Below are 72089 nucleotides of genomic sequence, written 5' to 3' on the forward strand. Positions count from 1 at the left end.
AAACAAACACCACCTTAATGTCCTTAGTTTAAGGCAAAGGGCAAAGGGCATGAGCTAGGTTCTGTATAGAAAATAAAAATTAAAAAGAAAAAAAGAAAGGTATCTGCCACTATGTGCAACACTGCAACCTGAAAGTCATCATGGTCTTAACTCTATACTATGTCTTCAGGATAAGAAAACTACGCTAAGTTTTAACTATCAAATATCATCATGCAACAGTCACCAAGACTTCTATCTAAAGAAATTACAAGATCGATGGCCACATTTCTTTAAAGAATGTGAGATAACAGCAGATGGATAACAATAACTAAACTGCCAGTAGATAATCTCAAATTACATGATAAAAACATTCAAGACATATGTCTGCCTAAGATATTTAACAGCAAATTAAGGTAGATTATAAAAGATAATGCTTGTAAGTCAATTAGGATGTCATGAAAACATTGAAGACATTAGTCTAGTTAATGGGTTAAGGTTGAGATAAATAAAAGCAATGAAACAGATGTGAATATATTACACGAGTATTAAGTACCAACAAGTGGATTCAATTACAGATTGCCTTACGAAAGTATGATAGATAACTATATCATACTTAAGCAGTTATGCAAACCTATTGGACAGTATAAAACCACAGGCAACATGGTTCCACAATAAATACATTGTCAAAAGCTTTAATCATCAGACAAAATGAAAATATTCATGCTATTACCAAGGAGGATTAGAGCCGTCCCTAACAGATGGTGACCTTGAAGTCATACTCCCATCTCTTCCTAACCTTGATGTGCTTCTTGCAGCTTTTGGTGTCCCCATCCCAGGACTTGACCCACGATAACTTGCACGGAGTGATTCATCAACAGTAGCAGAATGAGAAGACTTGGCAATTGCATTTCTGACAAACTTCTGAGCAGCAGGGGAAAGGGTCCGGGCACCTGGACTAGCACTGCCTCCTCTAGCTACGGATGGCAGTGGCGGTTTCTGGAACATTTTAGACCGATCCCTGATTTTTCTAGCAGCCTCCCGAGACAAAGAATGCGCCTTCAAATCTCTTGTAGGTGGAAGAGGAATATTAAACTGCGGCCCGTTTCCACTACCCCCAATATCAATAGGTGTGTCTTCAGGTTCCAACCTCAACGGCGTCCCTTCAATCTCTCCCCATGTAATAAACGGTGATTCATCCACTCCCGGCGCAGGCGACGGTGTCTTTACAAAACTATACCCATTATCTGCCTTCTTATTACTTTCCACATAAAACTGATTCGGTGTCTTCTTCAAATCCTCCAAATCATACCTCTTCATCTTATCACCATCTCTATCCGACCATGGAACCGGCGTCCCACTAGCAACCGTATTATAAAGAACCGATATCACATCATCCTCTTTCGGCCTAGAATCCATCATCTTTCCATGAAACCTAGTATTCGTCTTACTAATCTCCTTCGTCATCCCTTTCATCCTATTCGCCAACTCCTCCTGAGTCAACGCTACCTCACCTCTATCCGCAGGATGATACATCAACAAATTCTTTGCAGTATACTTCCATCCATCCAAACTAGCTAAAGGCTGACCCGACGTCCCATACCCATCCGTAATCCTATCCTTTTTCACATCCTCAATCAACCCACCTGTCTCCCGTTTCTCCCCTTCCAACAAAAAATCATACCTTTCCTTCTTCCTCTTATTAACTTTCTCAATCAACTTCGAAAAACTATCGTTATCCTCACTCGTATACCTTCTAAAAAACGCGTCAAGCGTCAACTCATCTAAATCCGACCCACCCACATTCCCACTATCATCCCTACCCAAATCCTTCACAACACTCACAAACTCACTATTCACATTCTTATCAAAACCCGGGGTCCTATCGATATCTAAAGGCGTATCATTTCTAAAAAAAGTACTACCAGGCGTGCGAATTTTACCTTCCGTATTCGATACCGGAGTCTTTCCAGCTCGTCTTTCGATAATCTTCAACTGCGCATCACGAATAAGCATCGGGTCACCCGACCGGGTCGCTTCGAGCCAATCGAGCCGGTCCCGGAGCTTCGGAATATCCGGAAAGAAATCACGTTCGATGATCTTTTCAATTGCGGCAACATACGTGTCTTCATCGAGCACCGTTGATGATGATGATGATGAATTTCGTTTTCTAGGGTTTGAATTTGTAATTGAACTTGATGATCCGGCGATCGGAGTTTGAGAAACTGACGGCGCCGGTGACGGTGACGGAGATGATAGACGGCGGGGGGAGTGGCCGGGAGATAGTAACATGGTGATTTTTTAGGGTTAGGGTTTTGGAGGATTAAAAGCTGTGTTGTGTAGAGATAGAAATAACGATATATAGATATAGATTCGTGTACGTATATGTGTTTGTGTCTGTAAATTGTAAAGGATGTCGTTTTGATGAAGAATGAATGATTTGATCGGAAAAGTTATTAAAAAACGGTAGGCGAGATTCAAAGTCGGTGAGATTTTGTTTATGGAAAATAAATGAAAAACTCATAATTAAATGAAAAGTGTTAAAATAAATAAAAAGAAAAAATGTATGACAGCTGTGGGATTTGAACCCACGCCCTTTCGGACCAGAGCCTAAATCTGGCGCCTTAGACCACTCGGCCAAACTGTCATGATATAATTACTTTGCTAAGCTTAAAAATATATACAGACTGTAGAGATTAAAGACCTTTACTTTTTTGTTTCTTTACGTGATGTCGATTAACATAATCCTGCAAAACTACATCTAATTTAACACACTAAGGCATATGATTATGCAAAAATATTTTGTCTATACATACAAATTACGTACATTTAATCTATTATCAACTTAAACATAAGTAGATTATAACTCGTATGATATATGGAAAAAAATATATATGTTAAAAGAGAACCCTTAAATAGTAAGATGAAAAAATCTAGACCTTACATTAAAGTTCATCTTTATTTTTCACCCTTAGATTAAAGGCTTACATCATTTTTTATTGGACTTTTAGTTAAAAACGTTTTTAGTCCTCTAACTTGAACACTCATACATTTCAACATTTTGCAACTCTCCACTATTGTTTTCATAATATAGATTGCAAGCATTATAGATCGCTTATAGATTGGAAGCAATTCGAAAAACACTCTTTTAAGTGCGATCAAACGAAATTTTTCAAAAAATCATGTTTGATGTTTTAATAACAAAACAATATGAGAAACGCTCTTTTAAACGGATATTTTTTTAACTCCGATCCATACTTTAATAAGGGTTCTTATTTACAAATTCTTGATTTTTTAAATATGATGATTATGATCGATCTTTCACATTTACACTTACAACTTTTTTTTTTGAACTCCTACTCCTAAATTACACGTGTGCCAGTAAATCAGGACTCTCGAAAAACCCCTATTAATCCACCCTCACAAATGTGAAAAGTGAGACTCGAACCCAAGTGGATCCTCCCAAGGTCAAAGACTTTACTGTAACACCCCAACAAGGCGGAATAATGAGATATCACAAGAAAAGCGCAGCATGACATGGAAATTAAGTAGAGACAAATCTAGATGCATTAAAAGGATTGGTAATCCATACAATTTAATCAAATACAAGTCCATGACCATTCAAAAATGCATAAGGAACACGACCATCAAACGTTTACAAAAGAGAGTACAAAAGATGACATATGATCCTAAGCATAACCCATAAGCGGGGATAATGAATCACAGATCCACAGTAAGTCCAAGTCCAATCCTAGCATGCAAACCATCAATCATCAACCGACACGTCTTCCAATTACCTGATCACCTGAAAAGTGTACTAAAACGTGTCAACATAAAGTTGGTGAGTTCGTAGGTTTAGATAAAGAGATCAAATGTGTCGAGATAGCAACCGTTAACGTTACACGAGGATTAGTATACCTAATCATGTCCACACAAATCAACGCAAGTCAACGTTTAACAATATTGATAACCGACACGTCTTACATGATGAACAATGCATAAAATACGTTTCCTGACACGACTTACATAATGAATAATGCGTAGTAACCGGCACGACTTACATGATAAACAATGCGTAAAAATACATTCCTGGCACGACTTACATAATAAATAATGCGTAATAAACCGGCACGACTTACATGATGAACAATGCGTAATCATAACACATGCAATCCCGTGAACAAGCAAAACAAGTAAGTAACCATCCTCTCATTCAATATCATAATCAATCATATCAACTAACAAGCATTTAACAAACGAGTACACTTCCCACCCCAAATAACGTAAACGTAGGGGCTACGAAACTCACCTTTGCTTTAAGCGTTGGTAGAAGGTGACTAAGCGGATAAGCGGGGAGCACAACGGTCACAAACCTATTATATCACATTAAATCATCACATTATGGATTACGTTACATTATAAGTCACCCTAGGTCATTACAAGACACCCCAAGGTCGGACGTCGGATACATGATTGGAGAAACGAGGGACTCGGGAAAAATGGTGATAGCTTCTCATAAAAAGGATGATACTAAGAGAAACTATACTCTCATACGATTCTAACGATAGGTCATACACCTAAAACGGACTTACGGATCAAAAGTTACGATCGAAACAAGGTAAGCGAGTTTCTGGAGGATAGGTGCGACGCACCAAAATGCAGGTGTGGCGCACCACTGCAGGTGCGGCGCACCAAGTGAGGGGTGCGACGCATTTTTTGCCCAGAAATCTCAACTAGACTTTGGTGCGGCGCACCAAGGAGGAGGTGCGACGCACCGATGCCCATATCAGTTCCAAAACATGCCAAACACGAACCAAACTCAATTTTTGACATCCAAATCGATTTGTGGTGCTTCAAGGTTTATTTTTAGGCTTAAACAAACATCATTGAGTATAAACAAACATGTTTCATCAAACAAATTCAATCCTTTAACACAATTACATGTCCAAATCGTTCTTGACCCAAACTAACCCTAATTGGACCCATTTCAAGTTTTAACCCGATTTTGACCAAGGGTTTCTTAGATATGACTAGTAATGACGTTATAAACATAAAAGAAAGGATTTAAGACGAATTTAACTTACCAAGAGAGTCGAAATCTTCCAAATTCGGGTTTAGGGCAAAAACTTGGATGAACACCTTTAAATCTTGATTTCTTTGAAGAGTAAAGATTATTGTTGTTATTGTTACTAGATTTAGTTAAATTTGATATAAAAATACAAGTATTTTGTGAAATTAAATGTTGAATTTATGAAGATTAGAGGTGGTGGTTGAAAGAGAGGGGAAAAAGTAATGAGGGAGAGAAAGAGGTGGGTAAGAAAAAGATAAGGGAAAGAAATGAAGTGTGGAGATGGGGGGCTGGGGTGAGGCCAGTGGTCTCCCGCTCCGCTAAATTCGACATATAGCTAAACGTTAACCATTTAAACGCTAACACGAGACCGTTTACACAATTAGACTTCACATTACGTTACTATGCAACAAAGCGTTTGATAATTCATGTAAACTAACAAATTCGCTCATTTTCAAATATCATTTAGTTACAAATCAATTAAGTCAAAAAAAACACGAATGTTACATTTACCAATGAATCACCAACTTCATTGGCACTTAAGACTATTATTAAATTGAGTTAACTCAAAATCACAAAGATTCAAAAATAGATATGGAACATTCATGATTTAAATCACTTAAAATTGGTTGGAGGATTGAAGACATAATAACTTTTTGAAATGACATGGATGACAGTCATGACACCATTGATTTTTTATGGTGTTTGATATAATATACACTAAAAATTCTAATGTGTCATTGATTTGATAGCATAAATATACACGTCTCATGATGAGTTGTATAAGCTAAACGAAAGACATTGAAAACTTTTTATCTTCGGCTATACACATTGTAAGATGTAAGAAATACTGTGATAGTTGTAAGTTGTATTTTTGTATATATAAAATATTTGTACATGTATCACATAAATATAAATATTATGATTACAAAAAAGACTTTGAGTTGAGTAAACAAAACTTATTTTTGAATACTTGAGACTTTAAGTTCCTAAAAACCTGTTTGCCAAATAAGCCGTTAACTACACTTGAAGACTTGGAAGTTTCTACTCGTTTGTTGTTTTATTTGTTAAATACTTACACAAGAACAACATTGGAGTGGTGGTTATAAGCTAAAACTCCACTTGAAGACTTGAAGTCTCCATTTGTGTGACAACCAGTCAATTTTTCATCTATCCCTAGTTATGTGTAATTAGGCTAATATTTACTAATTAAGAGTTTATTAATTTAAGTTAGGGCATGATTAAATGTATGAGTATGAGTTAAGCTTTCTTATTGATTATGTGACTAATCAATCTACTAAAGGAACTATCTTAACATTTTTTTAAAGACCTTGATGATGAGCAGATATAAAATAGAAAGTTCAAAATTCATGAAAAATCGTAAAATGTTTATTTTTTCGCATAAGTCTTTCTCGTATGAGCTTGAGACTTAGGGGGTGTTTGGTTCACATAATGTTTTTAAAAGAATTGGAATTTGTTAAAGGAATTGGAATTTGACGAAATTAGAATCTAAAAATTTTAAAATATGCTTTGTGTTTGGTTGACAGAATTCAGTTAAATAGATTGAAATTAAATATAACAAATGACAAAACTACCCTTTACTAAATTTACAAATTTTTCTTTTCATTTTATTTAATGGACCTAATTAGGGGTGTTCACGGTCCAAGAACCGGAACTGGACTTGTACAAGACCGAACCGAGGACCGTTTGTTCAGAAATTTAGAACCAAGGACTGGACCGATGTCTTCGGTTCGGTCCATGCTCGGTTTATATTCGGTTTTCGAGTCTAAAAGGTTGGACCGAAGACCAAGTGTTGGGCTTTATTTTTAGTCATGTTTGTTTGATTTCAGACATACTTTTTGAGTTTTTGTTATTCATGAATAATAATGCAAGCAAGTTGCTTATTTAGAATTATTTATATGGGATATATCATACATATGTGTTTTTGAGTTTTAACAAGAAGTCAAGAATGCAAGCCATATAGCAAAATGCCCAATGTACTAGTGTACTAATGCAGATTCTAGTGAAGCAAGTATGCAACACGAAAATATGGACAATGACTTTTGGAGTTTTGATATAATATTAATACATTACAAGCTTTTACAAGTTGGACCACTTGTACCCAAATTCATACAGGTCCATTTTAAACTTTAACTTTAGATCAGACCAACAATTTTTATATAATTTGATACAATCATACACAGTACAGTACCAGAGCTAGTACCAGAGCTAAGTACCTGCGTGGCTGCGTCTCTGACATGAGTACAAGCTAACATTTATGCATTCATAATTTACATTCACAATAACAAAAATGCTTCAAAAAATAAGATTAAGCTCAATAGTACAGAAAGTGTCAATCTCAGTAGCAAATAAAGTCTCAAAAACACCAAATAATAAGAAAAATACTTGTCACAATTAAAAAGTCTCAAAATCCCTACTTAAACTTATATTGAATATTTGAAATTTTGAATTATAGGTCGCATATACCTTGGTTCGGTCCAAACCGAAGGTTTTCTCGGTTTAAATATGGACCGGACCGAGGACCGAATGACATGAAATTAAGGAACCGTAGACCGGACCGATGATCTCGGTTCTACTCGGTTTCGGTCCAAAATCGGTCCGGTTTCTCGGTTTTCTCGGTTTGGATCATAATATGAACGCTCCTAGACCTAATGATAATAGTAATAATAATAAAAATATAGACTTTAAAAAAATAATTGATAATAATACAAAGAGTTAATTGCAAGAATCGTCCCTGTGGTTTGTTCACTTTTGTGGTTTATGTCCCTCCCTTAATATTTTAGTGAAATTAGTCCAAACTTCATACTTTTGTTGCATGTTACGTCCTTTAAACGGAATCCATCCATATTTTTCCGTTAAGATACCTCATGTGCACCTCACATGAGGGCAATCTTGTCTTTTTAACTTAGCATTCCACCTGTGTTCATCTTTTTTCTCCCATAACAAAAACAATAGTCCAAACCTATGCATAAACGGATCAAAAATCTAAATCATGAATTTGTTTCATCAAAATTCATATACATAAAAGGTTATTACTCATTAAACAAAATCCAAACATCAACACAAAAGTTGTTGCATCAGATTAGCCACCAGCATCACCCCCTTTCTAACATCACTACCCATTCAAAATCCAACTAAAAAATTGTTTCTAACCAGAAAAAGTCCACCGATTCAAGATCCACTGATTCAAAAATCAAAGAAAAATCTAGAAATCAATCAATTTAAGATTCCCATTAAACAAGTATATGATTTTGTTTCCAACCAAATCTGAATTCTCATTGAACAAAAAAAAACACCTATTTAAAAATTCCCATTAGAAAAATACAATGATAAACAACTTGCAGATAACGAAATTAAATATATTAGAAACTTTCGATACATACACATAGTTATACATCCTCATGGCCCGTCTTTTAATTATAATCATTATCATCGCCATCATCAACAAGCAAAGAAACTAGCGGCTTGATGCATACACACACACACACATATATATGTGTATGTGAGTGTTTATATACTAATTAAACCTAATTTGTTCGAGCAACCACTCTTTAAGCTCTTCGAATAGATCTATGATGATCTCGTGTGAAAGATATCGATATATTTTATAGGATATACATTATTGATATATAGATTTAGCTAGAAAAGTGTAATGAATCGTGTGAAATCGTGTATGACATAGAATGATATACATACCTCACAGAGATATAATTTTAAATATAGATACATATATAAATTGATATTGATAAAAAGAATATATGACGGTGGTTTAATCTGGTTGAGATTTGCAGCCATTGTTTAATACAAGTAAATTATTACTATTTATATAATATAAAATAATGAAAAAACAATGCGGAAATCACTTGTATGTTAAAAGTATATGACTAAATTACCCTTATGTGAGGTGCACATGAGGTATATTAACAGAAAAATATGGATGGATTCCGTTTAAGGGATGTAGCATAAGTATGAAGTTTGGACCAATTTCACTAAAATATTTAGGGAGGGACGTAAACCACAAAAGTGAACAAACCACAGGGACGGTTCTTGCAATTAACTATAATACAAATATATCGATGGATACCGTGTATATACCAAAAGTCATGATTTACTTTTCTCAAAAGGCTCTTTTCTTTCACCTGCAACTTCTTTTCTTCCTTCTTCAATCTATTTTCCAATCTATCACAGATCTCATTTTCCAAAAGTCATATTCTTTCTTTAATCTATCACAGATCTAATTCTCTTATCCAACAACGATGATTTACAAGCATAGTATTGTTTAACAAAAAACTTCATGGAGTTTAGATACGGCTGCCAGAAATCTCAAGCACGACGGCGACCGAAATAAGCAAGGGTTACACAGAGGTGGTCGGTCAACCATCGTTTGTAGAACAGGTGCGTTTTGTTTCAGGAGGTTCACTATTGTTCCACGAGAGCGGCTAGGGGGTGGTGTGCTTTGGTGAATCTAATACGATGGTGATGATGGTTTGAGGTCTCCAGGGAGTGGGAGTGATGATGGAAGTAACAGTAAATATGATTACGAAAATGCAAGTGGTGACTGGTAGTGTGATGAAGATGAGAGGAAGGGTGTTTTGGTCTATAATGTGAATTCCTAAAGAATTCAAAACTTTCCATCACATGTGTGAATGAATTCTAAATTCTGTATTTGAAGGAATTTAGTGGAAAGTTTTTGTTTCAAATTCCTTTCAATATCCAACCAAACAAAGCAAGGATTGGAATTTGAATTCCAATTCCATTGAATGCCTATCAACCAAACAGGAAACTTAATAACTAGTGTGTTAACACTTTAATATGATTTTTATTTCATAAACTAACACACTTGAAAAATTGGTAAATCTAATTAATTATAATGAACAGTAAGGAGGCTACAAAGAAAGAAACTAACTAGTTTTTACCAAAACTTTTTATACCATGTCTTACACCATCACATGCTACTACCTTTACTAGCTAATTGATTTTAGTATAACTAGTAATAAGTCATAAAAATATCTAGTAACTATATATATGCGAAATATATGTATATATATACTGGATTGGGATCCTCTAAAGTTCAAAGTAACTTTATATGTGAAGTTGATAATCTTGACCCTTGAATTAAAATCAAAGGTTAAGATTTAAAGGTTACTTTTAAATCTTGACCCTTGAATTTAATATAAAGGTCAGCAATCTCTCAACTTTACATATGAAGTTACTTTGAACTTTAGAGGATCTCAATACATATATACTAAATATTTAGCTTAATATTTACTTAGGTAAAACTAGTGCCACATAAACACTTACTATTTCACTCCCACCCCATTTTCACCACATCACCACTCTAGTAAAACAACTAGATGACTTACTCCTTAACCATCACCACATTAGCTTAAACTTAACTTACATTTTTACTATGAATAGCAAGCCTTATTCTACTTCCAACTTGCTAATTTACATAATCAAACATTTTTTTTCTCAATCTTTGTCATTCCAATATCCATACTTGTTCAAGTTCAAGCATATCTTTCATAACCCTTCATCATCCCAAACTTTCAATTCAACCAATGTTGTGTTGAATTCGTTGGTAGCAATTTGTAAACACAACGTTGTTATCGTGAATTTTCTCAAGAACTTCTCAAAGCTTAGCTATAATGGCCACGTGGAGTTAGGATTATTTCATATTCTTCAAGTTTACAAGACCAAGTTATAGTCGATTATCTCAAAATCTTATTTGGAGCTCATTCCTATATCATTACTTTGATCTTAGAATTTATAATTCTCCAACTTGTAAGTGTTTCTATGAAACCTTACGATTCTATGACTATATGGTATGTATTGAAATGCTTGTCAACTTATTTCTATACTAAATTAAAATATACTTGCATTTAAATACGTTAAATATCTCTTTTATACGCATAATAAGTTGTTGACATTTTTATAGAAATGCATGAGCTTTATACTCTAATGAATCTCCTTATATATTTCCAATGAAGTATAATTAAATGAATATTCATATAATTACTATTCACCATCTGTGAATTATTTCACATTTTCGATTTGTCTGGTTTATAGATAGAATATATCCTTGATACGCGTTTAACAGTACTATATTTCTATATGTGATTGCCATTGACCTGGGTATGCCAACGGAGTGGATTGTAGTTGACAAATGGTTTGCAATTCGCACTCTAAACTCAACTTGGTTCACCACCTAGATACTACACGACTCAACGTCAACCCTAGCACAACTTGAAATATGATATTGGTTTTTCTTGCCATTTAAAATATCTTTTCAATTGTAATCAATACATTTTGTATTGATTATAATATATACTGTCAAAGTATTTTTTTCATCCATAATTAATACATATAATTATTGTCATTTAAGCTATCTTTTCATCTTAAAATTAATAGATTTTTGTATTAATTATAATCCTACTATTTAAAGTATCTATTCATAAAATTAATACATTTATGTTGACGTAATTTAAACGTGTATTCTTAGGTACTTGAGCTATGTGATGCATACACGTGATGCATGCTTTTGGAGTCACAACATATATTAAGAGAAAACATTTCGAGATGTCTTTAGCTTTGTTAAGAAACAATGGTTATTATATATGAAAGTTTCTAAAAACGTTTCATTATAGAGTTCGTTTATTATAATATGTGTTTGTGATTTCCTCTATTGTTCACACCTTTGGTTTCCGCAAAATAAATATTTTCGAGGGTGTGACAACTTGTTTGTTGTTTTATTTGTTTACTACTCACACGAGAACAATATTGGAGTGTCAAGAATCCAAAACTGGTCTACACCTTTGCCTCTTACTTCGAAATCTGTAAAAATCTATCTATACTCCGTTTTAGATATCATAGCTCCTCCTATTTTTAAAAAGTGTTATAAAAAAAGTTAATTTGGAAATAATTAATTGCCCTTGATGAACCCTTCATATGGAAAGATTTATTGCAAATTACCCAATTTGTTTTAAATGGACTAATTTACATCATAATCCCTTATCTTACTAATTTATTCAAAGTTATCATCTTTCACTACCACCTTTATATGTTTACATCAGTTACATTTACATTAACCTATATCATTCGATACCACTGTCACTACCAAAAGTTGCCTCTATCACCACACGGGGCCGCCGCCACCAAACCCAGACCCCCGTTGCTTCCACCATTATCGCATTGTGTTGGTACCGTGTTAGTACTTTTTTTTTTATTAAAAATCACAAGTCCACTTCATTTTAGAAATAATTACTAGAAAATTACATTGAAGATGACCCAAATTCCTTGATGAATCTCTTTTATTGGAATTTTTTTTTTATAAGTTACCCAATTTGTCATTAATGAAATAATTTACACCATAAATCTTTATCTTATTAATATACATTTTAAGCCTTTTATCTTCTGAAATATTTCTACTAACACCACTAGACACTGTTACCACCACCAACAGTCAACGTTATGAACACCCGTCACCTTCGCTACCAACGTTGCATTATGCAAATACCGTGCAATTATTTGATAACAAATACACTTCACGTTTAAAATTACTCGTATAAAAGTACAAATGTGTAATAACTAAAAGCCCAAATAACTTTCAAAAAAACACTAAAAGCCCAATTCGAAGCCCATGTAGTAGTTTTCCCTAGGGTTTAAGGTAACACCATCGGACGGCTGATAATACACCACCATCACCCCATCTCTCTTCTATATATATCATCATGATGATAACGAATCCCTCAAACTTATAACTATAACCCTCCGCCTCTTATCTCTGTGCCCCTTTTTTTCAATCTTTTATGTTTTATTTTCATGTTTCTGTTTAGCTGTAAAATTTATTTCTGTTTATGTTGCTGTAAAATCTTTTTCATGACGATTTACAAAAACATAATTTGTGGCGAATTAGTTTGATATTCGTAAAACACAAATGTAAATCGTCAAAAAACAAGCCAGTCTCCATGATCATGACAGTTGAGCCTTTTTTAAAGGATCCTGTTTGTGTTGGAGAGTTGGCCTTGTCACATCCTATCGCCTTGGGGAGCAGAATTCTGCCATTACCTCTTGGGATTGGCCGTGAGAATAACATTCTTTTTTATATATATAAACATCCTTACTTATAAATGTCTTAAACATAACTATTTTTGTTATATAGTGTATTGGGCCAATGAGGAAATCTATATAAAAGAACACCATCTTTCGGGACTGAATGGTCTTTTTTAAAGACTTAATTTGATGCTAATTCTGCAATTCTGAGGCCTTTATAGTTACTGAATTCTTTCGATTATTAGTTTGTAGATATTTGTGTGCTTATGGACGGTCAAGTGCTGTTTAGATACATATACCGACAGGACTTAACATTATTCATAAGCTACATTTATTGTTTGTAGCCATCTTTGTCTTTCATGCTTTTCTCCATTTAGTTTATAGGGTTTGGCAATCCATGTTGTGGCTTACATATATTTATTTTTTCATTTAGATTTTCCAGAAGTGGATATGATGTAAATTACTATTTTGTAGTATGTTGCAAAGAATATTCTTGTTGTAGAAGATGTCGATACGAAATCTTCTTTTGGGCAAGAACTGGATCACACATTGAACCGTTTGATTTCATGTATCTTATTGGTACCCATATAACTCTCAGGCTTAGTTAGCCACTATTGTTCACAGAAAGAGTAGGTTAGTTTTTTTTAGGTTAAAAGACCAATTTGTCATTTAAAATATGCAAAAAGAGCAAATTTGTCAATCTTATAAAATTCTTAAATTTGCCGCTTTATAACCTCAAAAAGAGCAAATTTGGCACTCGATATAGCTGAATGACCAACTTTACCAATGATTGTTTAAAAAACTCTTACTTGCCTAATCAAAATTATAAATTTATATTTCTATAAAATCGAACGATAGTGGCTTAAAGCTAAGAGCAGCGTTGCTGCTTGATCGGTGGGGAGGAGCATCTAAAATTATGGGGCAAAGGATCAAAGGCTTTTACTTTGTTACCTGAGATCCACCACAGGATGGGTTTGAGGGCCTTGTGATGGGTGACTATCTAGCACGCTTCGGAGACCTTTCAATCTTGGGTGACAGGGGTATTATACCATTGAGTTTTTTTTTTAATGAACTGAAATCAAATGGGAACTTTGTCAGCAATCATATTTAACCAAATGCTATGCTTCAATATATGTACCTACACATTCTCTAATATGTGATATTTTTATGAAACAATATATACTATGCTCACGATTAAATTATGTATAGTTATGTACATGACAAACTAAAAAGATAAGGTTGGTTATCACAAAATGTATATTGTATAAAAGTCGGTTTTTTTTGAATTATCACCAAATGACACTAAATCACAGTAATATGTCAAAATCGCTAAGAAATATTCAAAATTGTGATTTTGTAAAATCTTGTAGCGATTTTGCATATCTCGTAATGGTTTTTATTTACTTAGTTTTGTACAAGTAAATGATTTGTTATTTAGTGTATTTTAATGGCATCATCTAATGTCATGACTGTTTGAGTAGATTTGTGTTTTGGAGGATCATAGGATAATTTGAATAGTTATTTATAATAATTACCATTACCTATGATTGCAATTGTGATTTTGCAAAAAAAAAAAATCAAAGTTAACGTATTGTGATTTTTCATAATCTCGTATCCTTTTTCAGAATCTCGTAGTGATTTTCTGAAATCTCATTGCGATTTTGCAAATCTCGTATTGATTTTGAAAATTTTGGAGCGATTTTGTGATCATGCAAAAAACGTGGCTAATTTGATACAAATTTTATGAAATTTGAGATTTGGCTAATAACGTAATTTTCTCTTATTATATAAGTAAACGGGATACCTTGTGTATAAAATAGAACTAGATTAATACCCGGTCATTGACCGGGTTATGAAATAAATTTAAATGTGTATCTCACATTCACACATTTTGAGAACTATACGTTTTATAGTATATCATAATGAAATCGACCTAACGTGAAACTCATTTGAAATTTAGATGATGAAATCGGGGTTAAGATTGTGAAATCTTGACCAGTCAATCATTTTCAGGTCGGTTTCGGCTGACCCTTCGAGATACCCGATAGACTTATTAACCCGGAAATTTTTTAGATTTATATAACTATTATATATGGCCGCTCACTAACCCATTTGAACCATGAATCCATAACCTATTTGATCTGAAATCAACCCGTCAACCCACCACTCACTACCCATATGACCTGTTTCACATAAAATCATTCGGCGAACTTGAAACTCGACCCGCTACTTTAATTTATTTGGGTTCGCGTTGAGATTTTCAACCCAATGTTGATATGATGTCAAGTTCGTTTTATGTATTTTCAATTTGCCAACCTGAACCCGTTATGCATTTTTAATATCTTATGGTGGTTAATATATTGACATTTTTAATCGGGGTTAGGTTGTGAATCTTGACTTGGTAACCTGCCAACTTGATTTTTTTGGTTGGTGGGTAGACCTTTTTGGTTAATAACTCAACCCAGCAACCCAAAATATTTAAATTTATATAATGTTTTTTAAAGGTCAGTCCACCAACTCATTTGATTAGACAACCTACAATTCATTTGATTTGAAACGACCCGTCAACCCACAAACCTATATGACTTAAGATTAATCCACCAACCCATTTAGCACGCCAACCTACCAACCCACCAATCTATGTGACCTGAAATCAACTCACCAACCCATTAATCTGATTTTTTTTGTGTTAGTGCGTCGGGGTTTATAGGTTTTGGTTAAGATTTCCAAGTCGATTTTGATATCAATTCGGTTAAGATTTTCAACCAACCAACCCGAAGTCGTTAAGCCTAAACCCATAATAATTATATAATATAATTATACACATAGAGATTTTAGTGATTGTTCTATTTAAGATTATTTACCTTTCCATTAGAAATTTTAAAATCGACGGTTGGTGAAGTAGACCGTCGTCATACACACTCGTCTTCATAAGTAAGGTTTACGATCATCATTTTTAAATTTGATTTTAGTGAAATTTTAAATTTGATTTAAGTCGACCCAGGTCAAGTCTGAGTTTAATTCTGACCCTAACTTTTAATTGGTCGAGTTAGGATTAAAGATTTTCAACCCGTCAACCCAACTTAGGTCGACTCAAGTTGATCTGATGACAACGATATTATAAAGCATCTTGGTTGATCTAAATTTGAATGGAATAGAAAATTAGATGATATTTAAGACGATGAGTTTACTATCCATCTATGCTTACAAACTAAACCAAATTGATTAGACCATTTTTTTTTTACTTTATCTACCATTTACTACTAATTATGCAAAGGATTCAACCATCTATAACACGATTATACATCTAATTTCCCTAAACTTCCGTATAAATAGTGTAACTCTTAAAATAATTAACTACTCCTTTTTATATCAATTACTTATCTGTATTGTTCTAATTTTTTTGGATGTCCCCGAAAGAACTACATCAATTACTTTTACATTAGAAAACATACCACCACCGCCGTTGCCACCGGAACTACCACCACCCATTGTCGCCGCCAACTCGACCACCACCCCACCACTGCCATCACTGTACTGACGCCTCCACCACCCACCGTTGTCGCCACCATTACCTGACGCCGTCACCACCATAATTGTCCACAAATATTTTTCTATTTTTTTATAAAATAATTGTCCACAATGTAAAAACACGACTTCAATAAAAAAAAATCGGTTTGTTTACAATAACCATTAATATAAGAGCAATATTTATATAAAAAAAATAAAATATAAAAACTGGCAGTTATTTTTGTAATGAATTTGTGCAAAGATCAAAACATATTTCGTATCAGTTCCTATTTAATTTCGGAACATCATGAGCCCACAAATGCACACAAGCATGCAAACTTTAAAGATTATGTCTCTTGTCCAGCATACGCCTATGCAATATCCTCTAAAAGTCCAAATTCAAATTTGCTTCTAAATTAAGATAGTCATACTTCTTACCAGTGTACTCTTAAGATATCTAAGGCCCTTGATAAACCACACCTTTTATACAATAAATAACCATTTTAGAAGTTTGAAATTCAATAAAATGTCTTATTAGAAAGTAATATACTCACATGAATTTTTTAAGGATAGGAATATAAACTGGATTCAATTTTATTTAAAAAAAAAAACTATAAACTTTAATATCATGTTTCGTTAAAACAATTGGTTACTTCAAAGGTTAAGCAATATATTTGTTTTTTGAATTTTTTCATTCATAATTTAGACATGGTTTCACAATTTCTTAAATTGTGCTTATTCTTTTCAATGTGGTAGAAATTAATTGTTAAATGTGGCAAATCAGAAATAGGAAAAAAAACAAAATAAATTTTAAACCATGTTACCATATATATACTGTATACATTTAATATAATAAAGTAGTTACCATATTTAGATTTTTAATTTAAAGAGCCTAGATTAATTTGTAAAACTAATTCCAATGGCCCAGATCAAAAGTTGAGTTTATTTTTTTTCTCACTGCTCTACCGGAAATATATATATAGATATATAATTAAGGAACATGATGAGGTCGATCAGAATACGGATGATATTAGAAAAGACATCAAATAAAACCACGAAGAAAGATATATCACTGATTGCTGTTATATAAAGCTAATTGTTTACTTACCATTATAATATATCTTAAAATGATATCGATCTAGTAGGGTAAACAAAAATAGTATATTTCGATATACTTTTGTTAACAAAAATTACCAAACTTTACTCAGATTGTATATCTTTGAAGTATCTATCATTACTGACTCCTTTTCTTTTCTTGGCATGTTCCTTCCTAGATGTGTTTTTAAATGGTTGTACTTTAAGAACATGCCTTAACCAGACAATCAATACTCCTTTAATCAAAAATATAGAAATATAAGTTATTTTTCAATTAATTTATCCGTATTGACGACAAGACATAGGTTTTTTTTTTCTTCTTCTTTTTTTCACCTGCTTTTTGACGTATCAAGATTCAATAATACCGTTTAGGGTATAATTTCACTTCATTGGCAAAACTTTTTTGGTTTTATTGGTTTTAGGAATATTCTAAAGTAACTTTTTATTTTTTTAAAACTTTAAATTTAAATTATGCAGCCAATGAGGGTGTAAATATTTAAAAACTTTACGAATGAATCTTGATGTGTCAACACTCGTTAAAAAGAGAAAAAACAAAGGAAAGCCTCATTTTTGCAAACTATGCGGGTAAATTAATTGAAAAATAACTTATAATTTTGTATCCTTTGATTGAAGTAGAATTGATTGTCTGATTTAGTATACGTTTATAAATTGCAACTGTTCAAAAACGCAGCTAGGTAGAAACGTGCAAGAAAAGAAAATGAGACAATAATGGTAGATTCCCCAAAGGTTTACCATCTTAGTAAAGTTTTAGTAATTTTTGTTAATTAATCTGGATTGGAGTATACTATTTTTGTTTACCCTAGTAGACCAGACATCTTTTTTACATATATTTAAGGGATTAATTACTGGATGACTAACGTACTTTCTCTCTTGTACATGGTTACCTATTAAACCTAAAATATAGATGTGTATTACCAACAAACTTTTCAATTTGTACACTGTTGATCATCACCTTCAAAACTGTTTCTCTCTCATATACAAATCTTCAAAACCGCTTATCTTTCTTAATACAAACCCAGATTCCGGCCAAAGAAACCCATAATTTATTTTTTTTTTCAAAAAAAAACCCCAACAATTAATCTAATGAGAATGATTAAAACTATATCCCTCTTCAAGCATATACAAAAAAAACATCTTAAAAAAAAGTTTGTTGGTAATACACATTTATATTTTGAAGATGATGATCAACCATGTACAATTTGAAAAGTTTGTTGGTAATACACATCTATATTTTGGGTTTATTGGGCAACCATCTACAAAAAAAACATACGTTAGTCTAACAGTGATTAATCACATGTATGCAAGTCGATCACATGTAATCATAGCAATATTCGTGCACATGTAATCGAGAATCCAAATCTCCACATAATTGTATAACGGATGATAATCTATGCCCCCACACAATTATAAACTTCAAAATTACACACAAGTTATTCAGAAAACAATCAAAAAACAATTTTCATGTAAAGAACAATCATTGGTTGGGCTTGATTTGAAAAGTTATCAAAGGTTCTCGCAATAAAAAAGGTTTTCAAAATAACTTTACCATATATATATATCTATATCTATATTAAAACACTAAGAATCCTAGCATTTTAAAGACTTCTTCCAACATAAAACTAGCTTTAAAATTTGCCACATAGGATTTATCCTACGTGGCATCGCCATATTTTTTACAATATTTATAATAATAGAATAATAATAGTATCCAAAAAAAAATGAAATAAAATATACACAAAAATTAAAAAACAAATCTTGATCATATGAAAAAACTTTAGAATATATTTATTTCATAATTTATACTATAAAGAAGAATACATTAATATATGGTTCCATAACATTCTATTTATTATTCCCAAAAATCTCGAATATATCATTTTAGTATTTGGGATTCTGCATATTTGTTTATAAAAAATCTAATTCTATTTTATTTATAAATATATTTATCTATTTAACAATTTGTAATCATTAACGTATATATAAGTTATATTTAAAAAAAAAACTAATCAAACTCTCTACTATTCTATGTTCATTACCTTTACTCTTTGTTTTTCTTATGTTCTTAATTAAATTATGTCTTCTTTTGTTTTATAGGATTTATGGGGAAAATCGTTAATCCAGTTTTTGATTATATATCTTTATAGATTTGATTTACTTTATATTTTCATTATGCATGTTTAACAGAAAAAGATTTGGTTTATGTCAAAGAATTGATCCATATCACGTTGATACTTACATGTGATTCATGATTATAAGGATGTTGATAACGCATTTGCATTTGAATTTTTAATCTTTGAATGTGGAGTATACGTAGTAGAATAGTGTGTGTTTTATAAGTTTAGATCAATCTTTTTTGAAAGATAATAAGCATTTTTTGGGTAGAGAATCAATTAGTACAAAAAATGAAATATATGTAACATGACTTGCATTTTATTTTTATTTATGAATATCAAAATATGATCATTATATGAATAATTGTAAGTTGGATTGGATTCGTCTTTAATATAAACATTAACTTTTAACAAACATTATAAAGTGTTTGAATGGATGTAACTTAAAATCATCGTGCATCGTGCGGGTAAAAAGACCTAGTATAATTATTAAAAAAGTAGTAATCCAAGCTTTTTAAAGACATCTTCAAAACTAAACCTATACTAAAAAGTTGTCACTTAGGATTTTACCTACATGGCATCTCTATAATTTTTTTGACAATATTTATATATCTTTAATCAAATTAAATATTAAATACAAGAATAACTTATTACTTTAAAGTTAAATACAGTAAATATTAAATAAATAAATGAAACTATATAATACAAAATTAACAATGGAAATCCTGTTACTTTAAAAATAAAATAAAAAGCATCGTACGTGTATGGGAAAAAAATGCAATCTTGGAAGTTATATCATGAAATCTCAAGATTATAGAGAATTATATATTTCAAGTTTTAGTAGTTGATATTGTTTACAAATTGCATTAATATAAAAACTATATATTTTTTTATCGAATTTTTATGTACTATTTTGAATGCTTGAAGAACGAGCAACACCCCATGGAATTGTAGCAAAAGTATTTAAGATCAATCTAAACCAATAATTTGAAACTCTTTCTTGACATAGTTTTATTATACATTATAAATATAATTACATAACCATAAGTTTATTGAGTATGTTGCCTTTTGTTGATAATATTATTGATCTTTTACATTTTATATGAGTAACGAGTGAGAATGACTTGGTATGATTTGAAACTTTTTGTTGACTAGCTTTATCATTATTTGTGATTTGCAAGTGATAGTTGTTTACCAATCCTAGGATGGAGCCACAAAGAAAAAAAATCGAAATACAAGTGATTGTTGTTAATGTTTCTTTTTTTTATTTATCTTATGAATTTTGTATAATTTAGAAATATCTACCAAATGCTTATGCATAATATGGTGATATAACAATAAAAACAACAAAACATCATGAACCAATCATGAATACATGTACATCTGAACTTTTATTTTTAAGTATTTTTGGACACTAATTATAACAGATCGCGCATCGCGTGAGTAAAATACCTAGGATTAAAGCAGTAAGAATCCTGGTCTTCTAAAGCCTTCTTTCAACTTAATGCTAGCTTTAAAAATTGCCACATAGGATATTGTCTTACGTGACATCTTCATAATTTTTTACTATATTTATCTTAAATTAAATACATTACTAAATTTTAAATATATAGAAACTATATACATACAATATTTAAATAAATAAGTTACGTACGTAAATAAAAAAAGAAGCACCCTTTGTTTGAAAATTTAGATCCACTAGATCTAAATTTGGTAAACATATTTGACAAACTGTTTATGGATTGCGATCATTCACATATATGCTATATACAATGTAAAATTCATGAATATCCTTATTTGATAATATTTGCTTAAAACATATAATGTGTATATAATTTTTGGCATAACCATTCAAAGACCCACGAGTTATGGTCATTTATTCATCACCTTGAATCAAACATTTAATATATTATAAGCAATTTACCAAAAATTAAAAGCAAACCGTCCGTGGTTTTACAAAATGAACACTTAATGGTAGTCGAAGCGGGCAACCATTGTGTTGTATATATCCACGAACATCATCATCCCTTAACTCAACCGTAGAAACCCCATTTAGGCTTCACCTATTAGTATTGGTATCTTATACATTTATACCATCGTTATACATTTATACCATCTTTTTATGGTTTCTAATTTAATACTCATGAATATGTTTATTAATTAAGTTTGTGATAATACATCAATTTTAAATTACCACATAGGATTTTATCCTATTTGGCATCTCCATACATTTTTCATAATATTTATCTTATAATACTTCTTCTCAAACCAATATAATTTATTTTATTAAATATAATATAAAAATATTAAATCAAAACTATATACATAAGATATTAAAAAAAAAAAAAATCAAAACTCATATTAAATTAAGAATAAAAAGTTGTCCAACACAATTGTGTTGTTTCTCTCCTTCGTTCTCTTGGCGGAAACACATAAAATAAAGTAATCAAATTGGTTGTTATTCTAACCACAAAACAAAGTCTATAATATAATAATAATAACAATAGTTACTTGAGTTTTACAAATGGGTTTTGGATTAACGGAGATAATATACCTTATTTCTTAATTGTATTTAGGATTATTAAGGGTGTGTAATCACCAAAGTAGGTTAAATAACTGTGATATCGATTGTGATGTCAGAAAAGATAAAAGGTGATCAGAATGTTCCAGGATTTAACCATGAAGGCATGAACTATAACATAATTGATTTCCACAAGATAAACCTGTAGATTAACTATTTACTAATGTATAAAATAACTTTTTTAATTAGCCGTGCATCGCGCAGGGTAAAATACCTAGTATATATATATATATAGTGAAAAGTTATTTTGATAACTCATAAAAAAGAAAGAACTTTTAGGAAACTTTTGAATTAATCTGGACGTTTAAATTAATTGATCAATGGCTAGAATGAAAGATGGCATCATTGTAATTAAATAAAAAGCTATTATGATAAAATTAAATTGAAAAGGGTATTATAGGATGACAAAATATACAAAACCGTCATTTTCTTCTCTTCCCTACCAATTTATCCTCTTTCTTTTTCTTTCTCCCTCGGTTCTCACATTAGTCTCCATTTATTCAATCAAATCCAAAATCGATCCATTGATGGCTTCTTCTTCCCCAGATTATAAAGGCCTGATTTCAAGTCTTTAATTCTTGATGAATTTTGATGATCTGGGGTGATTTATATTATTAGTTACGAGAGCAAGTACTCGCGCGTTGCGACGGTGAGATGGTGATGGTGATGGTGATAGGTCATAGGAGATGATATGTCATAGAGTGTCATAGCCAAATATCTTAGTCTTACGGGCTCCGACCTCAGAAACAACAACTACAGGTGAGATTGTGATGGTGATAGGTCATAGGTGAGATTGTTCGAACTTTTACATTCCCTACTTTACATATTGTGATATTATATGATTTACTAGCTTTGTTAATCATTAATTTGCATCAATCATCTTTTAGTAGTTCTTTAAGTATGTCGGAAACAACAACTAACCGAAGCTCATCTTCTTTCATCAACTACAGGCCTGTTATCTTTTTATTTTTTTAATTCCTGATAAATTTTTTACATTATTCTACACCTTTGTATTATGTCGGAAATTTTATTAAATTATCATTTTATATCGGATTTCCATCATATAACGTAATAAAAATTGGTTATATGTATTTAATTTTACATTGTTAGTATCTTATGATATTTAGATAAAATATATTACCGACATTTACGGTGCCTACAATAATAAAAAAAATAAAAGATTGTAAAAATAGTAATATAACCATTTTTAACATCTTTTATCAATATTTTTTTAAATCAAGATATTATAAAAATAGCTCTATTATTTTATAAATTATGAGATCTCATATATAGATTATATTTATATTTAAATATTTATTTTGGATATACTGTTTTTAAAATCAACACATAAAGAAAAAATATATGTTTGTTAAAGTACCATAAATAATCCACCCATTGATTAAATATCATACAATTTTATTTAGTTTGCAAGAAGTTACAATGAGTACAAATTGATATTAATTAAAAAATTTAATAAAAAAAATCAATGATTTTTTATAAAAAGTTTCAAATATATTTTCATTTTATATTTTTATCGTCAATCAAAGAGATGACAATTCGCATAAAGGACCATCAACGCTTGTGAGTACTTTGTACCTTTTATTTCCATTTTTAACCAATCCCAATGTTGATTCCAATAATCAGAAGTAGCTAAAATACCTTAAGACCTTTACACAATCGTAAGTCCTAGATTGTTCATCCTAGCTGACTGAAAGTCCAAGCTGACTTTTACACCTAACTTTGTGTTCTATCTTTGTTCATCATCAACTTAAATCAACTGCTATAATCTATATTAAGGCATTTTGAAGAATCATTTTTTAAGGTTATTACATCAATACATGTGAATAATGGGTTAGCTTAGACATCTAAGTTGATCTAACTTTAATAAACATAAGTTGACTCAGCTTACAACTTATAATTTAAACATTTTTTGATCCTGTTTGTTATCAATAAACTTAATTAATTTACACTATGATTCAAGATGTATATCATCTAAAAACTTCAATACATAAAAAAATTTAAATATTAATATTATCATATTTTAACATGTCTGTAACTACTAATTATATTATGTTTATCTCATGTATTACACGAGAAAATAATCTAGTTATACTAATATATAACTATAGAATTTTTAGAAATCGAGGGGCATTCTAGAGTCGGGGCACTATGCGTTGATCTATATAGCACTTGTCAAGATTCTCCATAATTAAAGATGAGAAATTCCCTAGCAAAATTGTTATGTCTTACTAAACCGGATCAATACTAGACCCTGGCTTTCTTCTATCTCTTTCCCGACTCGCTAACCCAACAACGAGAAAATGGATTGATTTCTTCCTAAACTATGAGATCAAGTTCCTTTCTTTACGAAATATTTTGACTATGGGCTCAGTAATCCGATTCAAGATGGTCCCATAAACACCATATTCTGACTTCTTTTTTGGACCCAATTCTACAGAATATGAACAGGAAATCTAAAATGATCAGAATTTCATAATTTGAGGGGACCCTTATAGAAAGGATCTTCATCCCCCATAACATTCGACTTTTAACCAAGAACAAAACAACATAAAAGTAATCATATGATTGCACTACAATCTAGTTCAAATGACATACATATGAGTCGGGGATTTCATTCAACCATGTTACTGTGTATTACACAAACAAACGAACGAATATCAACCAAATTTGTAAGTGACGAATAAACCTTGTGCTTCGTTCCAGAATTAGTTATGATTAGTAATATATATTGCGAAAAATGGTTAAACGATTTGTCTAATCCAAGAATAGCTAGGAATAGAAGGCAGAATGAATTGGCATTATATTTTTCTATGAGGCTTAAATATATGGCATAACAATGAATTTTATAGAGGCGTCTTTAACTTTTACCACATGATGATGTAGGAGCGAAACCTAGATAAAAAAGAACTTCAAATCACATTCTTGGCTGTGGTTGGACAAAAGTTCGAGTTTTGCAAGTGTCAAGGGTCTTGAAGAAATCCAAATAATTCAAATGGCGGTTCGGGACAAAGAAACAGAAAATCAAAAGTTGTATGATTAATAGTGTTATAAAATGCACATAACAGGCTTTTACGACCTTACCAGATGGAAGAAATCCTATATGTTTTGTGAAAATTTGTTTGAGCACTCACAGTTGTACCATCAGTTTTTGCTACTCCTACATAACATTTCACCTGACCACTAATCAACCACCGGACCTAGCCGACCACATTATTAAAAAAAACAAAAAAAAAAACGATTGGTGACTACAAGTCTGCAACCACAAACTAATGAACTATCCACCTCCAGCCATGACCAATCAGACCAGGAGTCCTAGAAAGTGATGTGGGCTCATGGTAATGAGAATCACCAGTCCACTACTAGCACTGGTTGTTTGTGGATGTTTTCATATTAGTTATTGATACAAGTTTGCAAGATTTGGAATGTTTGTAAATTATCGTTATTTTGTCATCAAGTTTTTATAATTAACGATTTTGTTTGGGACCATTTCTCGATTTGTGCGTGTCATTCTTGCGCAGGGGTCATGCTAATCTTCTCTGTATCGTTCCAATTTTATCGGATGTCCCCGAAGGGACTAATTAACGATTATATTTATTATTATTATTATTATTATTATTCTGTTTTGGAAATTGGCGACTTATGATGGTGTTGTCGCTTGAAGTCTGCCTGAAATTTATTAAGAATCGAGTACCAACTGGTACCAGAGTTGAACCCCCAACCTTTTAAAAGGGCAAGCCAGAGATCAATGACCGAGGAATATGTTATTGAGTTACAATGAAGCCAGATAAATGACTATCAATCTCAATAAAGGAAGAGGAACTCGAAATTATCAAGTAATATCTTCGAGAGTCTACGCAAACTGGTTCCTATATTTTGGTCGAAAAAACTAGACTGATTTAATCTAAAACTAGTTTGACAGTCCTTTCCCATGTACGGATAAGTTATCATTAGCACTTCACAAATCTCAATAAACTATGGGTGTGATCCAAGGGGTGCTTGAAATGGCTAGATATTTGTACTTGTATGTACTAATTAGCAACAACTACAGCCGTGGCTTGAATTCAGTGGACCAAAGGGGGTTCTTGCAGGTGAGTTGGTGTTGACCAATTTGGACGGCACCGACTCCTTTCGTGAACCTGTAAAGACAACATTCAAGTCTCCAAGAACCATACACATGGAAGGTTATCTTTCTTTCATATGAAAGCTTGATGTTGACCTTTGTCTGGTCAACACTTTATGGTGTTTTGTGCTGTTGGATTTTCATTCCAATGTAGTGTTGATTAGAAACAGGCATGACTAAGGCTGTTCCCTTGGACTTGGACTCGTCTTTTGTCTTGTAACATATTCTGTTTTGCTAACCAATAATTTATATAGATTTCGCAATCAAAATGAAACCGCGTCAATTCATCATGTTATTTTATTGACAACAGTCAAACATAGAAAACTAGTGAATATTGAAATGCTTCAAATTATCAAAAAGCTTAGTACTACTACTTTGTGAAGTTTAAACTGGACAAAATCCAGCCTTATAATCGAATGCTTAACCATTTTAAGGTTATCTGGTACTAACAACTTGTCAAAAAATTCTGGTACTAACAAGTTCTGAAGGTTTCAGAAGGGACATATTTCGAGTCTCACCAGGTAAACATCTTGGAATACCGAAAAGAATTTATAAAATAACCATGAAAATACGAATAGGTTGCATACATTAGACAAAAGAATTTGACTTGCACCTGGTAGCCTAAACAGGAATCACTCTCCGACTTTCTGTGATCCGAACCCATTTTAATTCGATACTAACACAAGATGACTTTTCATCTTTACAACATGTCTTAAGTAAAATTGTAGTTACATTTTGCAGTTTATGAGTAATTACTTTTATCATTTTTTTCAAGAAATATATAAAGGAAAATGGAAAAATATTAATCTAAAAATCCTATTCATAGCTTTAGATGGTGACGTGTGAATACCACTAATGTTCTGTCCTAATCCACCTCATGATTTTCCACATGTCACAATCCTATTAATTTGGAGGATTTTTAGGCTAACAACTTAAGAGGATATAAAAGTACATGACATGTGTTTTAATCACAACCGATTAATTGGAATATACATAAGATGACTTTTCATCTTCACCACATGTCTTAAGTGTCCTTAAGAAGAAAATCTTCCACAAAATACAAATCTTACACACATAGGGCCCGAATGCACAATGAGATGGATCTACTCATAAGCTGTTAAATCAATCATCATAAAACACATTCATTTTGTTCGTGCAAAACGTTGTCATTCTGGGTCCACATCAGCTCAAGGAGTCTAGCGCACTTGCAAGTTTTAGTGGTGGTTTGATAATGAGTCATCAGCATAGCACTTTATCAGCTTCATCAAGTTTATCTATAATGACCCAAATATAAAGTTAAAAAGGCTAAAATGCAGATCAACATATAATCATTGATTCATTAAGGATCTTGTTTTAGATTACATTAAGCTCTTCAGTTTAACTTAACAAAAAACTTTAATAAAGATGAGGATATTTGATCACTTCCAAGCACAAGAAGCAACCAAGTCTCTATTCATCCAGCCAAGATACAAAGCTCCATTTCTCTCTTCAAGCCTATATCTATCACTGTAGTTCTTTAGTAGTCGTTTGATTGTTCCGTTCACAATTGGGCTCATCAGGCATGGGTTAAACCCAGCCATACTGAACCGTAACTTCCACTTGCCCAAAAGCTCGTGTCGTTCAACTCTCTCGTCTCCCTCACATGCTATTATGTTTACAACGTCTCGTGCTAGACAATGTTGCTCCACGTTTATTCTTTCCTTGTGTTCTCGTGGAAGTGTTATGTCTATTGACTCGAACATTGCGTTGTAGTAATCAAGAGCCTCAAGAAACCGAGGGTAAAAAGGGGCTGTATTTGTGTTGGACTCTTGCTCGACTAAGGTTACAACTTTCGGGTTCATACTCTTTACTAGCCTCAAAACTCGATCTCTATGGTTTCTAATGCTAACACTCTCATCCGGCATTCTATGCAACACAAACGCAAAATTCACCGCTAAAGACTCACCGGGTTGAACTTGGACGCTTTCTAGCCCGACTTCAGTGTGAAACTCAAAAGGCACATTGTAAGCCTTTGCAACCTTACATAGTCTTCTACCCACGGTCCTTAACCCATTTGAGGAGTCATGGAAGCCCGTTATCCTGATATGCGGGGGACCACCATGTCTCTTCGCAAACGCTTGGATCAACGGGACCCACTGACTTCCATGCCCGATATAATAATCAACAATATGTACCCGTTTATCGTACTTCATTGCTTCAGCTATCGCACCATTTGCAGACATATACCCAAACTTAAAATACGGGCAAATCTCGTACAAAATATGCCTATTTAACGGAAGGTCAGACTTGTAGATCGTGCTACCAGAACAAGATAGCCGAGCTACAAGTCCTTCCAACATATAAGCGCCCAGTCGCTGCATCGGCTCTCCGGCAACGGACACCATTTGCCGGAGTTCCGATATTAACAGCTGGGCGTTTAACAAATCATCATTAGAAATAGACTTGGCACATGCAACAAGTACTTGTTTTAAATCCCTTTTAGGAAACCCTACCATCATTTCTTTCCATATTTCTATATCAGGCAAGTCTACTACATCACCAAAATCAGTATCACCTAACATCACATTCTCTAATTCTCTTAACTTAAACCTAAAATCATTCACATCACATGAAGTAGGTGAGTTGTACATTGTGGTACAACTCCCACTTGCAGATGATGATTCCAAGGTGGAATAAGGTTCCAAATTAGGTGAAAACTGAAATTGAAACTGAAATTGTGTTTCACATGAAACATCAATTTCTTGTAAGGATTTACAGTAAATTGAACTGGGTATCACCGATCTATTGTTTTCTGATGCTTGCATTGATAAAAGTTTGAATTTTTCACAGCCCAACTTCAGTTTCTTGAATCTGCAAAAAAAAAAAAAAAAAAAGTGCAAGAATTGTAAGAAATATGTATAAAGTTACAAACTTTATTTTAAATTGATATCAAAAAAGGTGAATTTGAAGTGGGAATTGCATAATTTTGATAATAATTGGTGGAGTATAAGAAGACAAAGAAAACATACCTTCTGAAAGAAAAAATAGGACATTTTCTGGTTATCAGAAGTAGAAATTATTGGAAGTATAGAGACATGAAAGGAGTGAATAATTATTGTTCGTTGAAAAGATATGAAAGAATCTAAGATGAGTTTGAGTCATACTCAAACTTAAGAAATGAGCTAAGTTAAGTTTTGAGGGAGAAAAGGGGTATTAAAGGAGATTTTGCTACTTTGAGAAGGAAAGGGAAGTGGAGAGTTAACTTAGCAGGTAGAGTCTTGGCAAGTAGAGTCTGTTTATAAAAAGAAGAGTTCAGAATAGTCCCTTTCTTTCATATATGATATATGTTTCTCCATTAATGGTATTTTGTATTTATCGGGTTAGAGGATATCCAATGGTGAGTACTCATCCACTAAAAACTAGTCTCTATCAGCGCTACATCAGCAAAAAACATTCCAAGGACTAATCTCCTAAAATGCACCTAATGGACTCATCCCTCAAGGACTAGTCTTGGACCCACTAATTATTTAATTCTACACATTTATCCAAACTTTACACTTTTAACCTTCTAAAATTATAACAAACTAAAACATACACAAATAAAAAACACTTCATTAAAAATAAAAACATTACACAATTTATTTAAAAAAACACAAAAAAAAAACACATTACAATACTTCAAATAAAAAAAACACACATTAAGATAAAAACATTAGCAATAGTTTATTATAAAAAACACACATTAAGCCGAAAGGCGCCATATATGCTCCGTAAGATCATGACGAAGAGCACCATATCGATCTCTTTCGACGACCATACGGGGTATGTATGGTCTTGATGATTCACCTTGTTCAAGCAAATCAACACATTCGGCCATGATGCCAAAAAGCTCTCCATCATCGTCTCTAGTAGGAAACAAATCGGGTCTCGTGTACGTTGATAAACTTAAATGAAACTGGTTGTTCATGATGATTTATGTATACAAAAATGTGTTTTGGTATAATATAGCTGAATATATGCAAGAGTGGTGTCAAATGGTGGTTCACTTGAAGTGTATATATAGCCATTTTGAAAAACTAGCCATTAAGGACTAAAGTTGTCACTTTTTTAAACCTGTTTTGAACTACATAGCCGTTTAGGGGCTAAACTTGCCAAATGGTGAAAGTTAGTTTGTCTCATTCCTTTTGAATTTATAGCCGTTGCATTTTAAAAAAAAAACAACCAAACACATTCGTCCCTGTAGGAACAAGCCACCCGGACGAGCGACCCGAACGAACTAGGGACGAGTCCCACCCAACAGTGTGGACTCGTTCGAGGATGTAGAACGAGCTCAGGGACAAGTCCATTGACTATCCTCTTAAAGTTTTAATGTAAGTTTGTTTTTGTATTATGTTTAGATTATCTTCAAGGGAGTGTTATTACACATCCTTTTATATCTTTTTCTTTTTCCATAGTATCGATTAACTCAGTCACTAATTCGCAAGTCTTGTTAACTCAATACATCATATAATGAACTAATAAAGTTGCTGACTTACCGAGTTTATAATTTTTTATATTTACTATATATGAGTATATTTTCTTAAGGCTTTTTTGTAAATTATGGAGGGATCAATCTATATTTATATCTATACCTATATGGCTATATATATATATATATATTTATACTACTTTATAAAGCATTTTACTTTTTTTTTCAAAAAATCTCAAAAGATAATTTGAACTACCTAAATTACTCTCATTCTTTATTTATTAATTTAAACATCTCTACCTAATATACTTATAATACCCTTAAATCTCAATCACTCATTTTTTCTCTCTCTTCAAAATCTCAATCACTCAAATTTTTTTTTCTCTCCTCCATAAACCATATTATTCCTTTAATTTATTCAAAAGCTTTTATCTCAAAAACCGTATATCGATAAACTATAAAAATTGTATGGGTGTTTTTAAAATTTCATGTTCTTTCATTAGAGATATCATTCGATATACTTTCGATGACATTTTAAATCCGAGTACGAAGCCCGTACAGCTAAGACATTTTGCTATCACACTCTATTATTTATCACCTCATATGACCTATCATCCCAACCATCTTACCGCTACTATTGCTCGTAATTATAAATGAACTATTTTTATGTCATGTTATCTTCAAACTCATATCATGATGGAAGTTTAGTTTAAAACTAGTTGAACTCTTCTTTTGTATTTGGTAATAATCTACAAGAATGAGTTGTTTTTTTGATTTTATAATGAGTTTTTTTTTCTTTTTTTGGTATTCGAAGAGATCTAAAAATCCTAGTATATCTTGGATGGGGTGGATTAAAAAACCCACTCTTCATAAACCAAATGATTTAACGTCTTGATTAAGTATTATATATATATAAAATATAATATATATAGTCAAAGTAGTTTTATTAAACAATGTAAATGGGTGGAGTGGATTAAAAACCCAATCACATAGCTTGCTTCTAGATTATATTATAAAAATCAATATAATGCTCCATAAACCAAAGGAAACTAGGAAAGGAAAGAAAAGAAAAGGATTTTTATAATTGTTTATATATATATATATATATACGTATACATATATGTTTGTGCACGTGCATACACACAAAGCATTTGGTTTCTTGTGCCTCTAAAGAACATGAAACGGGTGTTTTCTCATGTTGGTAAAGAGCAAAACATTTATTGGCATCAAGTGAGGCCATGCTAGACATTTGATCATTGCTGTTGCACAACAATTATCTTACTTAAGCGATCGATCGATATGCTGCTTATTTCGTTTTACATGTTCGTAATGTACTAGCAATAATGCGGAGTGCAAAGATGGATTAATAAGTACCAATTACAAACATCTGATCATCTAACGATATCCAAGAGGCTATACATGATAAAGATTCTGGTTTTAAGACTAGAAAGGTATTTCACCCCATTTTGAGTCTCACTTTCCGCATACGTGGGAGTTGATTATTAACAAAGTATTAAGTAAGTCTTGATATACCCTAGATATTTGTGTAGTTTATGAGTAATAGGTAGGTTTGCCTTTTTAATCTTTTTAATTTCTTAAACACAAAAAGACGAAACATACTAGGATATGTATTTATTTGTTAGGGGGTAAGGAATGGTTTATATGATTTTATCAACCCTCTTAAAATTAGCCAATCAAATTTTCCATCTCATTTTTATTATTCAACCCTCCCAACCTACCCTCTAAACTTTATCCATTGGCATTCATTAAAATTTCCAACCCTCCCAAATTAATATTTTTAATTTGTTAAATTAAAAGAAAATATTTAAACAAAGAAATACTCCACTTTGACTAAATCAAAATCATATGTTGCGGCCAAAACTACTAAAACAAGTAAACACCATATCAATCCACGTAAACAAAACAACTAAAACTAGTAAAAGTACGATTAAATGATATCGTCCATTACATAAAACCAAATAAAAAGTAGTTAAACGTCCATTCCAACAAATAAAAACCAAATGAATTAACCATCGAAAGGCCAATTGTACGTTTTGGCGATGTGGCGTTTCTTGTTGAGCACCCATTCCAATACGATCGGATCTTTCTCATCATCATGCGGCTTCTTGAAGAACTTGTAATCATCTCTCTCACTCTTTTCCTTTTGTTGTTGATATTGGAGGTCGAGAATAGCTTTCGTCTTCTCGGTGATTTCCGCCATCATTTTCTTCTTCTCATCGGCATACAATTGAACGGAGTCAACAATAGTAGCCGCACTTGACGCCTCACTAACCGGTTTCTTGCCTTTCCTTTGACGAGTGGGGGTGTTGTCTTCATTTAAATCCGGAATGATTGTAACCGGTTTTTTGTTTGTATAACTTCTCTTCTGACATATCAATAAATATTTCAAAATAATTATCATATAGGAATCAAAATTCGAAGAATTAAGCAATTGACGTTTAGTTGAATAATCATTGTACTAGAAAATTAATCTATGTGACTATGCATGAAATGTAAACTAAAATTGTTTTGTCAAATACAAAATAACAGTGAGCCTTACATGTGTAATTCAAACATTATACAAATAACAGTGAGCCTATTCAATCAAATTGTCCCTAAAACTTAATCAATCAAACTCATTCAAATTCAAAGTGGGCCGATTCAACCAAAATGACACTAAACCTTAATCAATTAAATTCAATCACATTCACAGTGGGCCGATTCAATCACATTCACATATATACTAACCTTAATCAATTAAATTGTCACTAAAACTTAATCAATCAAACTACTAACCGATTGTTGATAGAGGCCATTGAACAAGGTCATTGCTCCATTCATTGTAGTCCACTTTGTGTTCAAACTATGATGGGTTCGAGTTGTCCCACCCACAAGTTCTGAAAAACGATCCAAGATCCGTTCCCAAAACTTATCTCTTCCTTGTTCATTTCCGACTACTCTACAAGTGGAGACATGAATCCATGCCTTTGCCAAAGCCACTTCCTCCTCTTGAGTCCACGGTTTCTTCTCTGCACGCCTTTTGAATTTCTTGACTTCTTGGACTTCTTGAACATCATCTACAATATACGATTGCCAAATAAATTTGATATGCCCTAAAAGTTTTAAAAACATTGACGCAATTAATTGATAAAAAGGAATACCGGTTTGAACTTCTTGTGTTTCGGGGATAGTTTCTTCATCATCGTCGCTCGACAACTTGTCACGATAGGTATGTAAGAAAGGCTCGAACTCTGCTGTTTTAACGAATTCGTAATCCCGGATATGCAACGGCTGTGTAGGATACCCATACAACGATTGGGAACTAGCTGGTTCAGGGTAGTAAGGTTGTGGATTGGATTGATGATGATGGATAGATGGTTGAGACATGCTTTGTGGGTGGTACACTGTTTCTTGAGGCACAAAACCACGCCCACGTGACAACCCGATACGGCCACGACCTCGACTAGCATCGACAAATCCTCAGCCTCTATTCAAGCCGGCTGCAACGTGTTTTTGCCATCTTCGATCCATGGTGAAAGTGTGATGAATTCGGGGAGAAGAAAGAGAGTGAGTGTGATGTTTTGATGTTTGTGAATGAAGAAGAGGGAGGGTGATATACAAGTCAAAAGATTGATTGTCAGGCAACGGCTATATTTCGATGATATAGGAAGATGATATATTGAGTTTCAAAATGACGGCTGTGGAGATATATATGAAGAAGGAGGTGTATATATTGTATATATAGATATATAGCCAACAGCTATATTGAGTTTGAAAAAAAAATTATTATTTTTGGTCCACAAATTCAATGCCTAACGTTCACTTTTGCTCGTGGGTCCCATTTCTCCAAGTTTATGGGCAGCGGGTTCCGAACCTAACTACCAACCTGTCAAGCCATAAAATCCACACAAGGGGTGGTGATACCGCCGGCTTCATGTCATGATGTCCCTATAAATTTATCCACTCCTTACCCCCTTAGTAGTCATTCTTGTTTCATTTTTTTTTAAAGAAATATTCAATCGAGGGAAAAGTTCTTATATATGGTGAAATCTTGAACATACGTATACATAAATACATAAAAATAAAGTAGAATACCCGCCCATTGGTCGCGCTTAACAATCAGATATAGACTTGAATGTACGTTATAAACAATTAGTTCACAAACTCTTTTTATATCTGAATAAGATGTGAGAATATGATATTTTGTACTAGTATAATGTTTATCATGAAACATAAAATTTTGATAAAATGATGACTAGCACACAACCTCGACGTCAGGGGCACATCTTAATAGAGCGGGGAGGGGGGTCCGACCTCCCGAATATTTTTTTGCAATGTAGGGGTATATAGTTTTCTTGTATAAAAATTTTGATATAATTTGTTTCGACCCTCCATTTTAGAGTTAGGGAAAAAAATAGATCCAAACCCTTCACTGGAAGTTTTCAAACTTCGCCACTGCTCGACGTGTTGATCGTCGTCTAAAGTTTGATACTTTGGAAACTTAAATTAAATAAAGAATCAAAAAAGAAAATATTGCGACTTGCGAAAATGATCGTATTCAAGCATGATTTTCTTAAAAGGGGCATAAAATCACATCTTGTTCAAACTTCACACCATACTATCGCCGTCGAAATATAATCAGAAAGCACAAATGACAGACCCATTGTTCACCTTTGTTTTACACAAGATATGTGATTAAGTTAGTAAAATTGTTGATTTTGTCCATTAAAAAGAAAAGGACCATAATTATAGTTTTCCTAACCACAAATGCTATCAACAATAATGAATACCTTCCCAAAAAGCTATCAATCACACAATACTTGAGTCCCTTTCATTAGATGTTGCTTTTCCTTTTTTGTGGAACATTTTAGATCACAACTTCTTATCACATATATATTCTCTATTAGATGAAAACCTTTTTCGTTCTATTCTAAGCTTTATATCTTCTCTGTCTTACCTCCCAACTTTACTCGATCATACTTCAACATAAATTAGCAAGTACGTAACCTGGACGTAGCGACGAAGATGACAATAATATGCCATGGCAACTCTCAGTCTTTGTGTGTATGTGTTTGCCTAAATGATGCTTCTTGAAAGATAGTGTAGATTAGATAATAATTTGTTCATGATGAGTTGGTGTAGTGGTTTGAAGTTCTCCTATTTACTTATAGTTCTCAAGTTCGAATTCTCATTTAGCCAACTTTGAGATATAGGTAGTCCTTCTATGAGAGTGGACGGAGTGCGGTGGTGAGGGAATAGATGCCGCTCCGGTACCGGTTTGAACACCGCCTCATCCAACCGGTCGCGGTGGGGTAGAGAGGGATTTGGGGAGGGTGGTGCCTATGATTCGACCGTTACACAAAGAAGGTGAGGGGCCCACCATCTAACGTTCAACTCTCTCTCTCTTTCTCTTTCTCTTTCCATTCTTCTTTTCTTTTCTTTCTTTCTTTATGTTCCTCTGCCGATTTCTTTTCTTTCTTTCACTCTTTTAATTTTTCCAAAAACAATTAAACAACTTCAAAATTCACTAAAATGAATCAAGGGAAGGGTAAATCAAGACAACAAACGACCGAAAAACCCACCACCCCCAAACAATCGCGATGTTATATCACCTTCTCCTCCGCAAAAAAAAAAAAAAAAAAAAAAAAAAAAAAAACTGCCGAAAATGTTTATAGACTGCAACCCGTTGATGAATTCTTGAGTCAGATGGATTCCTTGTCATTTGATACTTCCCGGTTTTCGCAATATGCGGGAGAAAATACATCGAGTTTTTCGCAATTTTTAGCGGGTGGTTCATCACAACAATACAAAGATGTCGAAGAAGAAGAATAACAGTTCGAGGAGGAGGAAGAAGAAGCAATACCCGAAACCCAAGTCCCGAATGTCGTGGATGGAGGAAGGATGGAGAGGCGTATTTGGCAAAAGCTTGGTTAAACGTTTCCGGGTATCCATACACCGGAAATGCCTAAACAGCCTTATCGTTTTGGAAAAAAGTGAAGTTTGAGATGGAAAGACACATGAAGCGTGATTCGGGCCGTACCCCGGAAATGATTCGGTCAAAATGGAAGGATTTGAAACATAAGATTTCAGGTTTTTGTGGTATTTACAATGTTAAGAAGAGTAAGATGTTGAGTGGTCAAAACGATGAAGATGTGTATAAAGCAGTCGTGGCATTGTATATGCGGAAATACAATAACAAGTCCGGGTTTCCACATGTAGAGGCGTGGCAAGTTTTAAGAAACGGGTCGAAATGGGCGGAAGTTCTTAGATCGGAGGGGATAGAGGATTCGGGTAACAAAATGGCAAGAACGGAAGGGTCAAATGTCAATGTTCGTTCATCCTAGGAGGCGTCAATCCATATTGACTTAAACGAGGACCAGTGTGATCAAGAAGTAGAAGGTTGGAACGACATTGAAGCACCATCACAGCCTGCCCTGCTAGACCCGTGCCCCCCCCCCCCCCCGGCGGCGTAAAGATAGAGGTAAGCAGTCGACTACATCTGCCTCCACCACATCTGAAGAGTTTTTGAAGATGGTCGTCGAGTTAGAATGCAACAGTGAGGATAAAAAGCGAGCTCAGGAGGAGAAGCTTCAGATTCAAAAGGCAATGATGGATAACTATATGGCGGCGGAGGAGGCTAGGAAAGTACAGGAGGAGGAGATGACACGGATGGTCCAAATTCAACATCGGCAGAATGATATAGACTTTGTCATCAGGTCACACGATCACCTCACCGGGCCGATGTTGGAGATGGTGTTGGCGCAAAAACACGCCCTTTGTGAGAAATACGAATGACCGATGCCTTAGTTTATATCTTTATGTTATATGTTTAAGTTGTTTTGTGTGTTTGAATAAAAGATTATGTGTTTTACTTGTATTTTAGGTTGTATTTTTAATTTATTAAATAAAAGTTTAAGTTATTTGAGTAAAAATAAATAGAAAATAAATTAAATAGAAAAGGGTGGAGAAGGGAGGGAAAACACTCCTTGCATTTAGGGAGCGGGCGGGGAGGAGGAGAAAAAGCGGGGAGGGGTGGTGAGGCACTCACCCCACCCTAAGGGTTGACATACCCAAGTTTAACTATTAGGGGACAGAGTTTACCCTTATACATCGTCGTACTTTCGGAAGGATTAATAGGGGTTTTCCCCATTGGGTATTTGAAATAAGCTTCTACTTTGACTCTTCGAGGGAGATTTCTAACGTGGACCTGTTTAAGACAACGTATGTTAGACCTTTCGTTTTCGAATCGCCACAAAGTTTCTAAGTGAATTTCATCTTTAAAAAAAGAGATAATCATTTGTTCATGAGCGTGTGAGTGAGAAACGGTGCATAAGTGCCATGTTAAAATAGTCACATGTTGGTAAAGTCTTTTAATAAGAATCTAAGGTCGCATTTGGTTATAGATTTTGATAGAATTGTGAAATTAAATTTCATTTTATTCCATTGGAATATATATATATATATATATATATATAACATTCATTCTTTTGATGACATCTATATTCCTTAAGATTATTAGATGAAATTTCATTTCTTCCCTCTTTTAGATTTCAAAAAGCAAAATATATTTCATCAGAATTTAATTATTTTGAAAATATTTTCTGAAGTAAAGATGCCCTAAGAATTTTGTGGTTAAATGATGTAGGTTTATGAAGAATCGATGGACGACCTGTTTTAACTTAAATTTTAAAGTTTTGTTAGTAGAATATATAATCATGTTTTATCTATATTTATAACCCCTTATAAAGCATATTGACCTTTTTTATTTTAGAAAATTCAGCACTTTTTTATATCTAAAATATCCTTATTTCTTAATCCTAATTCCCCTATAAACCAAATATATACTTTTATACTGCTTAATAAATAAAACAACCATCTCTTAAAAAGTTATGGAGGAATTATCTAAGATACTATTAATGATTAAATTACAATATCAACCATTTATCTTTTAAAATATCTTCATTAACCTTTTACATCAATTACCTTTACATCAGTTATCTACACCAATCGACATCGTCTCCACCACCAACAGTCGCCTCCACCACCACACTTTTGCTGCCACAACCACCGTTACATTGCGTGAGTACCATGCTACTATACTCCCTCCGTTTCATTTTAGTTGTCCACTGTTGACTTCCAAAGTCTTTTCGTCTCAACTTTGACCGCAAATATTTTTGTTTATATTCTATAACACTTGATATAAAATACATAAATAAATTTATTTTAAACGAACTTTTCAATGATATAACTTTATCGGGTATTATATAATAGAAACAAAAATATTTACGATCAAAGTTAAAGCAAAAAGATTTTAAAAGTTAAGAGTTAGACAACTAAAATATGAGACAGAGAGAATATTAAAGTAATACCATAGTCCATTGATATAAATGTATATCTTAAGGCGATTGCTTAATTGGAAGAAATATAATCTACTGTAAGACGTCATGCCCAATTGGACTATTTTATCTGTGTGAGTCGTGTAGATGAGATTTAGCTATCAAATATTTATCTTGTTATTCGTAACACGTGTGGTTGAGTCAAGAAAATATGGCTAATTGACTATTATATATCGATATCGATACTTTTATTAAATTAAATTGCAAGTAGCATAATTCAAAAATGATGGTCATGATGACATAATTAACCACTTTATACTTTATTGCAAGTGCCATAGTTACAAAGAAATTATGCCATTATTGCACTTATGTATACATTGGACAACTTCCACTTGCATATAGCTAGAATGTCTTTAAGTTAGTTCTAACTTCAAAGTTGCTCTAATCAAGTTTGTAATAATTATTGCTTTGATTCCAAAAAGAATGTATCGAACAGTCTTAATTCGAAAGTAATGTGGTCTAAGTAAACCGAAAACATGCTTCAACATATTAATATGAAGTGCAATGTGGATGCTAAATAAACGTGAAGACAATATTTATATGTTTGAAAAGAAAAAAATATTTTTCTCGAAGTCAATATACATTGGATTTATCCATCACGAAACAAGAAATCTTAATAGCGAATTGGTTCTATGCGTAGTTTTATTTATTTTGAAAACATGTACTAGTAGTTAAGTTTTAATTAGACATACATGAAAGTTAACTTTTCAATTTCATCATGAAATTCCGGTTTTTTAGTGATATTATCAAGAATATATGCATCAAAATAAGTTTAAGTGTGACATTTGTTGGGGTCATTACACTAGTTCGGAGAAATTGATGTATTTATTGGTTTTTTAATTGGGGTATAATTGTAAAACAAGTATTAAATTAAAACAAATAGGATAAGATCTTGACCCTTAGATCATGGTTAAATTGAGGCACGAAGATTCACGAAGCAATTGATGTACGGTGATTTTCAGTGAAGGAAAACCTATTGTTTTATTTGTTTTACTTTAATACTTGTTTTATTTTATCTACAACCTATATATATATATATATATATATATATATATATATATATTATAGAACGGCATTCTAATCTACTCCTACTCTTAAATTACACGCATGTCTATTATGAAACTCAGGACTCTCGAAAAATCCCTATTAATCTACCCTCACAAATGTGGAAAGTGAGACTCGAACCCAAGTGGATCCCTAAGGTCAAAGACCTTACCAATGGGCCACAAAACTCATTAACAAATATTTTAAGTTGATATATTTAAGATGATTTTTTGGTATTTAGGTTACTTTCTCCTACCAAATTGTTTTGTGAGAAATTTGAAGGGTATTAAATAATTTATAACGTAGTAAGTATAATTATAGAAGTATAAATAATAGTTCACAGATAACATGTTCAAACCTTGTAAAATGGAGTTTTACAATCCTAGAGATGTTATATAAACAAACTAATTACAAATAAAAATTTACAAACTTATGTGTCACTAACTAAACATGGTAGAGAAAAGTAAAAATTAATATATTTGGTACATCTTCCTCCATAACAAGTAAGTTTGTAAATATTTATTTGTAATTTGTTTGTTATTATAACATTTTACTATCTTTTTCTGTATTGTAATTATATGGGTGCGTGGTAGATGCGGCACCACCACTCAACACTGCCGCCGACACTCCATCACGCGTCTTGGCGTCAAATGGCGTGGTGACACCACGCACTCGACCACTCAATTGTTGCATGAATTTCGAGGTCCAACGGTTGGATTTTGAAACTTTTAGGCTTTTTTTTGTTATTTTTTACTTTTTCACATTTCCTATATACTACACACTACATATTTACACACACAACTCTCTAACTTTAAATACCTTCTTCAAATACAAATCTCATTTTACTACAATTTACCTTCTTCATGGCTAATGACAATCCAATGAATATTTGTGATGTTAAAACGGCGATTCAAATCCACCTGAATTATGGCTCCAGACACCGCACTGGAGTAAACAATGTCATTCAGAACGTGTCTGAAAACAAGGCGGCTTACCAAGCCCAGATCGACCGATTGACGGCTCCCAATAAGGTTCTTAACCGCAACGAAAGTCAGTATCTCGTGTATCTTCGTGAGAAGATGGATTTGCTCAATCAAGTTATTTTTCAGCTTACCACCACCTCTACGACTTTGACCACCACGCTTGACCACGGGGTGTTCTGGCAAGGCAGTGTCGGTGATGGTGAGAATGTACCTTACTACTTTGACCCGAGGGTGGAGTACGTATCTCCTCCACCTGACGACGTTGCCGGATCACCTGAAACATACCACTACTTCATCGTAACGACGGCGATAGTACTGTGGACTCGGACTATTCCGAGTGTTAGTATTTATGTATTTTAAAATCATTATGTTAGTTATGTTTTTATTTATTATGTAATGTTTTCGTAATGTTTTTTAAGTATTATGTATGTTTTAATTTTATTTATTATGTAATGTTTTTAATTTAATGAAAATTTAATGTTTAAATAAAATAAAAATTATAAAATGAGTGGTGAAGTGAGTGGTCGGATGCCAACAAAATTTGGATGAGTGGTGAGTGAGTGGTGAAGTTGAGGTGACATGCTGTAATTGGTTAGAAGTGAATGGTGAAAAAAGAAATGAGAGGTTGGTTGTCAACCCTCTAAGAAATGGCGTAAAATTGGATTGTGAGAAATTTCAAAAATTCAAACACAAGGAACAAGGGAGATAAGGATCCATATAAAGCCAAGAATCCATATAAAGCCATGACCCACACGCTTCTGCAGCAAACTGTTAGCAGGCGATTGTAAAAACGCGGACATTCCTTTAATTTTTGATAGTTAAGATTACTAAATCGCAAATAGCACAATTAGTGCTAAAAGATTTACCCAATCACGCAGTCATATGCACTATATAGATTATTTAACAACAATATAAAATTTAGTATGTTGTAGAAAATAACGAAACTTAGAAGACTTTTATTTTCCCCTTCTTACATTGTCGTTGAAAATTGTTGGTTTCAACTCATTATTTACTAGTAGTAGTCTCTTTTTCAAAGATACGTATTTTCATTTTAATTTGGAAGAAAATAATATTATTGCCATTAGCTAGGGCCATTGGGGATTTGCAAATTGCAATAGATGTTAGCTAGCAATCTCAATACTGTGAGATATAAAGTGGAATCAACCCCTAACACATAAGGATAAGTGAAGGTGGTGTTGTTATACATTCAATTTGGATAAAATCCTTCTTACATACTAGTTTTTTAATATTTAATATATAATGAATAAATAATTAGCCCCATATATTTTATGGTTAAAAAAATTAACATGTGAGATGGATTTCATCCAAGTTGGGTACATAATAGCACCACCTTTACTTTCCCCCATGACATACTGTAGTATTGTAATCTCTTGTTATTTAGCTCTTATATAAAAGTTTTGTTTTTATACTTATATATTTGACATGTTAATAATCAAAAAACTAGATAAATTAAGTTTGTCAAGGTAAGCCCAATTCAACACAACTAAGAAAGCATTACTGAAAGACCCTTCCATTTTGTCATGTACGGGAAAAATACAAGAGAAAATCACTTGGGTGGTTAAAAAACAAACCCTGTACGATAGCACCAAATATCCATTTTACCTAGAATTAATATAAAGTAGCTACACATATCGTAGTACAATATGGCTACATGTTGATCCCTATAATTTGGCCAAAAACGCACAGAGAACCCTATGATCCCTATAATTTGGCCAAAATTATCATGGTTAGTCAAAAGAATTTAACTGAGAATGTTGAGTTGGGTCTAAAAAACAACAGGGTCAGGGTTTGATGGTCAAATTTATTTCTAAGTATAAAGTCAGCCCTTTAATATTGTTAAATCATGGCTTCGCCCTGGATGGTTAACCAATGTGCTTCTCATCATTTGTATCAAAAGTAACTCCCAATGCCGTCTTCTACGGGTTTTGGGTCCTAATATCGTCTTCGACGGTGTATGGGGGAGGTTGATATGTAGACAGCCTTACCCCTACCAAAGGTAGAGAGACTGCTTCCAGGTTCTACCATAGGTAGAAAAGGACCTCCAGCCTTGCTAGGCATGAGGATCGAACCTATAACCTCTGTTTCCAAAGGCATGAGCTCCAACCACTGATTCAACCCAGTTGGTTTCTCATCATTTGTATCATCCAACTTAATTACAACTTTTTAACCTATGTCAAAATTCATCTTTTTCTAAACCGATTGTGAAAAAAAAAGTAGAAATATTCTTACTATGTCATATCATTTACCATTTTTTTTCCCCGAACGACAAAATTATATTAAAAAACATCTAGCAAGTAGCTAGATGCAAAAGAGTACAAATACAAGTTCGTGATGTTTTTGTTGCGAGCCCAAACAAGTTCCGAGGAACCAAACCAACACTAGCAATCAAAAGTGATAATGAAATATTAACCAATACCATTTTTAAATCAAGGGAGCACATTTCGATAATACGGCAGCCAACATTTCATTTACATTAATAGTGTTTTTTTACTAGATGTGTCTGTTCATAACCAATAGGCTAATAGTTTGGCGGTATTGGAGAATGAAGGGAAGCCTTAGGTTCCTCAAAGGTCCTGGTTTCCAACTTGACTTCGGGGGATTTTACCACAGTGGGCCTTCGGGCGGTGGGTTAAGTTTCCCTCGTAATTGTTAGCACCGAGGTGGTGTTGGGGGGGGGGGGGGTTCGCCCATGCCCTTGGATGGGGTCCCATTTGGGAATAGTTGCGCTCAAAATAAAGTAACATCCGAAATTCGCCGTTAAAAAAAAGAAAAGAAAAGAAAAGACGTGTTTGTTCAAGTTCGTCTACCAAGTTCTATAACTTTAGTCAATTTGTCTTTTGTCTTGCTTCGATTCTGATATGATCCCACATCGACCAAGTATGAGATTGGTTAGTGGATTATAAGCCTAGGTATCCCCTCCTTCTTTGACCTAGCTTTTGGGAATGAATTCTACACCTAACTTAGGGCATGATGCGAATCTATTATGAGATAGGTTCATATGAGATTCCTCAATATCGTACGTACTTTGCTAGACTAGATTTTTTGGTAGGTTTAGCTTTTCACACACTTCTTATATATATCAAGAAGGAAACCTAACTACCTATCAGAAATCTGTAAAAGAATAATAAAGATAGCAACTACTAGCATATATTTATTTTATTTTTGGTACTAAAGTTTATACTCATATAGCATGTATGTTTACTGCATTATTTTGGAAAACAAACAAAAAGTAAAGTGCATGCTTAAGAACTTTTTGTCCCCTTTTAACTCCATTAATGATAACTTTGTCCCCCATAATTATCCATCACACGTTGGTCTTATTATGCCTCCTATCCCACCACATGAATGGTTTCTTAGATTTGTCTTGGTAACATTTGGTTTAGTATAATAAAAAATTTTGTATTACTGATATGGTAGTTGTTAAAGTGTTATGTATAATTGTATATAATTCAAAAATGACACTCTTTTGACTATCCGATATTATAAAATAACAAAAAGCATAAGTTACGTACAAAGGTATTGAGTTAGAACATGGCTTATCAATACCCAAGTGAATACAACATAAAAAAGACCAGATTAACGATATTACTATAAACACGGGATATTTTCTAGTTCGATTTAAGAATATGATCCTAAGACATGTCCTGATGTTGTGTTCACATAACAATACTATCCGTCAATTTACTAAACGTACTCCGACCAAATGTTTGAGGTTTCTCGATGAAAGAATAACGGTTGTTCAACTTTTGTTTATAAGGAAAAGAATCGAGTATAAAATTGCATTTGCGGAAGACTATTTCATTTGTTGTCGAATAAAGTAAACGGGCTGATAGGGTTTATGGGCCCATATGTTTTATAGTTTGGGTTTCAACATTCAAGTGGACGCGTATTTTACTATGTTTTTTTTTTTTTATATTATACTCGTAATATTCCAATAATAACTAACCTTTTTATGCTATTAACAATGGAGAATGATATTTATACAACAAAATTTTGTCAATTACAATAAAGATATAAATTTTATTGTATTGTATTATGCAGAAATTGTTGTAGATGGTTAAATTTGTTGTAACAATATCACTTCCACAATAGGTAGTCTCATGTACTGTGGCAAAATACTTAAATGTATTTAATTCACTTATAAGGGTGGACGAAGTGGGTAGGGGAGGGGACCGGTACCAGTTGGCACACTGCGCCGACCCCTCGGTACCGGTAGGGTGGGGAGGGAGTTGGGGAGAATGGTGCCAGTTGTGGTGCCGGATTTTTTGACCATTTGAGCTTGAAAAAAAACAAGGGGGACCCACACCAACGGTCACCACCCCTCTCTCTTTCTCTTCTTCTTCTTTCTCTATTTCTTATCTTTTCTTCCTCTTTTTCATTCACAGCAAGTTTCTTTTTTATTTTTTATTTTTTTATTTCCTTTCAAACTAACACAAAACACACACATACATATATCATATATACACATGTAATTTATCAAACAACAATCATTTGTTGTTTTATGTATTGTGTTGTCGTTTCGTTTAATATTGTAGTTTGGTGTTTTAGTTTGTTGTTTTATTTAATATTATATTAGGTTTTAATTATTAAATAACATGTTTTAGTTTTAAAAAATAAATAGAAATGAAATTGAATAGAAAAGGGTGGGGAGGGTAGGGTGGCGAGGTGCTCCTAGCATTTGGGGAGGGGAGGGGAGGAGAAGAAAAATCGGGGAAGGGAGGGGAGGAGTGGGGAAGCTCTCCTCCCACCTTAATGGGACGATGTGAGTAATCTTTTCCATATCTTTGGTTCATGGGGATATCTCAATAAGGAGTTTAAATTAGGAATCTATATAGCGAGGGTGTTCTCTAGTGCTGACCTAGTTAAAATAACATAAATTAGACCTTACGATATTCGCGAGTAATTCACCAACTTTATTTTTAAAAAAAAAAGATATTTCTCAACTCATTTATGAATTCATTTTTATTCGGTTTAGTCCTACTTTTGAGGAGTATCTCTATATAACTAAGTAAAATATGAAAAAGCTTATGTGACACATAATTTTTATTTAAATTTAAATTAATTTTACATGGTATTCTTAGTTGGCAAATTTAAATAATTACAAAGATTAAGATAAATATAAATTCAATATATTTAGATTTTATAAAAATAAATATAGGTGTACCAGATATATATACGTAAATTAGGCAAAAGTTATATAGGTTTTTGATTAATATAAAGAAATAATTTATTTTATTTATATTAAAACTACTATTGATAAGATTTCATATTATCTTTTTTATCAAATCGTTTTAAAAATAAAATATTATATCTTAAATTTGTAAGACAATGTATTCTTAGTCTTTCATTAATAACACTGTTTTTAACAAGATTTAATTATATCTTTTTTATTCATTCAAATATTTTTTAATATAGTAAATTAATAATTAATAACTACCCTAAAAACTATTATCATTAATTTGTGTAAATTCTTGCCGTTAAAGGATTCTTTAACTAAGAGAGGATATGTTTTTTCCTATGTGACATTTTTAGTTTTTTGTCACATTAGTTTTTTAGTGAAATGTCATTTTTTTCATTTAAATTGATATATTTAAATTGTCATGTATGATCTTAATAATCAACTTTAATCTTAATCATCAATCATAATTCTAATCATTAATAATTATTTTTCTATTTTATATATAAGTATAAAGATTACATAAATTATACTGCATTTTTTTATTAATTCAATGATAATTACTATGTTACAAATAAGATTGTTTATTATATTATGATTGATTTTTTGAAAAGTATTTATTATATCATATTTAATAGTTATATACCATAATAAATTTTTTATGATTTATAAATGTTTATGTTTCATTAGTCATGTTTTTACATATTTGACGTATATCATATATTCACAAACTATAATTTTATTCTTTGTATCATTCATAGTCTGACAGTTTTTTATATTATTATGTATTATGAATAATAATGTAACTATCAGTTATTTTATTTTTTATTTATGTTTTCAGTTATCTACACAACGTGGGTTTAATCTAGTGTTCAATAAATCCAAATTCGGATCCATAATTCAAAATAAACTCAAAATTCAATTTGAATTTATCTGGAAATCTGAATATCTTGATATATGGATGTCCATAAAAGGGATATTCAAATACTCAGACAACTTGATTATCTAAAACCTTTTTATTATTTTTTTTCTTGATTTTAAGTAAATGTAGTTAATTTAACGTAACAATTTCTACCTTTATTCGAAGGAAAGTGATAATTCTATAACAATTATTAGCCATCTATAACAAATGTACATGTTTTATTATACAGTGTACAACTGTGTAAAGCAGACATTGTTGTAAATGGTTAAAACATGTTGTAGCTTTATCACTTCCCATACTTGAAACAAATTATTGTATGAACATATTTTTGAAATACTATCTTGATATGACTTGCATTCTTCAATACTATTATCTTTTAAACATTTACAAGTTTTGTAAATTTAATAAACCACTCAAATTTAGAAAACATTAACATTACTAAAACCATATATATAAATGAAAAAACAAATATATTTCTAAAGTTTTTGGTCGTGTGCTTTCATGGTGCACTATAAAGTTCGTTGTTTTGAGCATTTTTAAGATTTTGAATTGATAACCATCAAGTCGTTTTATTTTGCGCAATAAATCATCAACTCGTTCTGTCTTTGAAGTCGATTTGCCCATACTTTGAAGGCTATAAAATATGTATGCGTGTGTGAAATTTTATAGAATGGTACTGAAGAGCGAACAAGAAAGAAAAGTAAACAAATTTAAAAAAGAGCTGTTTAATGGCTATAATTTTGAACCCTTGATCCTTTTTCTCTCGGACTAAAAGCATCAAAGATAACAAAAACAAACCCCAGCGATCATCAAAGAAACGCTAAAACCACGAACATGGATGCGACGCCTTAATGGGGATGTGGAGGGGTTGTTGCCGACCTGCCAGCCGAACCACTCCCGATTCTTTTAGCATCATCAAACATGGATCCATATGTCACTCTTTAAGATGATGTCTAAAAACTAAACTTAGACTCCAATAAATCTTGTAAGATTATGTAGCATTTGTCCATAGTATTATATGCTCAACAGTTTCTCAAACACAAATAAAGACTTAGGGGCCGTTTGGTTCTCAAAATTTAAAGAAATTTGGTGAAAGGGAATTCAATTTTCTTCCGTGTTAGGTTAGCTTAAGGTAAAAAAATCTAAACTTCATTTCACCGGATTCCTATATATTCTAGAAACCAAACGTCCTCTTATACTTTGATCAATAAGTGATCAATAATGACGAACGTGTAATGCTCTATAACTAAGATAACCCTTACAATCGAGAATCCCCATTGATCCAACATATGAAAGCTAGGACCTGTTGTGATTATGATTATTAATTAACAACATAATTCATCTGATATATTTGCCAGTTTCGCTAGGTTTGGTTTATATTTTCTTGCCTTCCATATCAACTGCAACATGTGACCACATGCACCAACAGATGAAGTTTACAAGACACAGGTTCAAATCCTATCAAATGCAAATAGAAAAACTCTATCTTGTGACCCATGTGTGACAATTAACGGACATGAGTTTATGCGGTGTGTACTCTGAATACCAAGACGTTACATGAAACCAAAAGATCCTCACTCGTTTACCTTTTTATGTGCACATATAAAAAAAGCCCGGCCTCCTAAATTCTACTTTTACGGTTCTACTAAGTTTAATCATCAAATGGGCTTATGAAATGTGTCTGTATTAGGGTGGAGAAAGTAATGTGACGCTAACTTGTGTATTGTCTTTGATAGGTTTTTATAAAGTAGGACAACAGTTTGTCTCTATTCTCCTACTTGCCAAGTTAATATGCCGCAATGCCTGCAAATTACTTTCCTGCCTTTTTACTTCTTATCCACATATTTGTTTATCATCCACCCGTTGAAGTGGGCAAGAATCAGGCAATGTACAGCTACCGCTACCCAACAGAAATTTTCAAGACTTTAAACATAAACCACCAAACTCTCTTTTTCACTAAATAAATGAATAGAACAAGTAATCAACCATTTGACAAAGCAACAGCTAAAATTTTCAATAAATCTTGATACCACTAGGCCATATGAGTATATTACCTTTGGTTTGATTCTAAGCTATCAACCAACAATGCAAATACCATATCACATTCCGTGTTCCTTTTTTTCTATCGACGGTACAAACCACTACAAATATACAAGCATGTAACCGTAACTTTAACAGGTTACTTCAACAAAAATACGAACACAACGAACAAGTACTCAAAAACAGTAAACATTGTATAATAAACTAAGTGTTTATTATTAGCAGATCTATATATATCTAGTAATATCCCAAAGACGCAGTAGAATTCCGCGATTTTAACTTCTAAATGCGCCCCCTACGTAGTTGCTGTCTATTTTAAAGCCACCTATTTTTCCTGCAGCTTTGCTATACTTCTAAAAACTTTTAAAAAAACAGTAACTTAGTTATATATCAAGATGATATTTCTGTACCCTTTTTCTGCAACCTTCTTTGTCGCCCTAAACATATTTCCTCTATATAAACTTTGTTGTCGTTATATATCAATTAAACTTTCTCAAATGGCCTTTATACTCTGTCATCTCTCTAACTCTATAAATCTGCTCTTTTTATCTTTGAAGAAGCTATATAACTGTTGATATTTCAGTTCCTAATGCGGATGCAAACGGACTTTCTGGAAGATTCAGTCCCTGGCTACTGCAAATTTTATCCAAACATAGAAAACGAATCAAAAAAGGTGGACCGATCTGTTTTTTAATACCTTCCCTAGAAAATAATTTTTTTTAGCATAAAGAATTGAAAGAGGTTACAGCAAACATACCCCTCTTCTTTGTATTTAGTATTGATCTGCCTAATCTTTTCCTCACTAGTTGCACCATTGTTAAAAACATCTAGAAGATGATTGAAACGCTCAGTTGAAGGGAAGTCCATGTGTTGTGCATGACCATTGCCTATAATGAACATGTAAGAAACTTTAATTAGAAAGTAATAACAATATGAGAAATTGAATAAAATGGTTCAAATGTACTACCTTCTGAATGCATCAACTCTTCGAGTGAGGTTCCAAAACGTTGAGATTGGTTATTGACCTCTGCTGCTAAATGCATATCTGAAAAACGTCTCCTCTCAAATTCAAATGCCTGCTCTTGTTGTTCATCGACGAACTGCTTCTTGATGAACCTTGAATTATCACCAGTCTTGGGCACTGAAATAGATATTTAATCAATCAGTTAGTACTACATAGTGCAAGTGTGATGCCTAATGAACATAAAGAGAAAGTTTAATATGCTTCTCACTTGAATGAGGCCCAAATTCGGAATCAAAACAGTGTTGATGAAACGTATCTCCATGTTTCCTAATCAGATTGATATAAACTTTAGATAAAAATAACAATCATGATAATCATAATGACAATAGCCCAACTTAGAGCAAACTAGGACAGAAAAATCAGTACAAAACGTAATCTTTAAGCACATGGCACCCAATAACGACAAGTAATTATTATTGTTATGCCGTTAAAAAACAAGCAGTTAGTGTTGCTATGACATCCAAAAATGACAGTAATTAGTGTTATGACATCCATAAACGACAAATCAAGATTTTCTTACCTATCATCAAGCTTACACTTTTCGCGGTAGGGTTTGACCAAAACACGAGCACCACTAACAAAATGAGGATTTCCCTTATTTAAAATATGCCTAACGGTTTCCGCAAACATGAAAGTCACAAATCCAAACATTCTCTTTTGCTGACAAGGAATTCTCACGTCATGGACCGGCCCAAACTTGCTGTTTTTAGGAATCAAAGGGAAAATAAGTAAAAATCTTTTCATATCATTCACGCGTGTAAAGCACAGTTTTTATTTTGCATACTCCTTACCTGAAATAGTTGAAAACATCACGCTCCGAAAAGGTACTCTCAGCTGGAAAAGTCAAATATATCTGCCTAGAACCGGCTACAATGCCACCATGTTCATTTCTATCTCCGTTATGATCAATGCATTTCGCTAAGTCATCAGCCAAAACGACTGCATGTTGCCCATGAGGCCTATTCACACAATGCCAACATTATCAATAAAAGGGTTGAAAAAAAAATGACAAAATGTTATAAACTGCAGAAAAAAACCAAGTCAAGATGGTCTAAGAATTTTACCTATCAATGAGACAAATGCTCTTAAGACGTGCCAGAAGCTTGGTCAAACTATAACCAGCTTTGCCATGTCTCTGGCTCTCGGTTAAATATCCCTCAGCCTGAAGTGTCTTACCGAACTTTTCATAATATATCATTGGTAAAGAAGCTATCGACACAGGGAACCCTCTTCTGGATTTCAAGAGCTCAGTGAGCTCTAACTCTAGTGTATCAAGAGACCCAGGTGAAAACATGTGATCATCGTCACTCAAACTCGGGCTAAAAATTTGGGAGAAGGTTTCAGGGGTCGGATGCAAGTACCTACAGTTGCTTCCGTGTCTACAAAACCCCTTAATAAAGTAATGGCAAACTTTGAAAGGGAATTCAGGCAAACTTGGAGACCTCCTATTCGCTCTAGGACCCAATGCGGGCTCAGATGAGTGGTAATTATTGGACGAAAAATCCGGGCTGTTAAGAGACTCAACTTGATCTTCTAATGACATGAAACGAAGATGGTTGTGAAGACGATAATCTTCTGGATAAGAAGCAGGATAAACCATAGGAACATAGTCAACCGGTTGATCATGGGGATCACAACAACGGGTAGGCACTTGAATAGTCAATGGTGAATGCCGGTGTGAAGGAGAGAACGGTGTAAAGTGTATCGGCATTTCAGGGATGGAATTGGCGTTAGGAGGCGAAAGGAGTTGACCAGCGGATGTATTAGAAGGTAATTTCAGGTGGGTTTTTGCCTTATTGATCAAGGAGTAGATTAAATTATCAGGGCCAAAGGCTAATCTTATCATCTCTCTCTCCCCATGATCCTGTAAAAGAAGATACCCGATAATCTTGGACACGTTCTCGGGTTCGATCTTTTGAATCCTGTCGTATACGATTTTTGTAGATTCTGAGAAATCCATCTTAAGTTATGACCTAACATATAAAACAACAGTTAATCACATGTTCATGGAAACAAGGCTTTTGAGAAAGAAAAAAAAATATGAAAAAAATTCAGTCAAAAATATATCTCATATATATATATATATATATATAGTAACATTATATTATATAAAGAAACAAAGTGCATAAAAAAATTCATGAGCATAATATAGAAGATGAACAGCAACAAAATCTTGCACTAAATTAATCCACTATTAAATATCATCATTTTGGATAGTTACACAAATGATTAAATATGAGTCTTTTTATATCAAAAGAAGCACTACATATCAAACAATCATGACATGTATAAAAAGTTAACATTACCATACAAATAATTCAATCAATTATCAACAAATAATAATAATAAATTTACTATGAAAAACAAGACTTGCAAGGTGATGGCCAGTAAGGCAGTGATGATAGTAGGTAAACACAAAGGAACTGCTGTACAGCTAAATTTTAAAGAAAATTAATCAGGTGCTCGAGAACAAATATTTGTCGCGCCTTTTACGGGATTGGGTTTTCTTGAAAACATGGATTTAAAGATTAGAAGGTATATAGTAAACTTGAAACTAAACAAAAAAAAAAACTTTTTTTTGGATTCAAAATTTGAGCATATAATTTGAAACTCAAGCCATGGAATTTGTATTCCAACACATACCCCCCATAAAGGCACATGATTCCATGACTTGCAAAAAGAAACTCAACACAACATAATTATAACTTTATGAGCAAAAATGGCATGAACAAGATTCCACCATGAAAAGCATGATTGATAAAATACCAAAAATGAATATCAGACCAAATATGTTTTCCTACCTTAACTGGCAACAAACATATCTAAAACTGTAAATTCCATTTAAATTAAATGAACACAGTAAGACATTAATAATTCTAAAGATTAAAAGCTAAAACAAATACCAACCACTTTATGCTATCCACAAAAATAATGTGTGCCCTTTGGCACTTTTTTTTACAAACAGTTAGTGTTAAAAAATATTACAATTAAAAATTTTAATTTAAACCTTCAAGTTTCAACACAAAAATGAAAATTCCAACTTGAATATGAACAGAAATTCAAGATATAAACTTTACTATTTTGGACAATATTTTTATTTTATTTTATGTTTGCCAGTAGACACAAAATATAAGATAAACACAACACATGCAGACTCCAAAATATATATATTTTTTTTCCAATTAGAAAAAAAAAAAAAATCTATGTGTGTGTATCATATTAAAAATTAAGTAAACATAAAATTTACTAAGAAAAGTTTGGGTAACCCCCAAAAAAAAAGCTAAAATCCATGAAAACCCAAAACAATCTTTTATTTTGAAAATACCCATATAATAAAAAGGGCTAAAAATTTTCTGCTTTCAACTAGGACTAAAAACACACAAAAATTCATAAGTTTAAAATTTTTCATAGTGAGTATATTCCTGTGTTCTTATTTTGAATATAACATATATTTATTTATTTTTCTTTTCACTTGAAAATATCCCATATAAAAAAAACCTAAAAATTTCTGCTTTCAACTAGGATTTGAAGAACAAAAATTTCAAAACTTTATGAAAAAAAAAATGATTATAAGAAAAAACAAAGATCTAAAATACTCACCAAAATAACAGGATGCAGAACTAGAAAAAGGTTCAAGAAAACCTTGAAATGGACCTCAAAAACTCCTCCATGATTTGATTGAGTGACTAGACTACACCATTCTCTCTCTCTTTTTATCTATAAAAAAAATATACATATACAAATATATATTTCTTTCTTTATATTTTTTTTCTCTATCTATATGTATGTATCTATATCTATCTTGTTGTTCTTGTTGTTGTTTTTGCTATTTTTCTAATGAATAAACTAATATTGTATATATTTATATATTTATCCAAAGTTATGTCCTCTATTCTCCGCAAAAACGACACATTCATTATAATATACAGAAAATGACAGCAAGGATATATATATACATATATATACACACACATTTATAAAATGTATGGGGCCCATTAATGAGCGCCGATTGTCTTTAATTCAAAGCAACTCTCAACTCTCACTCAAAAATTTATAAATATATATACACATAGAAGAAAAAATAAAAAAATAAAAGGAATGATATGTTTATAATGCATAAAAGTAAAAAAAGAGAAAAAGGGGTACCTTAAAAATCAAATCTTTTTAATGGGTTTTGGTTTTCATGGAAGGAGAGGATGAAGAAAATCTGTAAAAATATTAGTAGTAGTAGTAGTAATAGTAATTTGTGAGTGAATAATAATGAGAGTAATATACAAAAAGTCAAATTTGAGAATGAGGGGGGTTAGGAGGTAGTTACAGTGTTGAATCTCCTGCTGTTGTGACTATTTTACTGGTTAAAAAACTACAAGTTAGGAGATTATAGAGGGAGACAGTTTGACAGAAAGAAATTAAAATTTTATAAATTTCTTTTCTTTATTATTATTAGAGTATTATTTTTACGACTATATCATTTTAATTTATATTTTAAAGTCATTGTGTCAATTTTAGTTTTTTAATTTTTAGTATCTTGTCTTACTTAAACTATAAAATCAACTTATAACTTCACGTTTAGATGATCATCAACTATATATTTGTCATTAGTCACTTTACTTTTGTTGATAATTGTGTAACATGACAAACTATATACTTAAATTAAAATGTTTCAATAGATTGGATAAATGTTATTTATGAACTAGCACGACACCACACATTTGAATTTAGATTTCTGTTATTTTTATTAAGTTTTCTGTTTTCAAATAAAGAATGGTACTCATGCGTTACGACAGTGTTGGAGGTGGCTACGGTGGCCGGAGGTGACAAACTGTATACGTAAATTAAAATGTTTCTATAGACTGGATAAATGTTACTTATGAACTAGCACGATGCCACACATTTGAATTTAGATTTCTGTTGTTTTTATTAAGTTTTCTGTTTTCATATAAAGAACGGTACCAGTGCGTTGCGACAATGGTGGGGTGGCTGCGGTGGCCGGAGGTAATATAATGACGGCGGTGGTGGCGAGCGACGGTGGTGGCGGCAGAGATTGATGGTGGTGGGAGTGGCGGCGATGACAAGTACGTAGTAGAGGTTATTGATATAATTTGGTTTGGATTGAATGTTGAAACTTAAAATATTAAATAAAACTATTTATTTTATAATATAGTATAGATAATATAAATATATAGATAAATATATAGATAACAATGACCAATGATTATCAGATGGTTCATCTTTAAAAACTTGTATTATTTTTGTGCAACTATGGTTTGATATATCAAATCATACATTGTAGTATTTTGCTTAAAATGAGAAAATTGAATTGTTATGTATATTGACAATCGTATTGTATAGTAGTAGAGTACCATGCATATCATGTTATTATTCTAAAGGGAGTAGGGCCATGTTTTTCTTAAAGTGCTTAATATCATACTACGTATTTGATTTGCGTATGTAAGTTTCTAACTACGTTTGCGAGAGTAGCAAAGAAATTCTCAACTCTGTCGTCTCTTTATCTTACCTGTGAATTTACTCTCGATCGGAATAAGAAAAATATTGATTCATCTGATGAATCAATATGGAATTCATGGAACGTGAACCCAATAGATAGGTGATCTTGGTTCTTCTTGTGCTTCGATGTATCTTTTTCTTTATACATTGTTTAAGGTCGTATCAAAAACATCTTGAATTAAAAACGGGTAGTCGTTCTTTATTGGTTGGATTTTTTCTTATGTTCCAATAAATCTTTTTTAACTCTTTTGGAGTCTTAGAAGTTAGAAGTTAACATTCCAAAAAAATTCTAAAACATTGTAAAAATGTATTTTTAAATTTTGTATCGTCACCTCTAGCATCTTACTAATGGTTTTTATCAATAAACTTTATTCATTGCTAGAAAAATTAACATATTAATTAGCTAATAAATTGTTGAAAAATGTTTAGCAATTTATGCTTTTATACCGATAAAATAATCAAAAGAACATGCTTATATATTATTGAATTATTTGTAAATAATACAATACAAGTGACTTTAATCACGTTACACAAAAAATTTTTATATAATTTTGGGATCTTTAATCAATTTATATACTAGTGCTCAGGCCCGTCCAATGGACGGATAGTCTCAAAATACCGTCCAATGGACGGGTAGTCTCAAAATATTCTATCAACTTGGAAATTTGCTAGTTGAATAGCCACTCTATCGGTCAAAATACTCCTAAAATTTTCTGCTCATTCACCATTGACTGAGCCATGTATGGTCGTGCCCTGCAAATAGCAAAAAAAAACATGGAAAAATCTGGTAAATTCTCTTATAAAGTTTTTATGTATTATTAATAATGTACCTGTCATCAAAATAAAGCTTGCTTTTATATTAAACTGTATACCAATCAATAATAATAAACATATATTAATAATTAAAAAATAAAGAAGTTGCATTGCGTACGAAGATCAAGTACTAATTCTTGATTAGTAAGTTTCTGCTTCATAAATCTCTATATATATTCTTAGTAAATTGATTCTTAATGACAACTTTTGATGTTCTTTTAGTGAAAGCTAATTCAAGAGTGTTTTTCTTATGCAACAAAAAGCTAGCGGCAATAAAGAGCGTCCATTTTGTGATTATTTTTCGTATCATTAGGTCGTGTTTTGATACTTAAATGAGTTTAGAAATATGAACTTTTGGTACTTAATTAGATGACATGTTATGATAGGTTCACAATGCGTGTAAGTGAAGGAAAATGTTTCTACTCAACTTAACACAAAGCCACAAGACCTTTGGACGAAGACTAGCAAGCGGAACATGAAGAATTTTAGGCCAACATGAAGGAAATGACCATGTGTTACTATTTTGGGCATAACTTCCTCATACGGACTCCGTTTTCGACGAGTAAGCTATCCATGGAAAGGCGAGAGAAAAATCTACAACTTTTGTGTTGATGTCGAAGACTAGCGCAACTAACCTGAAGCTCTAACGCCGCTAGAAGTGATCCTAAAGCTCACAAGCGCCACTCGCACATCACCAATGCCTCTAGGACCTCACGAGCGTAGCTGGGACTTCAAGAGCGCCGCTCCCACATCATGAGCGCCGCTGGTGAAGTCGGTTCAGATCTAGAACTTTTCAAAAATATGAACGTGAAAAGATTGTTCAACAAATCTAAACGGTTTTTCAAATGATCATGGCATGTAAATTGTTCCAAGTGGATGCAATGTTTTAATTATTACTGTTTTGCTAGATTAATCAATTAATTGCTTTTCTTATTTTAGTTTTATTTAAATCGTGACAACCCCCAAATCCTAGAATTACACCTACTTACACTACAAGAAAAAAGCTGATTAGTGACGACTTTGTTTAGTGACGACTAAAATTTGGTCACTAATAACCTTATTTAGTTACCATTGAGAAAATATGGTCACTAAATTTGGCCACTAAACAAAACTAATGGCCAAAAAATAACATTTTTTTGTTCTAAACAAAATTAGTGACGGACCTTTAGTGACGAAACGTGACAAAAAGTGACCACTCCAAATTTGGTCACTAAATTATCATAATGACCAAATTTTCGTCACTAATTTTGTTTAGTGACCAAATTTTGGTCATTATGATAAATTAGTGACCAAATTTTAAGTTGTCATTTTTCGTCACTAAAGATCCGTCACTAATTTTGTTTAGAGATCAAATGAGAAAGTACCTTAATTAAGGAGAGAAGGATGAGAAGGTTCATTTTTTATTTTTATTTTTAACTTGTTTTTTTTATAACCTTTTTCATTCTCTCTTTAATTAACTTATTCCATATAAATATTTTAAAAAAGTTTTAAATTTTTTTTTTCAAAGGGCTTAGCCCGTAAGCTATAAGCGAAGCCATAATAGCTAAGGACGAAGCCCGTTAGGTAGATCACGCACATCACCGATCACCCACTATGACCTATCACCCTCTATGGCCTATCACTTCTACCAGTTACCCCTTATTAATATCCTTTAGGACGAAGCCCGTACCGTACCCTTACATGTATAACTCATTAACTCGGGTTAGAAATTTTTTATTTTTTTTATTTTAAATTTTTTTTTTATGGATTGAATTAATTAAAAAAATAAGAAAAGTGAAAAAAAGAATAAAACTAAAAAAACAAGCTAAAAAAAGTAAAAAACGAACATACTCTCCCTTCCCTCCTTAAGAATCTTCTCTCTGGATCTCTATCTTATATGTTTATAGATAATAATAATAATAATAAAGATTTTTTTATTAAAGGTCGGCCTTTTATTAAATAAATATTAAAAAAATAAAGGGTTAATAAGAAGAGAGTATTGGGCTAAAGGAGGGATTAGGGGTGTCAAGTGTATCCTCAACCTCCTCTTTTAGTTATATTATAGACATATGGGTAAAGTGAACATATAATATTGTCTGGCACCTAAACTTATGTGTGAAACTTCTCACATACTAATTTTTTAATATTTTTATTTAATGAATAAATGTTTGACCCTCCATGAATTTTATGGATTAAAAAGTGAAAAATGATAATAACCTAAAAATATGCCTAAAAATCAACCAAAAACTTTAAAATTTTGACATTTTTATTCCACTAATTCTCTTTCATAATCTTATCCCTTGATTTTTCAAAATGTTATCATATTATTATTATGTCGATATTTAGGCACAACAATTACATTGATTTATCATTATCCAAAGTTATAGTTATATATAGAGAGGTGTTAATTAATACGTGGATGTTAGCTATTTAATTAATTTAAGGATGTAGAACCCCACCATCTTAATATTTTTTTAGAACATTAACATCTTAATATTTTAATTCAGAAAAAACATGAAGATTCAATCATTTATTCATTATACTATAAATATTAGAAATTAGTATGTGGGAAGCGAGCGACTTTTCGCTTAGTAGACTGTCGTCGGACGACGAGCCCTTCTTGTTCTCGCCCAACTTTTTTTTTCTTTTATACATAAACTTAAAAACAACTACATATTTATCTTTTTATAGATATGTAAATACTAAAATACATACCCTAACACCCATTTCAGATATGTCACTGTTTCTTTTTTTTCTTTTAACAGCGAGTTAGTAGTAATTAGTTAGTATTCGAAACATCACGGTGATATCCAATTGAGCAGTGGTGGTGCTCGAAACATGTATGCCTGAGAGGAAACTCAAGACTCTTGAAAATTCCCATAATAATCCACTCATACAAATATAAAAAGTGAGATTTGAAACCTGATAGATTTTCTAAGGTCAAAGACTTTACCAATGAATGACCAACCCATTAGCATGTCACTGTTAATAATTGTTCTTTCATAAACCCAATTAAATTTCGTATAAACTTGATTTATGTTTCCAGTCTTAAATAGTCCGATTTTGCTCAACAAATGTATTTGAAAGGCCAATGGAGTGGGGTGCCAATGCATGATCTGACACAGGCATACAGCACACTCAACAGCTGAAAAAGATTGTATTGCATGTATAACACGTGTCAGTTGGTGGAGTATGCTATGCAATGATCAACGGTCCGGATTTCAGCAAATTAAGTGTTCAAAAATTGAGATAAAATTTGGATAAGACAAAATCCTAGTCTGCTAATCATGTGCCGCATAATGTTGCTCCGGACCCACCATCCGCTTCCGACGTGGAATTTGGCCCCTGGGTCCCAAAACGTTATATGCGCATCTTCTTCGTTATTATATCAAACTGTCAAAGACTCAAAGTATGTAAAATATATAATTTTCACTCCGTATAAGAAATATGATACTGTATTAAATTAGGTAATGGTGAATACATCTAAAAGAATAAAATGGGTACCTACGTAATGTGATAGCGGTGACGGCAACGAATGATGTTAGTGGTGGTGGTAATGATGTGGTTATTAATTTAAAAGTAATTGACGTAAATGGTAGTGTAGTTATTTATGGTTAAGAGATGTACGTAAATTTTGTAAATAACTTTATTAAGAATATTATAGAGATATTATGTGAAAATATTTAAATTAAGTAATAAAGAAGATAGATAGTTTGGATAAATATGAGTGTAAAAAATTTTAGGAATATATTAGGTAGATTTAGTGTTAGAATTAAGAATGTGTTGAAAATTAAGGATATTTTAGTATTTTAAAAGCAGAGAGTTAAAAAGGGGAGGATAGTTTGTTTATTAATACGAGAGAGTGCATGTGCGTTGCGGCAGTGAGATGGTGAAGGTGATAGGTCAAGCCATAAAGTATGATAGCCAAATGCCTTAGTCGTACGAGTTCCGCCCTCGGATTTAAAAATCCATCTAAAGTATATCGAATGACATCTCTAATGAAAGAGCATGAAATTTTAAGTACACCCATACAATTTTTATAATTTATCGATATACGGTTTTTGAGATAAAAGATGTTGAATGAATTAGAGGAATAGAATGATTTATAAAGAAGAGAGAGAAAATGAGTGGTGGAGATTTAAGGAGAGAGTGAATAATGAATGATTAAGATTTAAGGATATTATAAGTATATTAGGTAGATTTGTTTATATTCGTGAAGAAAGAAGATAGGTAATTTAGGTAGTTCAATTACTTAGTTGAGATTTGAAAAATGGGCAAAATGCATTATGAGATAGTATTAGATAGTATAGATAAATTAAAAAATCAACTTAAAGTTTTTGACACATGACAAATGTTAACATCATATTTTTACACTAATTTTAAAGTTTTTTTTTAAGCTGATTTTATCTTTTTCTATCTATACCTATATCATCCATCAATCTATACTATCTTATAAAGAATTTTGCCCTTTTTTAAAATCTCAAAAGATGATTTAAACTACCTAAATTACCCTCATTCTTTATTCACTAATTAAACATCTCTACCTAATATACCTATAATACCCTTAAATCTCAACCACTAATTTTTTTCTCTCTCCTCAAATCTCAACCACTCACTTTTTTTTCCCTCATCCATAAATCATTTTATTCCTCTATTTAATTCAAAATATTTTATCTCAAAAACCGCATATCGATAAATTATAAAAATTGTATGGATGTTCTTAAAATTTCATGCTCTTTCATTAGAGATGTCATTCGATATACTTTTGACGAAATTTTAAATCCGGATACAGAGCCCGTACGGCTAAGACATTTGGCTATCACACTATATGACTTATCACCTCCTATGACCTATCACTCCCACAATCTCACCGCCACATTGCGCGAGTACTATTGCTCGTATATATAAAAGAGTAACTCTCTATCTAAATCTAAAAACCATGTCTCCTCAAATTTAAACATGAGTATACCCAATTCAAGTCCTAATAATTAATGTAGTATATCAAGTACTCGTGACAAAGATGACAACGATGACTGTATATATAAATCAACCAAAATGTTATCATCATACGCGAGTAATCATTATTTAGTATAGTAATCATATATGTTTGCATTTAAAATCATCATACGCGAGTAATCATTATTTAGTATAGTAATCATATATGTTTGCATTTAAGTGGTTATTAAATAGTTATGACTATGCTTTTAAGTTTAGATAATGATAACATATTTAAAATTATAAGGTGGCTGGTATCTGATCGGACTTTTGGTAATTTAACTAGACTATTTGTAGCGATTATCGCTGTAAATAGTGGTGTTTTGTCCATATCCAACTATTTGCAACGATTACTGACAGGGGGTCCGCTATTATTTTGCCAGACTTACCATTACAGACAGGAGGCCTGCATTATTTGCAACGACTATCGCTGTAAATAGTAGTTGTGGTCGAGATACCAAAAATGTTTGGTTGAGATATGGTTAGCTAATTATAATGCTAGATAATTATAGCTTATTTTTATAAGTTAGGTGGATTAATAATTGTACTTGACTGTATTAATCTGTAAACAATGATTTAAATATTAAACAAGTATGAAATATGACATATCATTGGAACCCATTCAACCCAATTACAAAATGCAATATCCAAAAGTTTGAATTTGTGACCTTTATTTCAATATGGTCTATTATAATGATTCTAGTATGAACTTTTGATAAAGATATATTTGTCATAAGGGAAATGATTAATCCTTTAAAATAATGGTTTAAATTTTTTTTTAATTATTAGATGAAAAAATGTGGCAAAATTAGGGGGTAATATTAAGAAAGAAAATTAATGGATAGCACATGTCACATTTTTATACTTTTAATATGATTTATAAGTTAATATTTAGAAGGATTTATTAACTTTTTTTTTTGTCATAAATAACAGACGACTTAGTTGTTCTTTAATTCTAAATACAACTAAAACATATATGCGTTGTTACAATAAGTTTAGGCCTTTTTTAATAAGTCTCTTCCTAAATCTTTTTCTCACTTCTTCCTAAATGTCACGTCAGCATGTTCCAATTTAAGAACTACCCCTAACATTAAGACTTTTTCCTATAATTTTTTATTCTATTTTATTTTAACCCAAATATTAATAAATTTCTTTATCTAAAATTAATAAAAACCTTTATAAAAATAAAAACACCACATATAAATTAAACATTACATTACATAAATAAATTAAAATTAAACATTACATATTTAAAATTCAAAATAAAATTCAAAATACTAATAGTTAAGATTAAAAATAAAAACAAGAACATGAACGTAAGTCACCCATCATCCTCATTTGTGTTGCCAGCCTTTGATTCCATGAACGTGGTGGTTGCGAACCTACGTTGTTCAACAACTCCAAATCAATTGGAGATATTGCATGGCCGTTATTTTCAACGATCATGTTGTGTAAGATCACACAACAGTACATGATGCGTTTAATTTTATTGACCTTGTACGGACGTGCGTGTCTCTCAATGATTCCCCAACGATCTTGAAGAACTCCAAATGCCTGTTTGACGTCCTTTCTTGCAGCTTCTTCGTAACGCTTGAACTTCGTGGTCTTCAGATCCATGGGATATTTAAAAGACTTTTGTAAATTGTTCACCATTCACAGTAAAATCGAGCTGAGGAGCCTTGTTCTCCAGCAACTGATCGAACAAATCTGACTCGTTTAGGACGTTGATATCATTGTTTGAACCTGCAAGACCAAAGTACGCATGCCACAACCACAAATCATACGAAGCAGCAACTTCGAGCATAAACGTCGGGTGTCCTTTATCTCCCCGTGTGTAATGTCCTTGCCATGCCACTGGATAGTTCCTCCAACCCCAATGCATACAATCTATGCTTCCAAGCATGCCCGGGAAACCATGTACCTCCAAATGCCTAGCAATTATGCGCTCCACATCTTGTTGAGTCGGTCTTCTCAAGTACTGTTCATTATACAATTGAATAATGCACTTGCAAAAGTTTGTTAAACACAAATATGAAATTGATTCTGCCATTTCCAAGTACTCATCTAGTTGGTCGCCATGACAACCGTACGCCAATTGTCGTATGGCGGAAGTACATTTTTGGAAGATGTTGAACCCTGGTCGACCAACGCAATCGGATGGAGTAAGTTGGAAATATTGAAAGTGATCCGGTAATGGTTGCACGCCATTAAAGTTGTAAATATCTCTACATATGCGGATAAACATATCCTTGGGCATTCGAAAACGCCTTCGAAAATAATCAGTTGGGAAGACCGGTTGTGGAGCAAAGTAATGAGAAAACAAACGATGTGCAGCTTCGACGTGATTTCTGCGTATGGTTCTTCGTGGTATTTTTGGCACCCTTGAGGATTCGACCTCTTCTTGTTCTTCATTTTTTAAGAAATTAGCAAACGTTTGGAACAAGTCGGGATTCGTATATTTACTTATATATGAACGCGATTCATCGTCGTCTGAGCTCGACATGGTGGTTAATATGTTTGATTGTTTGACATGAAAATGTTAGAATGATAGTATGTAATGTGAAATGATGTGTTGTTTTTTTATTGATTGTTGTAAAATGATGGTCTTTATATAGATATATAAATATATGTATAATACTGGCCGTTATATATAAATTTATGTTTAAAAGTAATTTTTTTAAACGAACGAAGCACGCTCCCCCAGCCCCACACACGTTTGTCTAGCCCGTTCTTAATTTCGAATGACCTTCACTTGGACGAGGTAGACGAAGACGGTAGCATTAATGTCATAATATGACAAGGAGGAAGACCACTTGGACGAGCTCGTCCAAGTGTTACTACGAGAGGCCTTATTAATACTGTACGTATACATTGTAAAAAGTAATTATGCTTATAGAACAATATTTGATGATATTTGTTTGTTTAAAATAATCTCTTATTAAATGAATATATTATATTACTTCTTAATGTAAAAGAAAAATAAAATAAAAAACAACACTTAATTTATGTATGTTCTTTTGAGTGTTCATCAAGAGGCTTACGAAGTTGTTAATTATTAAGAGCAAAAATGACCATTCATTCTACAACATGACAACCTAATTCCGGTTCATACGACATTGATACGTACACACATTTTAGAAAATATAACACAAATACTTAACTAAAATAATCATTAATAACTTAGAACAAAAAGCTACATAATGTTAACTTATCTCATTATGATTTCTTAACAACTCCACCAAATCATACTATTCGTTCCCTAATATTATTGAACTCATTAGAGGATAGCACGTAAGGGTGCATCTTATATTTTATATTTTTAAATTAATCGATCATGTAGCTCTATTTAATTAGAACAATGAGCCCTTAAATAATCAACTGCTAACTTATAAACAATGATTAGTAATATAATATCATATAATCTATTTATACTATCTATATAAACAAACTACCCCTCTAAAATTTAACATTCTATCTTTAAAATCTCTAATTTACCCTTTTAATCTATACTACCATCAAACATTTTATCCCTGAAATTCCAAAAAATACCCTTAAAAAAAATTCGTACGCGTGTCTCTTCCCTTCTCTGAAGTTGCTCACATAGTATACTAAAAACACACACATGCATTTTCGAATTTAATAATCAATCAACATAAAAAACGTTCACTCTAAAACAACAAAGGCGGTTTGCACTTTCAGCCGGACTAAGAAACACTTAAGTTGAATCATACATTCATGTACAAACACGGTACTGCGACTTAACAAACGTTTTTTTTCCTATGGTCCGCCGCATCACGCGGGTAAATTTAGATTTAGTATATTAAAACAGATTTATGTTTGTTAAATGGATTATAGATTTGTTAACCTTACAATTTTAAATATGTTTGAGTTTGACAACAGGGTTTTAAAAACTTCAAGCGATAGCTTTGTCCAATTATGGCATATTGGCATTGAAAAAAGAAAATCTTAGTACTAACAGACTTTCAAAAACTCTTAAATCTTTTATTATACTAACACAGTTCCTCTAATAACTTATCGATCAATCACAACTCTCGATTTCTTAATGTTGACTTTTTTTTTTTTCAATTTTGACTTTAATTTACACTTTTTTGTTTTCCATAACAAATTTACACTTTTTACCCAATAGTTTTAATATAATAAATAAATAATAATAGCTTATATATATCCGATAAAATAATAGCTAATATTTATCCAATAAAATAATAGCTAATATATATCCAATAATATGTTCTTTCATATATATAAAATTAATTATATAAAAATAAATTAAATTTATTGTAAATATATTAAGATTTTAGTAGTATTTGTACAATTTTAACTTTAGTATTATCTTAATCTTAATATATACTATAAGACAGTTGAACTAATGACTTATTAACAATCAAATCGCTCAATTGTATCAAATTGACTCTCGCTTATGTCATCATTTAGATTAACTATAAATTAGAAATCCCAATAATCATTATCCAAATATATTATTATATTGGTATTTATATTAATTTGTAGAAAAAGTCTCATTAACTTACACTTTTTTTTGTTTTTCATCAATATATTACACTTTTTAACCCTAAATACTTAAATTATATTTATTTTTAGCCATCAATTTGATAAGTTTTTCTTAAATTTTTTAAAAACGTTACAAAAAGTATATTTATTTAATTTTTTAAAGTTACAATTGTCACTCAAATCAAAAGTCCTAATTGTTATCAAACAATATGAAAACAATCATAATTGTTATCTAATTATCATTGGAAAGTGGTTGAAAATAAACATATTCATGTTATGGTATGATCAAACACGTATACTTGAATGTCAAATACGGGATCACAAGTATGTTTATATTTTAATTCATAATAATCTTTCATAATAATATCACATTATGGGTACAATTGGTTTCAAAAAATTAATTATATAATAGAGAAATTATTGTAGCATGTGCCTTGTGGAATGACTATTACAAACAGCTCATCAATGTGTATCAGTTAATAATGACTGTGACGAACATGTGGTTATTGTACTACAACTTGCAAAGTATATCACTTAGAACCGTATATCTTCCAAATTATAAGTTTTTATGAATTAAATATATGAAGATCTAATATATATTCATAATATTGTAAACCCCGTGTCCAGTGTCGGACACGGGTCTAAAATCTAGTTTCTTTAAACTAAAAGCTTATAAAGATTGGGAAAAAAAAACGCTTATAAAGATTGGAAGAAAAAAAGGTCATACCCTCCTCGCGTCCCAACAATTTTAGCTCATTTTTAAACTCTAGCTCCAGACCTAGCTACAAGGCACAAGCCCCGCTTAAAAGAAACCCAGTAAATATCGAGTTATCTTTTTTATAGCTCAAAAGCTTTGATTAACACTAGAAAATTCGGGGAGCCACGTTACGAAGTACCAATTGTTTTATTGAGACGGTTACGTTATTTTGTTGTAAATATATTCAAGGGGGGCCGTGAACCACGAGTTATGCATTATAACATCTAAGAACTTTCAAAAGCTCTTAAATCAATCTAAGTTTAGAATTATTTGGACTGGCTTAAGAGTCGTTATACGTCAAAACACACACATTTCCTGACTTCTTGTACGTCTGAGCCGATTGCCGAAGCAACCTTCATCTACAATTGCTAAACACATTTACTTTACTTGCTAGCATTGCTTAGAAAAACTTAGATGATTCCTTCCTTATCAGATTATTCCTTTTTAGGTAATCTCTTCGAATTTTGTGCTCCCTTCGTCCCAATTTAAATGTCATATTTTAACTTTTGAAGTCTTTATTTCGCAACTTTAATCGTCCATTGTTTCATTGGGTATTATATTATACAAACAAAAATATTTACGGTCAAAGTTAGAAAAAAGACTCAGCAAAACAAATTTAGACATTTAAATTGGGATGGAAGGAGTAATTCTTTAGTTCGAAATATTTATGAAATCTTCTTTTTTATGAGCATCATGGGTGGATCAGTGATAAACACTCTGGCCTCTGGAAACAGAGGTCATGGGTTCGATTCTCATCCCATGCAAAGGTTGGAGGGTCTTTTCTATCATTTAGGTGGAAACTGGAAGCAGCCTCTCTACTTAGGTAGGGGTAAGGTTTGCCTACATCTTAACCTCCCCCATACACCATTGAGGTATTGGGGCTCAAAACCCGCAGAAGGCGGCACTGAGCAGTTTCTTTCTTTTTTTTTTTGCAAAAAGAATAAAGAAAAATATATTACAAGTATTTGGTTACAACTATTTAAAAAAAAAACGCAATTGACTATACTTTTTAAAACTGCATGTACATATAACATTGTTTATCTTTTTAATCTTTTATATATATTTGGTTTAAGTAAAAGATGAACATTGAAACAAGGTGAAGTTTATACAAAACCTTGGTGGGTGTGAATAGTAGTGGCCTCGTTTGAAGTTAGCTTGACCCATTAGATATTTCGTGTTTAGAACGTTGTAGTATTTCCACATACCTTCAACAAGTTAACCCCAACAAATTAAATTTATGAAAGAAATAATTGCCAATTGTTTATATACCGTAATAAACTTACTTTTTAGAGGTCATATGAGTTAATATATACGAGCATGGTACCCGCGTAATGCGGCGGCGGTAGTGGGTACGGCGGTCTAGTATTGTCGGTAATGGTATTATTTCTGGTGGTGACGGTGTTAAGTCTCAAATGGTATAGGTTGATATAAAGGTAACAGTAGAATATTTAAAAAGATAAAGGCTTAAAGTGTTAATTATTAAAAGATGTTTAACTGAAGGTTTGAAACCGTTACATTTTTCAAAAATATCAAGACCGACCACTAGACTAACTTGGTGACGATTGTCTATATGCATGATAAAAGGTATAACATATATATTACTATTAGTAAAGCCCACTAACTAATTAAATGGCCTTCTGTTCGTCTTACGTTTTGGACCCAATTTGGGTCTAGCTGGTGCAAGACCTGTTTTATAATCTACAACTAACTTATGTCTGACCCACATGGCCACATTGATGGGTTCTTTGGACTGGACTAGAATGCTTATAATTACGAGTTTTCAATTTTCATACCCATAACTACTTCATGAGTTCATGGTTAGTAATTTAAAAAGTGGTTATTTGAGATAAGAGCATCATAATCTATACATGCCGTAATATGTTATTAGTCATTCACATTATCACTATCAAAACTCTTCAATTATGATGTACAAATATAAACATTATTGTAACAAGAAATGATACCTTGAGAATATATATTGTACATAAATTTACATGCAATATATAACGGAAAATAATAGAGAGAAAGTGTCCGTGCTAGGAAAATAAAAGTTAACAATATAAAATTTTTAAACAATTTTATTTAGTTAGTTAGTTTACATGTGTTCACGTCGATCAACACATGAAACATGATATATGTTGATATGAAATCGAATCATGATGTTTTAAGTTAGTTCAACATGAGTTGATCATGTTGGGTCTTCAAAAGAGATGATAAAATTGAATTTAAAAAAAAAACTACCAATAAAATAATAAGTGCATGGTACGTACGTATGGTCTAAGTAAGCACATAATACCTTATAATATGTTATAATGGCCATACATATACTGCACATATATATATTTTTTCTTAGCTTAATGTCTTACGTAAGCCTATTAATACTAATTAAATTTGAGTTGTGAATTCAATAATCGAGTTGCAAGTTCGAAAAGTAAGTTGGGAATTTGGAAATTCGAGTTGCAATTAAAATTCAAACACTGAGTTATTTTGAAATCGAGTTGCGAATTCGTTGGTCACTTTTATGAACTTAAAAAGTTGTTTCAAATTATATATTACTCCGCATAAAACATTGAGTCACTCAAGTTATTTTCACAAATTAATATATTGAAGAATTTATGACGGAAAAAACATTATAAAACTTGCTGCACCATTAATTAATGTATTAGAAATTAGAAGGTGGGATTTTGGGAACATTAAAAAATAATCCAGGGGACAAACTAATAACGATATATAGACTTATTATATAAGATGGATACATCATTATCTGGAAGGGTGTTAACAGTGAAAAAGACAAATTGAAAGGCATTATTGTCACTGTTTCTACCCTTTGTTTATCAAGTACACAAATGTTTTGACAACTTCAACTGTAAACTATTTGGTTGTCACCGGAAAATTGGGGCCAACAATTATTTTACATTAATGATTCTTTTTTGGATTTTTAAAGGGCTTGAAATATCTTAAGTTGAAGACTAATATAAAAAAATTTAAAAAAACTCTGAGACAAAACTAGAAGCGATATAGATAGGCTCCGCCACTGATTTTTATTATTATGTTTCACACTTTTAGCAATAAACATTAGTATAATACCGAAATGACACTATAGATATGCTACCAAGTACCGACCTAAAACATTTCATAAGCACAATACGTACCAACACTTTCAACATTCACGAATGCCAACTTATTAAAATGTGTTCTTCGGATTTCGACAAAGAGCTTTACGAAGTATTTAGTAAGTTGATTGTATAAATTGTTTCATTTCAACAAACACCCCAAAATCGCAACTTCAGAAATCAGAATAGTCTTACGAGCTTGTTTGGCAACTCAATAACTAGATACCAATAATTTGTTTTTTTTTAGTGATTGTTGTTGGAATAAACATGATTCGATTCGAGTAACATCTCAGATCATCCTGTGGAACCTGTAAGAACATAAAACATAATTGCTATTGATTTCGGGTTCCCATAACAAGGTGATAGAGTAATTATGGGATGAGTAATTCGGCTGTAACTTGATGCACGAATTTGAGAGGAATACACACATAAAAATTAGGGTTTAATATGTGTTTGGATTAACCTTAACTTAGGGTTAATGACTCTATATATAAGGAGAGTATTTACACTTTAAACCTCTTTGGTGTTTAATGTGTGTACCATTAGTCTTCTTAATTATCACCTAATGAGAAACCCTATACTACGTCTCTAAGAGTAAATAAACCCATTATATATTTACTAGACATAGAGATTTCAGTTATCGTCAATTATCATATCAGGAATGATAGATGATCAGTGACGGTCATACTAACGTGGTTCCAACAATTGTATCTTGTTTTTTATCAAATGTTTTTATTTAGTTATTGTAGTGTAATTTTATTTTTAAAAATCATTATTATATCTTAATTTATAACTTTAAATGCATTGTATATCTAAAATTAATTATGTAGAGTTTAAATTATGTGTAGTCTAGTTTTTTAAAACTTAAACCACCAGACCAGACTTTAACAGTTCAATCCGCCCAAACCAATCTAAATATTGCAATTTGGTCCGGATTAACCGGTTTCACAGTTCGATGAACACCCCTACTCTACACTGTTCTTGGTGCTCTTTGCTTTGTTGAACTTTTATGGGCTTCTCTTAATCGGGGTTTGGATCCATTCACGCTATATACTTTTAGTAGTTGTAGACTTGTAGTGTGAAGTGTGATGAATAAAATAGATGTATGAATGTGTATATTTATGTTGTAGTGAATGTATTTTTAACCATTTTTGGAATGAAGTATATACAAAATGAATGATATGAATTTCTATCTATATCCATAAAATGGTTTAAAAAATTTATAAAAAGAAAACGGTTATATGTCCCATTTGAAATAAAATATTATTGTTTTTAATTGAAAAAAAATAAAACTATACGGTTAACAATATTAGATGGATACTTTTACAAAGGTGCGGCTAACATGAACAATGGAATTTCGTGCCAAAAGGAAATGCAGAAACTACATAAAGAAGAGACGAAACATACATGCATATTTTACAAAGCTTTTAAAAGCATTCGAGAAATACAAAACCTGACCACAGCATCAAACCTAACCTTATATTCTCACAAATGCAACCTTCCAAATGGTCTTTGGACTCACATTCTCACCTTTTCTCTCCTTCAAAAAGTCCTTTTGCCTTCGCACATCTCCTTTCCCCTTGGATCTTGTGCTCGGCATGCCGATTCTAGACCCCAATGACGTCACACCAAATCAACAAACGGTGGCTCATTCTCTTAAATATCAATACTAAATACACTTATGTTAGAATATAAGACACACCTGTGCAAGAATCTCAAAATACCCCCACATACAAAAAACATTAGTATTAATATTGGCTCTTCATTA

The 72089-nt window shown here is 32.2% G+C and overlaps 6 protein-coding genes and 3 non-coding genes across 10 annotated transcripts in view; 1 reads left to right on the top strand and 8 right to left on the bottom strand.

The window, feature by feature from the left end:
- Positions 1 to 483: 483 nt before the first annotated feature.
- Positions 484 to 2467, bottom strand: LOC122591274 (splicing factor ESS-2 homolog). The gene has a single exon (XM_043763515.1). It carries the CDS (start codon positions 2266 to 2268, stop codon positions 706 to 708), a length of 1563 nt encoding a protein of 520 aa, XP_043619450.1. The 5' UTR covers positions 2269 to 2467; the 3' UTR covers positions 484 to 705.
- Positions 2468 to 2543: 76 nt separating this feature from the next.
- On the bottom strand, positions 2544 to 2623 carry TRNAL-UAG. Its single transcript has one exon. It is a non-coding gene; the product is annotated as a tRNA-Leu (tRNA).
- A 10609-nt stretch (positions 2624 to 13232) lies between these two features.
- LOC122594732 lies at positions 13233 to 13332 on the top strand. Its single transcript, XR_006323090.1, has one exon. It is a non-coding gene; the product is annotated as a small nucleolar RNA SNORD96 family (small nucleolar RNA).
- A 12596-nt stretch (positions 13333 to 25928) lies between these two features.
- LOC122594727 lies at positions 25929 to 26031 on the bottom strand. The gene has a single exon (XR_006323088.1). It is a non-coding gene; the product is annotated as a U6 spliceosomal RNA (small nuclear RNA).
- A 1856-nt stretch (positions 26032 to 27887) lies between these two features.
- LOC122592598 (scarecrow-like transcription factor PAT1) lies at positions 27888 to 29806 on the bottom strand. Its single transcript, XM_043764871.1, has 2 exons — positions 29585 to 29806; positions 27888 to 29426 (listed from the first exon to the last, which is right to left on the bottom strand). The coding sequence occupies exon 2, from the start codon at positions 29378 to 29380 to the stop codon at positions 27995 to 27997; it is 1386 nt and encodes a 461-aa protein (XP_043620806.1). The 5' UTR covers positions 29381 to 29426; positions 29585 to 29806; the 3' UTR covers positions 27888 to 27994.
- A 3243-nt stretch (positions 29807 to 33049) lies between these two features.
- Positions 33050 to 34410, bottom strand: LOC122591911. Its single transcript, XM_043764135.1, has 3 exons — positions 34185 to 34410; positions 33820 to 34100; positions 33050 to 33409 (listed from the first exon to the last, which is right to left on the bottom strand). The coding sequence occupies exons 1-3, from the start codon at positions 34408 to 34410 to the stop codon at positions 33050 to 33052; spliced, it is 867 nt and encodes a 288-aa protein (XP_043620070.1).
- Positions 34411 to 49553: 15143 nt separating this feature from the next.
- LOC122593457 (zinc finger CCCH domain-containing protein 18-like) lies at positions 49554 to 54374 on the bottom strand. Its single transcript, XM_043765870.1, has 8 exons — positions 54230 to 54374; positions 51694 to 52602; positions 51421 to 51588; positions 51150 to 51329; positions 50838 to 50896; positions 50573 to 50746; positions 50363 to 50492; positions 49554 to 50238 (listed from the first exon to the last, which is right to left on the bottom strand). The coding sequence occupies exons 2-8, from the start codon at positions 52587 to 52589 to the stop codon at positions 50166 to 50168; spliced, it is 1680 nt and encodes a 559-aa protein (XP_043621805.1). The 5' UTR covers positions 52590 to 52602; positions 54230 to 54374; the 3' UTR covers positions 49554 to 50165.
- A 9174-nt stretch (positions 54375 to 63548) lies between these two features.
- Positions 63549 to 64427, bottom strand: LOC122591912. Its single transcript, XM_043764136.1, has one exon. The coding sequence runs from the start codon at positions 64425 to 64427 to the stop codon at positions 63549 to 63551; it is 879 nt and encodes a 292-aa protein (XP_043620071.1).
- A 7249-nt stretch (positions 64428 to 71676) lies between these two features.
- LOC122592611 (putative DUF21 domain-containing protein At3g13070, chloroplastic) overlaps positions 71677 to 72089 on the bottom strand; it is a 5999-nt gene continuing 5586 nt past the window's right edge. Inside the window, exons 15-16 of one of the 2 annotated variants that reach the window (XR_006322740.1) lie at positions 72024 to 72089; positions 71677 to 71928 (exon numbers count right to left, since the gene is read on the bottom strand). The exon at positions 72024 to 72089 is cut by the window's right edge and continues 314 nt beyond it. The gene's annotated coding sequence lies outside the window, so the exon portion shown is untranslated. The other variant, XM_043764887.1, reaches the window with a different exon arrangement.

Source organism: Erigeron canadensis, chromosome 3 (assembly GCF_010389155.1).
Source record: "Erigeron canadensis isolate Cc75 chromosome 3, C_canadensis_v1, whole genome shotgun sequence".
NCBI lineage: Eukaryota > Viridiplantae > Streptophyta > Magnoliopsida > Asterales > Asteraceae > Erigeron > Erigeron canadensis.

Excerpts from the sequence above, each read along its gene's own strand:
- LOC122591274 (XM_043763515.1), bottom strand. The coding sequence starts at position 2,268 with ATGTTACTATCTCCCGGCCACTCCCCCCGCCGTCTATCATCTCCGTCA.
- LOC122592598 (XM_043764871.1), bottom strand. The coding sequence starts at position 29,380 with ATGCAAGCATCAGAAAACAATAGATCGGTGATACCCAGTTCAATTTAC.
- LOC122591911 (XM_043764135.1), bottom strand. The coding sequence starts at position 34,410 with ATGTCTCAACCATCTATCCATCATCATCAATCCAATCCACAACCTTAC. Across the intron at positions 34,101-34,184 it reads AACACAAGAAGTTCAAACCG|ATGATGTTCAAGAAGTCCAA; the intron begins GTATTCCTTTTT and ends CGTATATTGTAG. Across the intron at positions 33,410-33,819 it reads ATGGCCTCTATCAACAATCG|AAGAGAAGTTATACAAACAA; the intron begins GTTAGTAGTTTG and ends TTGATATGTCAG.
- LOC122593457 (XM_043765870.1), bottom strand. The coding sequence starts at position 52,589 with ATGGATTTCTCAGAATCTACAAAAATCGTATACGACAGGATTCAAAAG. Across the intron at positions 51,330-51,420 it reads GATGTTTTCAACTATTTCAG|CAAGTTTGGGCCGGTCCATG; the intron begins GTAAGGAGTATG and ends TCCTAAAAACAG. Across the intron at positions 50,897-51,149 it reads AAGTGTAAGCTTGATGATAG|GAAACATGGAGATACGTTTC; the intron begins GTAAGAAAATCT and ends CAATCTGATTAG.
- LOC122591912 (XM_043764136.1), bottom strand. The coding sequence starts at position 64,427 with ATGTCGAGCTCAGACGACGATGAATCGCGTTCATATATAAGTAAATAT.